Here is a 72,089-nt window from a genome sequence, read left to right as displayed (position 1 = left end):
CGTACCTTAACCAAAGAGTGATCTGGTACCAGAAATGTTCTAAAGCTTGTACAAGAATTATTCGACATCTTCACAACCAAAGTGGCTTTATCCTATACCAACATTGATGTGGTCATGTGGCTGCATGGCTGCTGCTGTACATATCTAACCAATATAATTTAACAACAGGATGCTGAACTCCGTATGGCACTATCAGTTCCACAACCCTAAACCTTTTGATTGGACAACCGGCTTCCTCAAATGTTTAGTTAACAGTCACCGAGCTTTGGAGAATACTGTATCTACATGTTACAGTTACTGTTGTCGCAGCAAGAGATCAAACACGCCTGTTAAAATTTCCTTCAAAATAATGAAAGAGTTTTGTCTTGATTTAATGGAAACAAGTGTGTTTAGTGAGGATACGCGGCCATGGGTCTTTTGTTGAAATGGTCATAAAAATAAATAAGTTATATATTATTTATTCTTTTATTTAGGTTTGTTGTTGTCATGGTCTACTTTGGTCTTTCGCTGAGCACTGCTGATCTTGGCATTGACCCTTATGTAGCATTTATGTTGTCTGGACTAGTCGAGATTCCCGCTCGTATTTTTAGTATATTTGCTATTGATCGCTTTGGAAGGCGTCCAATACTGGCTTTTGTTATCTTGTTTGGTGGAGCATGCTGTTTTCTAACTGTTTTTATTGGTGAGTCAATGTATTATTTTTATACATTAGAAATATGTTGACAACTCTATTGCATAATCAATTCATATGCACTTCAGCTGTAACAGTTATTTTTATATTGTCAATTACCGCACCAAACTGTGGAATTAACAAAAATATCAATCCCTATGATGTCGGTTTTTATAGCGCCGGGTCGCCTACATTATTAGAATGTACTTATTTTTCACATTTTTAACCTTTAAAGACGAAAACATTATTGTATATAATATTTATTCATAAATGTACTCTGTTACCTTAAAATAAACCGAGCATATGCATGTAAATAGTGATTGTCAACAATAGTGTCCAAGAGTAAGCAAGTAACCTTTTATTTCTAGTGTATTTTTATTTCTCTTACTAACCTATAGCCTATATGAAATACACAAAATCAGACTACAACGTTGCGTGCGGTGATCTTATTCATTATGGGAAAATGTGTAGTCGCATGCAAACGCGACTCACAGCTCACTATGTCGGTTGGTCGGTCGGTTGGTCTGTCGGTTGGTCGGTAAACACTAACTCAAATTTAAGCACGCGACTGCAGCTAAGTATATGGTCTTGTGTATCTTAAGATAAGTACTCCATCCAGTTTACGTAAACTTAGTTTAGTTTCCAAAATTAAATTTCCAAATTAGTTTCCAAAATTAATTCATTAGTTATTATTAAAGATGTATTGTCCCTTGAAACACAAAAATGAAGATCAAAATATTCTAAATTTAAATTTGCCATATCAAAGTAACATCAATCAAATCTTCCATTAAATTGTTTTACATAATAAAACAATAAAGCATTTTCACAAGTCGAAAGAAGATTGGATCCAAAAATAAAATTTTCACTTAAAAATTTAAAATCATACGTTAAAGAAAACTCTTTGGCATCCTCAATAATTGAGTTAGTGCTTACAAGTAGAACATTGTGTATTATAATAAGGGCAGTAACATAAGAAATGAAGCGGATGATCAACATTAAACATATTTATCTAAATGTTTACGTGTAAAAAAAGCGTTTGTTTTGTTAGCATTAAATGTTGCTTTTTATTTTTTGCCCAATTATAAATTACATTAAGATCACTATTATTCTAATTTTTGAAATTGAAAATTTCTGAAATATTACGATCTGTACAAATATCATATAACGAAGTATATTCTAATATTAGATTTGATATTATCAACCATATCATTATTTTATGAATAAATACAATAAATAAAAATAGACCCAAAACAGATCCTTGGGATACTTATGCTGCAATGGTCACCCAATGACTGCTAGTTCCTTCAATAATAACACGTTGTTCGCGTGAGTTTAAGTAACTTTGAATCCATTTTAGAAGACTACCATTAAATCCATATTGATTTAATTTGTATATGAGCCCATTATGCCAAACTATATCGAAGACTTTGGAAATATTCAAAAATACCGAAAATACCTTTAAATCTAAAGCTCTAATAAATGTATCAATCACATAGAGAAGTTAATACGTTGTCGGGTCACCTGGTGTAAACCCAGATTGGAATTGAGTAAGACGTATATTTTCCACAAAGTATTTATATACTTTATCAAAAACTGCACGCTCAAAAATGTTTGCAAAGTTAAAAAGTATAGAGATAGGATGGTAGTTCTCAATAAGAGATTTATTGCCTTTTTGAAATGGAGATGAATGACATTTGATTTTTTCCTGTTTATCAACAGCCTATTGAAATATATATTTATACTGAATTTTCAAAAAAATATAAGGAAATTGGTACGCATCAGGCATCAAGACATTAACTGCGAACGAATAGCGTATTTATGATATGCGCCCTCAACGGACGACGAATAAAGGCCTACAACTATTGATGCAAACAACAAATTTTTGACTTGTTTATTATTTTCCATTTCTTTTTCCCTTTTCTTCTTTGTATTTAGTCACGTGCAATGTGACTCTACAGCTCACTATGTCGGTCGGTTGATCGGTCGGTTGGTTGGTCGGTCGGTAAACACTAACTTGAGCTCGACTTCCGCCTTGTATGTGGCCTTGTTTCTCCTACTCTACCTCTTATTCTAATTTTTTCTCTTACCCAACGCGGTACTAAGGCTTGGTCAGCCAAGTGAAATCCCGCCTCTCACCGGCACTTCTGCCATCATTATTTTATTAATTTATGTCAATGATTATTGTGTGAAACTTTGAAATTAATACACCTGGAGTAATTGATAACATTTATGAAAAATGATGTGAAAATGTCGCCCAACTCACTCGCCGTGACTAAACTTCATATGCGGTACCTTGCATATTGCATTTTTTTCAATCTAAAAATAGTGAAACGTTAAATGATTTCTCATTGTAAATTGTTCTTACCCGTATGTTTAGGTAGGTAATGTAACTTTATTCTAAACACAATTTATATTAATTCCACTTATAACTAATCGTTATGCATACTCTTCGTACCTATTTCTATAGCCCCGGGTGTATATCGAGTGACTGTTGCAATGTCAGGAAAATTTGCACTTACTGCTGCCTTTGGCGTTGTTTACGTCTACTCGGCTGAGCTGTTTCCAACTCCTGTTAGGTAAATGTATTTTTTTGATTAATTACACATTACGCTTAATATTTTTTTAATCAAAATTAATATTAATTAATGATTATCTTTAAAGCAGTCAACCAAAATCCGACACAAAAATCAAGACGAAATCATGGTTGATTTCTAAGGAGATATAACTTATTTTTTTAGGAGCGCTGGAATGGGCTTAGCCTCTATGTCAGGTCGACTAGGAAGCGTCATTTCACCTTTAGCACTTGTGATCTCGGACATATGGGAACCGCTACCACTAGTATTATTCAGTTCTCTGTCGGTTACTGCAGGTCTTCTTGGATTATTATTACCAGAAACAATAGGTACTAATTTACCAGAAACAATTGAAGAAGGAGAGGCATTTGGAAAGTAAGTATAATTATGATTAAGCATTGAAAAGATAACCAGAATAATTGATACAGTGTTTGATTGTGTATCGCGTTGTACGCTCGGTCATTATTCTCACAATTCATTATTACCATTTTCAAAAAGAGGATTGATCAAAGCGCTTTAACATCGGGTAAAGAGTTCAGCTGTACATTTACGGAACGAAAACGGTGCCGTTCAATACTGTAGGGCCTATACAATTTTTTATTAACACAACACGGTGTCACCTTCCGTCGTTCCGTGAAACGGAAAAAGTGAATGCATAATTATTCATTAGAAACCAGATGCGTTTTAAGGACTTAACTAATTTTTAAAACAGTGGTTTGATCCCAAAATCATACATACTGGGAATGTGTGTTAAAACAAATCCACTTTCAAGACTGTGGTTTCATTAGGAGGTGATTAGACCCCTACCATTTAAACTTATTGAATTTCTCTAATAGCCGAGTGCCTTATTATTAATTAAACTATAAAAATGGAGTAAGCCTTTAAAATTAAATCTCCAAGTTTAGCAGGTATGAAATGTAATTCATAAAGTAGAGGTTCCGAACTTACGTACATGGGAAATTAACTTGACAACCTTAATTCTCAGTATTTTTTTATTTGGACCTTCCAGCAAACAGTGAGTTACTAACCTAAAAGATTGGTAGGCCTACGAGTATTTTGGTCAAAATAAACTATTAATTGTACGCCGTCTATTTAAGAAATATCTGTTTCATGATTGTGAATCGTCATCTTGCTTTCTTCACATTTTAAACACTATTAATTACGAAAAAACGTTATTGATTGATATTTACCGACTTTAATTTTTTATTAGTTATTTAATATCCTGATTTAAATTTTTTATTTTTATTTTTCAGAAAGCCAAGACAAAATAAATCGAATGGAGACGCACACGAGCTGAAAGTTGCAGCTGATGATGACGAAGTCGATGAGAAGTTAGTAGTTTGAACCCAATTTCTAATAAATTCTAATTAATTAATAATAATATAAAGAATACAATTTACCAATTATGCAATCCGAAGAATTCTGTGAAATTCATTTGCTTTCCATCCTCAAAATGATTGTTAACATACGTATTCTGCGCACTTGTGGACACCTTCTTGCACTATTCGACAAGTTGAAATATTGATAGCTATGAAAGATCTTTATTTTGAAATTTAGCAATAATCACAGCTACACAAATATTAATATTTTGTGAATACAATTAAGATATTAAAATGCTAGCCTGTAAAAATGTCTGTAAACGTGTTTAGATTGTTCTAGCTACTTTAATAGTAATTAATTGTTCATATTTTCATAATTGAAATTAAACGAAAATTCAAACTATTTTAAAATTATTAGGCGTCATTTCAGTTGCCTTCTAATTGATACTTTTTTAACGATCATTTGACTGATTTTGATAAATATATAAAATGTACTTTGAGTGTGTTATATAATAGTAAGTGGTTTTTTTTTTAATAGACTTAAGTTATTAACAGTACATACTGTTAAAATATGTTACCAATATGTTTGAGTATTATTTTATATTGGTTTGTATTGGCTAAAATAGTAACTTAACTTTTTATTTCAATCAGTATTATGCAATGTCTAAATAATTTTTCAATAAAAGAATTATTTAGTAGCATCTCAAGCCTACATGATCTATCGTAATTCTTTCAAAACAGTACTATTGTTCTTATAACCATAGGTTAATTACTTTTTCTTGAGTCAAAGTCAGCCATTTTTAATAGGATATATAATCTGATTGTCGTACATATTTAAAGTATTGTTGTGATTTGGGATCTATTACATTAAATATGAAATCTAAATATATTTGACTATTTCTTTATTTCAAATGTAGGCCTACTACAATGCAATTAGTAGGCCTAGGTATATTATGTTTGCTGTTTTGTTTATTTTCGTGAAGTTAGCAAAAATCAACATTATACCGCATCGAGAGAACTGATGATATATAATGCCTATTATTTGTAATTGGGTGAAACCCCGATAACCGCATAATAAACCGGGTGGCCGAATATTGTTGTTCTGGTCTGCGCGCTATCTTTGTCCCGTTAGCGCGTCCCGTTAAGACCCGGATGATTCGGCCCATGTTGAAAGCCGTTTAAAATGTGTTTCTTAAGCCTACCCAGTGGGCACAGAACATAATTTCAACGTTGAATCAACGTTGAAATATAGTTGATTTGTTGAAATCATGTTGTCAGCGTATTTCAAACGTTGAATCAACGTTGAAATAACATTTTTTCCCTAACTATATTTTTTACGTTTATTAATAAACATTGAATCAACGTTGAAATAACATTTTCTTTTCAATAGAATGTTTATGTTCATTTATCAATGTTAATCAAACGTTGAAATAACATTGTCTTTTTAACTAGTAATTTACGTTAATTTATAAATGTTGATTTAACGTTGAAATAACATCGTCTTTCTAACAAATGTTTTTCGTTAATTTATCAATGTTGATCCAACGTTGAAATAACATTGTTTTTCTAACAAATGTTTTACGTTAATTTATAAATGTTGATTCAACGTTGAAATAACATTGTGTTTTTAACTAGAAATTTACGTTAATTTATCAATGTTGATCCAACGTTAAAATAACATTGTCCTTCTAACTAGTAATTTACGTTAATTTATCAATGTTGATTTAACGTTGAAATAACATTGTCTTTCTAACTAGAAATTTACGTTAATTTATCAATGTTGATCCAACGTTGAAATAACATTGTATTTTTAACTAGAAATTTACGTTAATTTATCAATGTTGATCCAACGTTGAAATAACCTTGTATTTTTAACTAGAAATTTACGTTAATTTATCAATGTTGATCCAACGTTGAAATAACATTGTATTTTTAACTAGAAATTTACGTTTTATTATCAATGTTGATCCAACGTTGAAATAACATTGTCTTTCTAACTAGAAATTTACGTCAATTTATCAATGTTGATCCAACGTTGAAATAACATTGTATTTCTAACTAGAAATTTTCATTTTATTATCAATGTTGATCCAACGTTGAAATAACATTGTCTTTCTAACTAGTAATTTAAGTTAATTTATCAATGTTGATCCAACGTTGAAATAACATTGTCTTTCTAACTAGTAATTTACGTTAATTTATCCATGTTGATCCAACGTTAAAATCACATTGTATTTTTAACTAGAAATTTACGTTAATTTATTAATGTTGATCCAACGTTGAAATAACATTGTATTTTTAACTAGTAATTTACGTTAATTTATCAATGTTGATCCAACGTTGAAATAACATTGTATTTTTAACTAGTAATTTACGTTAATTTATCAATGTTGATCCAACGTTGAAATAACATTGTCTTTCTAACTAGTAATTTACGTTAATTTATCAATGTTGATCCAACGTTAAAATCACATTGTATTTTTAACTAGAAATTTACGTTAATTTATCAATGTTGATCCAACGTTGAAATAACATTGTATTTTTAACTAGTAATTTACGTTAATTTATCAATGTTGATCCAACGTTGAAATAACATTGTATTTTTAACTAGTAATTTACGTTAATTTATCAATGTTGATCCAACGTTGAAATAACATTGTATTTTTAACTAGAAATTTACGTTAATTTATTAATGTTGATCCAACGTTGAAATAACATTGTATTTTTAACTCGAAATTTACGTTAATTTATTAATGTTGATCCAACGTTGAAATAACATTGTCTTTCTAACTAGTAATTTACGTTAATTTATCAATGTTGAAATAACATTGTATTTTTAACTAGTAATTTACGTTAATTTATCAATGTTTATACAACGTTGAAATAACATTGTCTTTATATCTAAAAATTTACGTTAATTTATCAATGTTGATCCAACGTTGAAATAACATTGTATTTTTAACAAGAAATTTACGTTAATTTATCAATGTTGATCCAACGTTGCAATAACATTGTATTTTTAACTAGAAATTTACGTTAATTTATCAATGTTGATCCAACGTTGAAATCACATTGTATTTTTAACTAGAAATTTACGTTAATTTATCAATGTTGATCCAACGTTGAAATAACATTGTATTTTTAACTAGTAATTTACGTTAATTTATCAATGTTGATCCAACGTTGAAATAACATTGTATTTCTAACTAGTAATTTACGTTAATTTATCAATGTTGGTCCAACGTTGAAATAACATTGTATTTTTAACAAGAAATTTACGTTAATTTATCAATGGTGCTCCAACGTTGAAATAACATTGTCTTTCTAACTAGTAATTTACGTTAATTTATCAATGTTGATCCAACGTTGAAATAACATTGTATTTCTAACTAGTAATTTTTTTCAAACAATTATTATTTTTGTTTTTCAATGTTATTCCAACGTTATTTTAACGTTGAAATTCAATTGTCATTTTCAAATGACATGTTTTCAACGTTGAAAAACTCTTGAAATTATGTTGTTTTTTCAAACAATTATTATTTTTGTTTTTCAATGTTAATTAAACGTTAAATTAAAGATAAATTCTATTTAATACTTTGGTTAAAATGACATGTTTTTAACGTTTAATATTAAATAATTATATGTGTTTAAGTGCGTTGCCATTGATGTTTTAACGTTAAATTAACATTAGATTTCAGTTGGCGGTTTATTTTATCATCCTTTATTGTAAAACAAATGATTATTGGTTATTTAGGAATTTTAGATTGGCAAATATTATTGTCTCTGTATAATACAAAAATGTTCTAGAAGTTGTGTTGAAAATTGAATGATCCTTTCATGCAAGATCAAATTTCATAAGAATAGATAGGCCTACGAGCTTGTCATTGGTTAGTTTCGTTTTGATAAAATTTTGAAACTGGTGTCAGTAATTTCAGTTACTTCGACGTAGGCTAGGCCTACAGTAATAGTGGTGTGTAGAAAAAAAAAGGCTCATTATTGAAATTGTCAAATAAGTATGTTTTCAGGTAGGAAAACAATCTTTTTTATTTGTAATCTACTAATTTATAAGCTTGACTATTTTACCCTTATCAATAGGTAGCCTCTAGTCTAGTAGGCCACACTCACATGCATAGCTAGCTAGGCTATAATAGGTAGGCTAGGCAGGCTGCCAAACTGATGAACTGAATTCACTCACTAGGCCTAGTGGAAGCATTTAGTATCATGCCTGTCAATGGCAAACATTTGCCTTGCCAAGGATAACTACAGTACTGTACTTATTATGGTTATAAAATGGTATGTACTATTAGGCCTTTAGTTCAATACTTTCTTTATTTATCCAAAAGTATACATAAATATAACATAATATATAGGCCTAGGCCTAGCCTAGGCCTAATTAGTTGGCCTAGGCCCTAGGCCTAGCTTGCTTTCTGCTAGGCTTTCTACAGTAGCTGCTAATGCTAATATTAGTATTATAGTATACAAACACATGCTAGCCTAGGACGGCTATTTGTTAAACTTACTCGCTTTCTTTATTTCAGATTGTAGGCCTAGCTAAGGCCCTTATTAGGCCTATGCCTAGCTAGAGTACAAAATAATGAAGTACATGTAGGCCTATAATCTTTTCTATGTGAATCAAACGAGAAAAATCTAATGGATGATCAATATTTTTATATACAAAAGGTTGGTATTTATAGTTCTTAACTTTAATATTGAATTGAATAAATTGTGGCCTAGGCCTAGTTAGTCGTCGCGCGGGGGAGAGAGCGATGGATGAAACTTGGCCTAGGCCATACATGAATTAATAATTACGCCACGCGTTAAAATAATTATTATGATATTGATAAGAATCAGCTTGCGTATTTCAAGAAATGTACGAAAATGAATAGCGTAGCGTTGCGACACGGACTTCTCCCGAACAGTTCTGGTGTTTTTTTTCCGCTTGCGTTGCGTTTACGTCCTAGCTTTACGTTCTAGTGGGAACCAAGCTTTACAGCGATGGATCATTTTAATAGCTGCGCCACGGCGAACTAGCCGGCCTACATGCCTACTAATACTAGTAGGCCTACCAGCTAGATGTGACCATTGGGCCTATTTATTTCGTAATTAAAAAAGTCGTTGCTTCATTCATATATAAGCTTTATGAATTATAATTACATGACTAGTTTTAATTTTTATGATTTTTCAAGTACAAAATAAAAGATTTCATATAACGCATTTATACTGTACATAACATCATGCAGCAATCGTATACAAGTTGATTTGTTGACAGCAGCCGTCGTGCGGAATAATTATAGCTTGCACTAGTGCCACAGACCGCGCACCACATTACCCGAGAGTCGGAGTGTTAACTAGGGATGTACTGTGTAGCCAAAGATATCTTTGCTGTGGCCTAGTTAGTCGTCGCGCGGGGGAGAGAGCGATGGATGAAACTTGGCCTAGGCCATTCCATACATGAATTAATAATTACGCCACGCGTTAAAATAATTATTATGATATTGATAAGAATCAGCTTGCGTATTTCAAGAAATGTACGAAAATGAATAGCGTAGCGTTGCGACACGGACTTCTCCCGAACAGTTCTGGTTTTTTTTTTGCTGTCAACAAATCAACTTGTATACGATTGCTGCATGATGTTATGTACAGTATAAATGCGTTATATGAAATCTTTTATTTTGTACTTGAAAAATCATAAAAATTAAAACTAGTCATGTAATTATAATTCATAAAGTTATGAATGAAGCAACGACTTTTTTAATTACGAAATAAATAGGCCCAATGGTCACATCTAGCTGGTAGGCCTACTAGTATTATTAGGCATGTAGGCCGGCTAGTTCGCCGTGCCGCAGCTATTAAAATGATCCATCGCTGTAAAGCTTGGTTCCCACTAGAACGTAACGCAAGGACGTAAACGCAACACAAGCGTTTTAACCAATAACAAGCGAAGTTATAGACAGTTAGCAATCACAAGCGAATAAGCCATCGCTTGTGATTGGTCAATTCACTTGCGTTGCGTTACGTCCTTGTGTTGCGTCGCTAGTGGGAACCACGCTTTAGTCTGTTGTAGACAAAAATAGAGTCGCCGATTACCTCACTCTGGGCATGCGCAATAGCGTGTCGGATTCCCTAACGCTGGGCAGTTGAGTTACGGTGCCGGAATCCTATAACCACGGCGTAAATATTAATACAGTGTTGCAATATTATTTACATGAATTTAATTGATTGCATATTTTACGTGTAAGTGTGAAATGATGTTCTGAATTGAATTTTTGTTTATGTACAGTATGATTTTTGAACAATGTGTTAAAGATATAATTGAACTGAACAATTTTTTTTTTAAATGTTTTGTTGAATATGCCGTCACTGTAGAGTTGTTCACTTTGACCAAAAAATTAGATTTTAAAAAATGCATTTGTACCTGAAAAGGACAATTTAAACAAACAATTGGTTTTTGGTTAAATATACTGTTTATTTTGTATTTTTGTTAAGTGAAATCTTTATTGTTTTTGTTTATTTTCTACGGCAAGTGAATATCTAAATTGTTAAAATTGCAAAATGGCAAGGTATTCAAAGTATGATTGTATTAATCTTCATTGTTCATGTTTTTTGGGGACAATAAATCTTTCAATTAATTTTTTACTGTATTATTTTTGTTTAAAACTACAGTAACTTGATTGAATTTGTTTCAGGTTTGGAAAAATAATATTGCCACACTTTTGGAAACCATAGGACAATGTCAACACAGGAATCGAGGCAACTGTTTATTGACTAATCGGAACAATGCAATTACAGTAATGTGTTATTGCCATCATTTGGACTTCTGCAACATTAGCACAAGGCACCTGTGACGTGTGTTGTATTTATTGTGTTTTACTGTAATCAGCCAATATTTATAGTTATTCAATCATGTTAGTTGGCAAACATATTACAAACTGGTTATTAGTATATTTTTTATACTTAACATTGGTACCTGAGAACTGTCAGTGAGGATGTACATTATTTGATTGTTGCTTGGATTTTGCCTGATGATTTGATAACACCTGATTAAATGTTATTTTATGTTTTTATAGAAATTAAAGATTAGTGAGATATACAGTATTTATAAAATGTCTCTATTGATGGATTCTGCGACATAACAGTAACTTTACTACCAACTACTTTAAAACCGTTGATTCAAATTGGATATAGTAATTCAACAAATCAATTACCATTGAAAATATGCCAGATTTCAGCTTGATTTATTTTGGTTGTGTTACTATAAGCTGTTCTTCTAATAACTAAACCATTGCTGTGTTAAATTAATGTTGATAATTTCTATGTTGAATCAACGGTAAAAATGTGTTTACACTGAATCAACGTTGATCTGTATACGTTGATTAAACGTTATTTTTTCTACAATGGATCAACGTTGATATTTTTTTTAATTTAAACTTTAATTCAACAGTTTTTCAGCGTTATTTCAACGTTTGCGGATAATGTTGAATTAACTTTAATATTTCAACATTGAATCAACGTTGATAATTTCAACGTTAAATCTATGTTGAAATTTACGTTGATGCAAATTTTCATTTCAACTTAATTATTACGTTGTTTCAACGTTAATAATTTCAACATTGAATCAACGTTGATAATCTATGTTGAATCAACGTTGACATTTTTGTTGAGGCAAACTTTCATTTTCAACCATTTTTTCAACGTTATTTCAACGTTACTTATTTTAACGTTGTTTCAACGTTGATAATTTCTATGTTGATTCAACGTTGACATTTACGTTGAGGGAAACTTTCATTTTCAACCATTTTTTCAACGTTATTTTAACGTTACCTATTTTAACGTTGTTTCAACGTTGATAATTTCTATGTTGATTCAACGTTGACATTTACGTTGAGGCAAACTTTCATTTTCAACCATTTTTTCAACGTTATTTCAACGTTACCTATTTTAACGTTGTTTCAACGTTGATAATTTCTATGTTGATTCAACGTTGACATTTAAGTTGAGGCAAACTTTCATTTTCAACCATTTTTTCAACGTTAATTCAACGTTACTTATTTTAACGTTGTTTCAACGTTGATAATTTCTATGTTGATTCAACGTTGACATTTACGTTGAGGCAAACTTTCATTTTCAACCATTTTTTCAACGTTATTTCAACGTTACTTATTTTAACGTTGTTTCAACGTTGATAATTTCTATGTTGATTCAACGTTGACATTTACGTTGAGGCAAACTTTCATTTTCAACCACTTTTTCAACGTTATTTCAACGTTTGCAGATAACGTTGAATTAACGTTAATTCAACCAATTTTTGCCCACTGGGTAAACAGTCCACTTTGTGGCGGATGTCAATCATATGTTACAAGATGTTTAGGCGCCGATGATTATAGTCAATAATGAATACTAATTATTAGGCCCGTATTTATTTGAATAAAGCACCCCGCCAGGTCCTCCTCCCACCATAAAACACCATCTAGGCCTATATACATTTATGTAAGGGCAAAATTCGGTAAATAGCGCGTTACTTCTAGAATGTTTACTCGATGGTATATAAAGGTGGTTCTTACGTTTGGTACTTATGTTAACCCCTTAAACGTAACCCTGTTTACTAATTAAGTTGAGTTAGATAATTAGTTATTATTTGCCTAAAATTGAATTAAAAAAAATCTAGTATAAATATTGTCTCTCTTTTCAAAATATTGGTATTACTTGCCATTCTATTTAAAAAAACAAAACAAACATGTATAGTAGCGCTCGAGGTGAGCAGCTTGGACCAAACAATTTTGTATCCAATTTTGTCGATTTCGTGTGATTTTAATTGTATTGTCTTCAGTGATAGTGTAATTTATTTAGCTGGTGTTTATTGAAGATTATCGGTTTGATGCTTTGCTATGTTATTGCTAGCCCACCTCTAACACTCCAGTCTTATTCGCGCGTGATCCCTGACTGACTTGGACGTTTAATTTGTTCTTTTTTTCTTCTGTTGGCTAACACAGTTCCATTTTAAACAAATTTATGGAACGCCGTTTACGCAATATTTCGATGATATGAATTTTATGACGCGATATGTGAATGAAATGCATCGATGTGAATTGAAAAATGTTTTGAATAAAATGCTTTGAATCGAATGTTTTATTTTGAATGAAATTTTTTGAATGGAATTAAATTGAATGCTTTGAAAGGTCAAACTATTGGCGGCGTATGTCATTCCCACTGCTTGATAGCGTGACCACGTACCGGACCTGTCCATGTTAGCTTTTTTTCCCTTACTACCTGGATCCAAGACCAGGTCTGTAAGGATTCGCTGTAAAGGATCCATATTGATGACAGCGGGGAGAGAGAGGAGAAGAGGGTACCAAAGCTTAAGAGGTTGAGAAATAAATCGTGAGCGGGAATGACATACGCCGCCAATAGTTTTACTTTTCAAAGCATTCAGTTAAATTCATTCAAAACTTATAACAGCTCAGAAGAAATTAGTTTCTATTGGGTTTGACTGGATGTCATATTTAAAAGAATTAGAATACTCGGATCATCACGTTGTTGTGTGTACAATTAAATGTGAATAGCAAAACTTGACCACGAGCATTTGAAATTATCGCTCATTTTCTGGGGAATAATGATGTAAATATTCTCGTAGATTCCTTTGTTTCGTATGAGCCATCTGCATTCGAAAAACTCTGTTTTGTAATTACACGTAAGACGAACACTACCAGGGTACAACAATGAAATTCACGAAGCTAGACGTCTTAAACTAATTACTCGCGCAAAAATAGAATACTTCATTATAACTGAAGCTTAAACATTTCTTCGTCTGTAAATTTGTGTTTATCCTTAACATCTAAACTAGACGTAAACAAGAGAGACACTCATTTACTATTGGTTTTTTCCAAAGCTGTGATAGACTTCACCTTTCCAAAGTGTGTCTTGCCTTAGGCCTATAATATTATTGTCACAATGGGTTTCTTGCAGAATCACAATGCCAAAATTTTGTTCTTCAAGCCATTTTAAAGGCTTTCCTTCTTTTATCATAATTCCTAAGGCCTCTCACATTCAACGATAATAAATGCAGAGAGATATTTTTTTATTTCGTTTTTATTTTTATTTATTAATTTTTGTTTAAATTTATTTTCTAATATTTATATTCTTATACAATAACGGTGTCCTTCTACGTAATGATAGATTCAAATTACTGAATCTGATTTCTTTCTTATCTTTCTACCACTGAACATTTTAGCTCAAAGAGTCAGACTTTTTATTCCTTTTTTCTGCATTTTTCGACTCACAGTAATCTTCTTTCGCTTACAAGTAGCAAAGTTCTGTCTACTAATTACTGCTGTTTCGATAGTGTTGTCTCTTGATCTCCAGTAGTAGCAGTAGTAGTAAAGTCAGTTATCGGTCTCATTCCTTTGCTAACTTTGTTCAATTTTTCTGTCGATTTTTGTTCAGGTTTGTCATTTCTTTTTATTTCTCGTTGCTTTGCTTTGCTTTGTTTTCTTTTTATCTTTTTTTGTCATAGTAGACGCTTCCTCACAATTTACTGATTTTACTCTGTCGAAGGCATCTTCCAACTCAATTGAGCCTAAGGTATCTCTATCATTTCATTAAATCTTGTTGGTCCTTGTGAACAGTTCCCGCATTAAACTTGTTGATTTGAGAAACCATGGTAGGCCTATACTTTTTTTAAAGGTTCTACAAAAAGTATGCGATCTACATTCAGAAATCGGGACTATTTTCCATGTATTCTGAATTTAACGTAGGAAACGTCTCCAACAATTACAAGTACATCCTAACTTTTTCAGGGAATAAGTTATTTCTTCATTCCGTACCGATAGCGTACATCTTTTACTAAAATTATTGTATTGTTCTCTCCGTTAATATATGGGTTTGTATCAAAAACATTAATATGCTTTCATTTTATGTTTAAACCCGACGTGATAGCTTTCACTGTTTCAGCGTGGTCATCTATGTAGGCCTAAATACGCCATAGATTTTTAGATTTCTGTGCACCAATTAGATGTTCACATTTTATGACGTCATTTAGTGGAAAATATATGTCTTCTTCCTTTAGATAGGCATCATCTTTACTTCGGATATCATCGTCTACTCTATAACGAAGATCGGCTTAACGTTATAATTACCGCTAGGTTGTGTGGTCGCCATGGTTACACACGGTCAAGACCGATGTAACGGTATTTACTGAGGCGTGACACTCTCTCTACAATACGCTGCTAAGGTAAACAAAAGGGTGTTTACGTGTGTGACCGTGAACGAATTGACAGATCTGCACACTACGGATTACACGGCAACCCTACCTCAAAAAGTACTTCAAAATATTGTAACAAAAATCCGCTCTCGGGTTCGTTCCCTTTTGGGGGGAAGGGTCTGCGGTACTGCGGCACACTCAAATGAAACAAACAAATCAATTACAATTACTGGAGTGACCTCCTTTATTCTTCTATGATTCCAAATTATTGGTAACAACCGATTATAATAATTAATTAGATTAGTTCTGCTATTACGCCGGACTTGAAACAACAGCGTAACCACCAGTAATGTAACCACCAACAACGGCGTAACCTCCAACATGCACGTAACCACCAACAATGGTGTAACCTCCAACAGCACGTAACCACCAACAATGGTGTAACCTCCACAGCAACGTAACCACCAACAATGGCGTAACCTCCACAGCAACGTAACCACCAACAATGGCGTAACCTCCACAGCAACGTAACCACCAACAATGGTGTAACCTCCCAACAGCACGTAACCACCAACAATGGTGTAACCTCCACAGCAACGTAACCACCAACGATGGTGTAACCTCCACAGCACGTAACCACCAACAATGGTGTAACCTCCACAGCAACGTAACCACCAACGATGGTGTAACCTCCACAGCACGTAACCACCAACAATGGTGTAACCTCCACAGCAACGTAACCACCAACGATGGTGTAACCTCCACAGCAACGTAACCTCCATAGCAACGTAACCACCAGCAACGGTGTAACCTCCAACAGTGGTGTAACCTCCAACAGTGGTGTAACCTCCACAGCAACGTAACCTCCAACAATGGCTTAACCTCCACAGCAACGTAACCACCAACAATGGTGTAACCTCCACAGCACGTAACCACCAACAATGGCTTAACCTCCACAGCAACGTAACCACCAACAATGGTGTAACCTCCACAGCACGTAACCACCAACAATGGTGTAACCTCCACAGCAACGTAACCACCAACGATGGTGTGACCTCCACAGCACGTAACCACCAACAATGGTGTAACCTCCACAGCAATGTAACCACCAACGATGGTGTAACCTCCACAGCAACGTAACCTCCACAGCAACGTAACCACCAGCAACGGTGTAACCTCCAACAGTGGTGTAACCTCCACAGCAACGTAACCTCCAACAATGGCGTAACCTCCACAGCAACGTAACCTCCACAGCAACGTAACCTCCACAGCAACGTAACCTCCACAGCAACGTAACCACCAACGATGGTGTAACCTCCACAGCACGTAACCACGTACCGGCTAACAGGGTAACCACCAGTAGTCTTAACCACTGGCTAATAGGTGTACCCACCAGCAAAGCAGTATCACAACCACAGGGTGTACCACGGGCTAACTGTATCAATTTAATGTATCAAGCAGTAACACAACCAGTAGGTGCAACCTCCGGCTCAGCTATCTCAAATAGTGATACAACCAGTACAGTAGGCGCAACCTCCGGCTCACTATGTCTCAAATAGTAATACAACCAGTACAGTAGGCGCAACCTCTGGCTCACTATGTCTCAAACAGCAGCACAGGCGGTAGGCTGTACCCTCCGGCTAACTTACTTGCTGTGTCTTAACTCTCCTTTTATTATTCAGCTCTAATTTTCTCTTTCTTTTCTCTAATATTCTCTACGCTTTGTTTTCCAATTTCTCTAATGTCCCTACTTATTTAACACGTCTTCTCCCTGCTTCTCCGCTTTTTCAGCTCCAATCTCTCCCTCCTTTTTAACGCAGCTCGAGGTAACCCTCCATTGCCTTCCTTCTCCAATCCCTCTCTGCCCTTTTTCTCACGTCCGTTCTCTGCTACTCTTCCTGCCTAACTCTGCTTCCATCTGCCGCCCTCTATCTTTTCTTCAACCCCAAAATCATTACAATACGAATAATCTGATCCAAACTGACAATAATTCCAATCAATCGTAAATAACAAACTATTACTAATTTTCGATCAGTATTCTAAAAGACAATCGCCTTTTTAAAAGACTGAAAATAAGCGATTTTAAAGGGAAGCGTTTGAAAGTACGTTTCAAACGCCCTCACTACATGCAGGTTCCTTGTATAGAGCAATGTCTCTTTATTTCGATGTAATTTGATTGTAATCAGATAATCAATGACGTCATATAAGACAAAAGTTTATATTTTTTTAAATAATGAAAGTTTCCATACCTAAAACATGTAAATATTATTTAAAAAATATGCTAAGACTATTATTTTAAAAATATATAAAATTATCATATTAATATATGATAGGCATGCATCTTTATGTACATGTTTATAGCTATGAATAACGTACATAAGTTAACAAAACACTGAGTTGTTTTAGATTATTAAACAGTTTTGGGTAGGGTTTAGTATAAAATAGAAAAGTTTAGTTTTTCTTGCTCAAACATTTTTTTATATCAATGTATAGAGTAATGTCTGCTCTACATTTTGGTTTTAATGTTTGATTCAATTTGAATTCAGTTCAATTTTATATCTTTACAAATAATAAATCCTGAAATCAGAAGGAAATACAAACATTTGTGACAACATCAGTATAACAAAAATATATTCCCCAAAGTTTTTTGCCTTTTATTCATTCACACAAGATTCATATAATATATATAATCAAGAACAACGCAATTCAAGTGTTACCATAGAGGTTGTGAAGCTCCAAACAAAAATTGGATTGATTTTTTACCACAAGTAAGAACACCCCTATTGAAAATAAATGGTAGGTTGTGTTCCAAAAATGTGTTGCTTTTCATCATCTTGTATTGAAAATTAAATTTTAACAATCCGTGTAAAAGCAACGTATTATTTGACAGTGCAATACTAGGAAAAACTAAAAGAAAATTCTGTAATTTTAAAAATGGCCGTTACTATGGTAACAAGATACAGATATGCTAAAACTCTTAAGCTAGGAGGCCTAGCCTAATACTAACAGGCCTAGCTAGGCTGAAAAGCAAAACTTTGACAGGAAAATGGAACTCTTCTGGGCTAATTATGTTTTTTCTAACGATGCTACGTCTTGTAAAGATGTTTCCATTAATTAATCAAAATTCTACAAACTATCTAAAGCTAATTTAAATGCCTTTTTGATCTAAATTAGTACACACATATATATATATATATATATATATATATATATATATATATATATATATATATATATATATATATATATATATATATATATATATATATATATATATATATATATATATATATAAATCAAGATCAAATAAGTTAAAACTGCCTCAATATAGATTTATTTTAACGACATGTTTCGGGCATAGCCCATCATCAGGTGAAAAGAATTGTAACAAAGGATAACATATATAAGTCACAAAATTACATAATAAAACAAATCAACCAATCAAAGATGTTAACATATATATATATATATATATATATATATAAATCATACTGTAAATTATAGAAACAGTGCTCATATGATTATGAGATCATGTTCCGAATATGAGCACTGTTTCTATAATTTACAGTATGATTTATATATAATTTACGCAGTGCTACGCAACATCATTGATTATATATATATATATATATATATATATATATATATATATATATATATATATATATATATATATATATATATATATATATATATATATATATATATATATATATATATGTATATATATACTATGCCTATGCCTTTTGTTTGTTAACATCTTTGATTGGTTGATTTGTTTTATTATGTAATTTTGTGACTTATATATGTTATCCTTTGTTACAATTCTTTTCACCTGATGATGGGCTATGCCCGAAACATGTCGTTAAAATAAATCTATATTGAGGCAGTTTTAACTTATTTGATCTAGATTTATATATATATATATATATATATATATATATATATATATATATATATATATATATATATATATATATATATATATATATATCCAGAAATTTACTTCCATCGCGAAAAACATAACATTCAAATCGCGGCGAAAGTACAAAATAGGTGGCACTGTTGTATTTCAAAAGCAATAGTACTGTATAAAACAAAATATTATCCAAACGCCAAAAGATCGTTTAATAGTGCATACGATTGCACGCCATGTGAGCCACAATCGTCCGATTAAATGAAAGGAATTTATGTAGGTGTTATATAATATTCTATTCTACAATAAGAATCACATTTGATTTTAACAATCAATGGTTTTCAAATATATGAATAAATATAAATAAATACAGTATATCTTTATTTGATAATAAATATATTAGACGATTTGCCTATATTAGGAAATACCATTTAAAATACCATTTCAATGAGTTAATACTAAGTTTATTCATAACTTTACCTTAACCCGTTAATGTGGAAATTATACAGCAGGTGAATAATATTGGATGATAATAAGAATAATTACGTTACAGTTTAATAGGAATCAGTACGTTTACAACAACTAATAATTGTTTAAACGGATGGTTTTAGTTCAACCAATTCTTCGTCTACACTTTTTTCTCGTTCATTATAAGAAACGACACAAGCCGACTTTCTGTAAGAGAAACAAAAGGAGATACGTTAACTAATATATTGTTTCTAAATAACTTAAACGTGTAAATAAGTAATAGAACAACAACACTGTTTTAAAAGTAGTACTTTGGCTGATTTCTTGGTTAATTCTCTATAATCCAGGACCGGAATAGTATAACGTTGTTAACAGAAATCTTCAATCTCACGTCTTTTTACATTTATAAACGTGGTATCGGTCTTGAATTAAAATCATCTGATAGACGAGAAGAAAAATGGTAACAGTTTGGTGTCAATTAGTTCTTTAAAAATCTCACAATTTGGAGACCAGATTGTAGTTTTCTATATGTGGACTATAATATCACGTACTTTGAATTTCCAAAGTTTTCTCCTTCTTCTAAAGTCTCTGGAAGCTGTTTTCCATTGGTTTCTGGTAAAATTAATGTGAATATTCCGGCAGTAATAGACAGACTCCCAAAACATAAAAGATGAAGTGGTTCCCATAGCACACTTAATTCAAGTAGTAACGGAGCAATAATTCCTCCGACAATTGCTGAGATGGATGAAGCACCAACACCAATGACCCTAAAAAATGTATTAAATATTTAATAGTTGTCTTGGTTGAGACAATTATTTTATAATAAGAGTCTCTAGGCCTATAAATATCATTATCATTAGCATTATTAGCATTATCATTATTATTATCATTAGCATTATTATTATACTAATTAAAATCATGATAATCAAAATGAAATTGCAATAATATTGGTAAGTTAATTCTAAACAACATGTTCAGTATCGATCAATAATGAATGGCACATTTTGTATTCTTTATTACCTGACTGGAGTTGGGAATATTTCAGCTGCAAACAGATAAATTAAAGCAAATGCAAACGTCACACTAAATTTACCAATCATAGCTGTTGTGATCTTCCATAATCCAGTTGCTTGTAAACAAAGACAAAACAAACAAATAAATATTAATGGTTATATTTTGTTTTGAATATGAGTTATTAGCGCATGTCAATTTTCAATTATTATGAGCTAGCTTCACAGTATCTACATTTAAAAAATGTTATATCTTTCCAGTATCATATCTACAGAGAAAGAGAGAAAGATATTGTCTCATTGAACACGTGAATTCTGGCATCATGAATAATATTGTAGACAAGATCTAGGTCGTGCCCACAGATAGTTACACAGTAATTTCAGCGTAAAAAAGTTCAAATGTACGTCGTACCGTAAAATACATTGTCGTTTACAGAAACGAATAAATAGACAGACGCTGATTTAAACTAGCACCCTGTGAATTACTTCCGAAAGAGAAACTTGTCAGAAAATGAGTCCAAATTATTGATTTGGACTCATTTAAACAAACCCAATTTGTGTTTGGTATGTAACATTAGTGTTGAGGGATGGGGACTGTTTAAATATATTCTTTATCCAACTCAGTACAGTAACGAAATATTTATTTCATGTTTTATAGGCCTATAAATAATATACCACTAAATACAGTAAAACATTTGCGATTTAATCATTAATTTGTTAAAACTGTGTTTTTATAATCAGTAGGACCTCCCACGCTCACAGTAATAAAGTTTATTTGTATATATTTTTATATTATATCTAACAGTACCAACACTCAAAGTAAGAAATTTGCGATTCAAATGGCGACCTGAAGTGGTTAATGCGTATTTACAGTATTTTCAAGGGTATTGCAATACTATACCTTAAGGTTTTAAGATTTTTCAATGGCCCATAAATTTACCTACTTGTGTTAAACCAAATAATTTGGAATGTTCCATTCATCGCAAATCAATACATTTGTAGGCCTATAAACGTATATAAAATCTATCAAAATGGCATTTTTTGAAGAAAATCGGCTTCAACATTATGATGCTGTACTGGAGCTGTTCAACCGGTTTTCAGATAGTAAAAATAATTATTTTAGGAGGAAGAAATGGGTAATGCGAAGCATCCTCGTATTATTGTGTGCGGGTATTTTTCAAGATGGTAATTCATTAGACAGTGTATACCACGATCGGAAAACATCTCTATTCTATTTGGGGCAAATCGTTGAACCTAAAATTCGTTTTAATTGTCAATAACTAATTATCTAACACAATTTACATCAGGTGGTTAAAATCAGTACTGAAAGGACGAACCAACTTTATATACCACGAATTTTGCCCTTACGTATATATATTATACGTAAGGTAATTATACGTATATATATTATACGTAAGGGCAAAATTCGTGGTATATAAAGTTGGCTCGTACTTTCAGTACTGATTTTAACCACCTGATGTAAATTGTGTTAGAGAGTGTGAAAGAGTCCCTATCCAATCGAGTTTGAACAATACCATGAAAGCCCCAGTGGTCTAATGGTTAGGACAGCTGCATATCAAGCAGACAGTCCGAGTTCGAATCTCGGTTGGGGGGACTTTTTCTCATTCTCACAGATTTCCTCATCTTTATCGTTTCAAATTAATTAATTACATTTCAGTATATCACCGAGCGGTTTAGAATTAATGTTCTTTGCCTGATGTGTTTATATATATAAAAGTATCTCTTCGGAGATCCCGCCTCGTGAATTAAAATACTGAAAGATGAGGGCGTATCAATTTTATCTCTTGTGCGCGTGCGTACAATTGAGGACTAGTCCTGTTCCGCCGTACCACGCCGAGAGTGTGAAAGAGTCGCTATCCAATTAATTAATTAAATTTCAGTATATCACCGGGCGGTTTAGAATTAATGTTCTTTGCCTGATGTGTTTATATATATATATATATATATATATATATAATTTGAAACGATAAAGATGAGGAAATCTGTGAGAATGAGAAAAAGTCGCCTCAACCGAGACTCGAACTCGGACCGCCTGCTTGATATGCAGATGTCCTAACCATTAGACCACTGGGGCTTTCATGGTATTGTTCAAACTCGATTGGATAGCGACTCGGCGTGGTACGGTGGAACAGCACTAGTCCTCAGTTGTACGCACGCGCACCAGAGATCAAATTGATACGCCCTCATCTTTCAGTATCATATCATGCAGATGTCCTAACCATTAGACCACTGGGGCTTTCATGGTATTGCATATCAAGCAGGCGGTCCGAGTTCGAGTCTCGGTTGGGGCGACTTTTTCTCATTCTCACAGATTTCCTCATCATTATCGTTTCAAATTAATTAATTAAATTTCAGTATATCACCGGGCGGTTTAGAATTAATGTTCATTGGCTGATGTGTTTATATATATTATAAAAGTATCTCTTCGGAGATCCCGCCTCGTGAATAAAAATACTGAAAGATGAGGGCGTATCAATTTGATCTCTGGTGCGCGTGCGTACAACTGAGGACTAGTGCTGTTCCACCGTACCACGCCGAGAATGTTAAAGAGTCGCTATCCAATCGAGTTTGAACAATACCATGAAAGCCCCAGTGGTTAGGACATCTGCATATCAAGCAGGCGGTCCAAGTTCGAGTCTCGGTTGGGGCGACTTTTTATCATTCTCACAGATTTCCTCATCTTTATCGTTTCAAATTAATTAATTAAATTTCAGTATATTACCGGGCGGTTTAGAATCAATGTTCATTGCCTGATGTATATATATATATATATATATATATATATATATATATATATATATATATATATATATATTCAAATTAATTAATTAAATTTAGTATATCATCGGGCGGTTTAGAATTAATGTTCTTTGCCTGTTGTGTTTATATATATATATATATATATATATATATATATATATATATATATACAGATCACATGGCATTTACCTGCTTGGACCCATCGATATATATCGTCGCTAGATCTATTGGCATTTGCCTGCTTGCGTTTACAGTGAAACGAGATAGGGATTTCCTATGTTAATGCACTGTTCGTATATAGCAGGAAAATGCCATAATTTCTCACAAAACCATATATAGAGTTTTGCTATATCTTTTCTTTTAGGTAACTAATTTTGATCGGATTTTCACATAAACATAGATAAAATGTTTCTTTTGATCATATCACTCACCCAGCCTTCGTTAACCACCACTTTTTAAGAAATCGGTTTCTGAACTTGGCCTTCTTATCGGGTAATGTTTTTCATCGACCGTATTTGACGACAAATGATGTTTTTCGTTTTATTATCGCCATTTTTTGTTAAACAATGGAAATTAAATTTTCTTTTTTGTATACGATAAAATAACATATACAGAAGAAGTCTGAGAAGTTTCATGTACGTACGATTATTATAAATGGTCAAATTTAATTTTTTTTCTTTGGTATTTTTTTGGCCAAAACATATGGCATTTACCTGCTTGGAAATAGCACATTTGGCGATGGTCGCAGAAATACTTAACTTTAAATTTCATTTTTTTGGCAGTAGGTCTATATATGTGTGTAGTTTATAATGGTGAAGTTTTGATACGTTTTGATTTTTTTTCTTTGAGATATAAGCAAATTAACCTTTGGTAGATGGCAGAAACCTGCTTAAGTCCAAATATAGCATACCTCGTAACTTTGACTATAATTTGTTAAATCAGCTGAAACTCACGGAATGTTGTCATTTTATTACTTTGATTATATGGTATTAATATGAAAATTGTTAGTTTATTTTTTAATTATTTATGATAAATTTAAATTTTCCATATTTAAGGCGCTAGCTCTACTTTTCTTGATATTTTGTTGTTGAGGGCGGTTTTTTTTTGTTACCTCGACAAAAAGAGTTTTTTACGGTTAAAAAACATCACTTAATTACACTTTTCAACAATAAAACAAATAATTTATTTGTTAACAAATAATTATAATAATATTTTACTGATCTTCATATATTAATTACACAGTAAACATGTTTAAATATTAAGTTAAGGCTAGCCTTAGCCTGACCCAAAATCGAGACAAATTAAAAAACTCAACGAAAGTTATCTCCGAGTTTTTAAAAGAATACTCTGTTTACTAATGGTTTATTTCCTAGTAAACCTTACAAAAATTAATCTAAAGTAAGTGTTAAGACATTAGTTGTTGTTTTCTTTATGGATATTAGTTCTTAAGGTTTAATATTAGGCTGATAGGCCTTATAAACTAGGCCTAGCCTAGTAGGCAAGGCCCTAAATAAAGTCTACCTAGGCCTAGGCCTACATAGGCCAGACCTTAGTTATGCCTAAAATGTTAGTACACAAGGAGAGTAGTTTTATTCCCAAGCCGGTCTAGGTTAGGCCTACCTGTACTTTTTCACTTGTTTGTAAATAAGGCCTAGAGGCCTACTCTACCTATAAACATTAAGCAATTAGGCTTCTGCTTCTTCTGCTTTTGAGGCCTAGCCCTAGCTAGGCCTACCCCCTACTACTAGGCTAGGCCTACTAGCCTAGGCTAGGCCTAGGCCTAGTTTCTTCTTGGACATTGTTGTGCTTATCAAACTAGGTCTATGCACACAATCCTAATTCTTACATAGTGTTATTTATAAAGCAAATAATTTATTATTATATTACTGTAGTGTTTTTGGTTAGGCTAATATTATTATTTTAGACATTCAGGCTGGTTTAGTGTATTCAGACCATGTTTTTTATTTATCCAATATACTACTAGGCCTAGGCCTAGTATTAGTAATATCTCTCTAAACTTCATTTCTTTCTTTGTTTTTCAGATAAATTGATGCCTCTTCAGAAACAATACGGTACCAGAATTTAGTATGGTAATTTTAAATTTATTGTATTGAGAATATTTACTTTTAAATACGATTACTGATTTTTTTTTTACTATTAAAAAACAAACAGAATCATCATACAAAATATAAACCAAATGAACTTTAATCTATAGCAATTTCATAATTTAACAAGTTTTTTTTCTAGTTTTATTCTTATGTAGTTTATCCAGCAATTTCTTTAGTAACACTGTTTTTCATCAATGGAAACAAGTTATGTGTGCATGCAGTGAACAAGGAGTGAATACTGGTAACTAAATATGTTTTTATTGGTGCATTTGTCACTACTAACTATACTAATAATATACAAAATTGATATCCATTATATCAAAATATGTTCCATTCTTTCCCAACATTAGAAAAATACATTACATCACCGCTAACACAATGTTCTATTTATTATTTCAAATGCTACTGCTTCTAAAACATGTCACCTTATTCGACTTAATTGTTTCTCTATAACATAAATTAATTTTATTTCATCATCCATGTTTAATGAAAACAATGTTAAAACACACTATTGAATATCATCTAAGTTTAGTTGTGTTTATAATGCATAACAATTTCTTTCTTAGAATAGAACAGTGCCAGGTGTAATTATAATTGAAGGGAAATGTAAATCCATGAGGAATACCAATCAGGAAGCAACAGTAACAGTGCTCTGTTCTTTTAATTAAAAAGGTAAATCATTTACTTATTATAATTGACTTTATGCCCATTGCAATTGTTAAAATCATGGATTAATATATTTCTATATGTAAGCCTATCCTTGATCATGAACTCAAAAACAGCAGACACGCTAACTGAAAAGTATAGATATTAGTAAACAATGATTAATGTAATCAGTTGAGAACACAACATTCAAGTAGTTATACTTTTATCTGTGTTACATTTTATCTCTTATTACTCAGTTTATATCTCTGTTAGCTCTAACTGCATATTTTGTCTTCTTAGAACGTGAAGAAGATAATTGATAATATGATTTTAGAAGAGGAAGATACCAAATAACAAGATGAAGGAAGATAAAATGAAGGGGAAACAAGAGAAGATGGTTAAATATAAGACTAGTATTATATTATAGCAATTACTGTAATAGTTTAATTATTATAAAATGAATATTAACCCATTTTTTTTCTATCTATAAGATTAATATTAAATAACAGAGCACCCAAGTCAATGCCACAATATATAATATAACCTACCAATTTTTTTTTATCAAAAGAGTAACGGATGTCTTACAATTGAAATAAAATGAGAAAGATTTTTTATGAAGAAATCTGGGACAATTTTTGTGGAATTATTGTAAACCCTAAACTGGATTTGATTATTGAATATTAATTGATTTTGTTGTTGTTTTTTTTTTTTATATACTTTCAGTTTCTGCTTTGGTTTCAATCATCTGCCACTTCACAAAATTCTTCAGGTAATTGATTAAATATATGATATTTTGAGTTTTATGTTTTTTGCTTTACTAACATGTTACTTATTTAAACTACTAATAAACCACCACAATAAATGGAGTTAATTTTTATGAGAGTAGGTGTAGTTGATAATTAGTCATTCTTTAGTTGAATTAAACACAATGAATGTAGTTGATCAATCAGTAATTATTTACTTGATTTCATGAGAGTAGATGTAGTTGATAATTACTAATTTTTTAGATGATTAAAAAACACAATAAATGTAGTTGGTTTATCAGGAATTGCTTAGTTAATTTAATAATAGTATATGTAGTTTATAATCAGTAATTGTTTAGCAGATTTTAAACACAATTAATGTAGTTGATTATTTAGTTACCAACAAATGTAGTTTAATCAATAATTGTTTAGTTGATTTAATCACAACAAATATAGTTGATCAATTAGTAAGTATATTCTATGAAAGTAGATGTAGTTGATAATTAGTAAATGTTTAGTTGATTTAAATACAATAAATGTAGTTTTAATTAGTAATTGTTTAGGTGATTTAAACCAAAAAAAATGAGTTGCTTATTTAGTTATTATTTAATTGATTTGATGATAGTAATTGTAGTTGAGAATTAGTCATTGTTTAGTTGATTTAAACTTATTAACTGTAGTTTATTAGTTAATAACTGTTTACTTGTTTAGATAATAGTAGGTGTAGCTGATCAACTTATCAACACAATACATGTGGATGACTTAAACATAAATGTTGTTGATTTATCAGGAATTGCTTAGTTGATTTAAAAATAGTAGGTGTAGTTGAGAATTGTTAACTGTTTAGTTTATTTAAACACAATAGATGTAGTTGATTATTTAGTTATTGTTTAGTTGATTTGATGATAGAAAATGTAGTTAGTTTATCAGTCATTCTTTAGTTGATTTAATCACAATAAATGTAGTTTATTATTCAGTAAATATTTAGTTATTTAAACACAATAGATGTAGTTGATTGATTAATTAGTAATTGTTTTGTTGATTTGACGATAGAAAGTGTAGTTGAGAATTATTAGGTATTTAGTATATTTCAACACAATTAATGTAGTTGATTATTTAGTTATTGTTTAGTTGATTTGATGATAGTAAGTGTAGTTAATGTATCAGTCATAGATTAGTTGATTTAATCACAATAAATGTAGTTTATTATTCAGTAAATATTTAGTTATTTAAACATATAGATAATTTAGTAATTGTTTACTTGGTTTGGTAATACAGTAGTAGGTGTAGTTAATAGTTAAGATTGTTTAGTTGATTTAAACACAACAAATTTAGTTTAATCAGTAATTGTTTAGTTGATTTTATCATTGTAAGTGTAGTTGATGAATATTCAATGTTTAGTTAATTTAAACACAACGAATGTAGTTTAATCAGTAATTGTTTAGTTGATATAAACACAATACATTTAGTTGATTAGTCAGGGACTGTTTAGTTTATTTAATGATATTAGGTGTAATTTATTATTAGTATTTGTTTAGATAATTTAATCATAATAAATGTAGTTTAATAATTAGTAAGTGTTTACTTGTCTACATGATAGTAGGTGTAACTTAGCAGGTGTTGATTTAATCACAATACATGTAGTTGATTATTTAGTTATTGTTTAGTTGATTTAAACATAATAAATGTAGTTTCCTCAATAATTGTTTAGCTGATTTAAACATAATAGATGTAGTTGTTAATCTAATTATTTGAGAACACTACTTGTATCTGTGTTACATTTTATCTCTTATTACTCAGTTTATATCTGTGTTAGCTCTAACTACATGTTTTGTCTTCTTAGAACGTGAAGAAGATAATTGATAATATGATTTTAGAAGAGGAAGATACCAAATAACAAGATGAAGGAAGATAAAATGAAGGGGAAACAAGAGAAGATGGTTAAATATAAGACTAGTATTATATTATAGCAATTACTGTAGTTTAATTATTTAATTATTTTAAAATGAACATTAACCCATTTATTAACCCATCTATAAGATTAATATTAAATAACAGAGCACTCAAGGCAATGCCACAATATATAATATAACCTACCCATTTTTTTTTCAAAAGAGTAACGGATGTTTTACAGTTAAAATAAAATGAGAATGATTTGTTATGAAGAAATCTGGGGCAATTTTTGTGGAATTATTGTAAACCCAAAACTGGATTTGATTATTGAATATCAATTGATTTTGTTGTTGTTTTTTTTTTATATACTTTCAGTTTCTGCTGTGGTTTCAATCAACCGCCACTTCACAACATTCTTCAGGTAATTAATTAACTTTAAATTTATTGTTTTTTGCTTTACTAATATGTTACTTTTATTTAAACTACTAATAAACCACCATATAACTGATGCCCACAATAGATGTAGTTAGTTTAATGATAGTAGGTGTAGTTGATAATAGTCATTCTTTAGTTGATTTAAACAGAATGAATGTAGCTGATCAATCATAACAAAATAGTTGATTATTTAGTTATTGTTTAGTAGGTGTAGTTGAGAATTACTAACTGTTTAGTTGATTTCAACTTATTAAATGTAGTTTAATCAGTAATTCTTTAGTTGATTTGATGATAGTAGGTGTAGTTTCAAAATAAATGTAGTTTATTATTCAGTAAAATAGTTACTTAAACACAAAATATTTTTGATAATTCAGTAATTGTTTAGTTGACTTGATTTATAGTATTTGTAGTTAATAGTTAGGATTGTTTAGTTGATTTAAACACAACAAATGTAGTTAAATATAGTTTAATCAGTAATTGTTTTGTTGATTTAAAGATAACAAATGTAGTTCAATCAGTAATTGTTTAGCTAATTTAAACATAATAAATGTAGTTGATTATTTAGTTATTGTTTAGTTGATTTGATGATAGTAAGTGTAGTTGATTTAAACACAATAAATTTAGTTGATTTATCAGTAAATATTTACTTAATTTTATGAGAGTAGGTGTAGTTGATAATCAGTAATTGGTTAGTTGAATAAAATGCAATAAATTTAGTTGATTTATCAGTAATTGTTTAGTTGATTTAAAGATGGTAGATATAGTTGATAATTAGTAATTGCTTAGTTGATTTAAACACAATAAATTTAGTTGATTTATCAGAAATTGTTTAGTTGATTTAAAGATGGTAGATTTAGTTGATAATTAGTAATTGTTTAGTTGATTTAATCACAATAAATATAGTTTAATTAGTAATTGTTTAGCTGATTTAAACATAATAAATTTATTTGATTATTTAGTAATTGATGATAGTAAGTGTAGTTAATAGTTAGGATAGTTTAGTTGATTTATCAGTAAATATTTACTTAATTTTATGAGAGTAGGCGTAGTTCAGAATAAATGTAGTTATTTAGAAAAATAGTTATTTAAACAACATATTTTTGATAATTCAGTAATTGTTTAGTTGACTTGATTTATAGTATGTTTAGTTAATAGTTAGGATTGTTTAGTTGATTTAAACACAACAAATGTAGTTTAATCAGTAATTGTTTAGCTAATTTAAACATAATACATGTAGTTTATTATTTAGTTATTGTTTAGTTGATTTAAACACAACAAATGTAGTTTAATCAGTAATTGTTTAGCTAATTTAAACATAATACATGTAGTTTATTATTTAGTTATTGTTTAGTTGATTTAAACACAATAAATTTAGTTGATTTATCAGGAATTGTTTAGTTGATTTAAAGATGGTAGATGTAGTTGATAATTAGTAATTGTTTAGTTGATTTAAACACAATGAATTTAGTTACTTTATCATGAATTGTTTAGTTCATTTGATAATAGTAGACGTAGTTGATAATCAGTAATTGTTTAGTTGATTTAAACACAATAAATTTAGTTGATTTATCAGTAAATATTTACTTAATTTTATGAGAGTAGATGTAGTTGACAATTAGTAATTGTTTAGTTGATTTAAACACAATACATTTAGTTGATTATTTAGTAATTGTTTAGTTGATTTTATGATAGTAGGTGTAGTTAATAGTTAGGATAGTTTAGTTGATTTAAACACAATAAATTTAGTTGATTTATCAGGAATTGTTTAGTTCATTTGATGATAGTAGACGTAGTTGATAATCAGTAATTGTTTAGTTGATTTAAACACAATAAATTTAGTTTACTTATCAGTAATTGTTTAGTTGATTTAAAGATGGTTGATATAGTTGATAGTCAGTAATTGTTTAGTTGATTAAACACAATAAATTTAGTTGATTTATCAGTAAATATTTACTTAATTTTATGAGAGTAGGTGTAGTTGATAATCAGTAATTGGTTAGTTGAAAAAAATGCAATAAATTTAGTTGATTTATCAGTAATTGTTTAGTTGATTTAAAGATGCTAGATATAGTTGATAATTAGTAATTGCTTAGTTGATTTAAACACAATAAATTTAGTTGATTTATCAGGAATTGTTTAGTTTATTTAAAGATGGTAGATTTAGTTGATAATTAGTAATTGTTTAGTTGATTTAATCACATTAAATATAGTTTAATTAGTAATTGTTTAGCTGATTTAAGCATAATAAATGTATTTGATTATTTATTAATTGATGATAGTAAGTGTAGTTAATAGTTAGGATAGTTTAGTTGATTTATCAGTAAATAGTTACTTAATTTTATGAGAGTAGGCGTAGTTCAGAATAAATGTAGTTATTTAGAAAAATAGTTATTTAAACACAACATATTTTTGATAATTCAGTAATTGTTTAGTTGACTTGATTTATAGTATGTTTAGTTAATAGTTAGGATTGTTTAGTTGATTTAAACACAACAAATGTAGTTTAATCAGTAATTGTTTAGCTAATTTAAACATAATACATGTAGTTTATTATTTAGTTATTGTTTAGTTGATTTAAACACAATAAATTTAGTTGATTTATCAGGAATTGTTTAGTTGATTTAAAGATGGTAGATGTAGTTGATAATTAGTAATTGTTTAGTTGATTTAAACACAATGAATTTAGTTACTTTATCATGAATTGTTTAGTTCATTTGATAATAGTAGACGTAGTTGATAATCAGTAATTGTTTAGTTGATTTAAACACAATAAATGTAGTTTAATCAGTAATTGTTTAGTTGATTTGATGATAGTAGTTTTTCAGTAAATATTTAGTTATTTAAACAAAACATAGTTGATAATTCAGTAATTGTTTAGTTGATTTAAACACAATAAATGTAGTTTAATCAGTAATTGTTTAGCTGATTTAAACATAATAGATGTAGTTGATTATTTAGTTATTGTTTAGTTGATTTGATAATAGCAAGTGTAGTCAATTTATCAGTCATTGTTTAGTTGATTTAATCACAATAAATGTAGTTTATTGTTCAGTAAATATTTAGTTATTTAAACACAACATATAGTTGATAATTTAGTAATTGTTTAGTTTATTTGATGATAGTAGGTGTAGTTAATAATTAGAATTGTTTAGTTGATTTAAACACAACAAATGTAGTTTAATCAGTATTTGTTTAGTTGATTTAAACACAATAAATGTAATTTATTCAGTAATTATTTAGTTGATTTAAACACAATAAATGTAGTTGATCAATTACTACATATTTACTTGATTCTATGAAAGTAAATGTAGTTGATAATTAGTAAATGTTTAGTTGATTCAGGACAAAATTAAACACACCAATGTAGTTTGATCTATTAGTTGTAGGACAAATATAAACAGATGAATGCAGTTCAGTTTAGGTATCTGTTGTAGGACAAAATTAAAAAATACAATGTAGTTTGATTTATTGGTTTTTGGACAAATATAAACAGGGGAATGCAGTTCAGTTTAGTTAATTGTTGTAGGACAAAATTAAACACAACAATGTAGTTCGATCTATTAGTTGTAGGACAAATATAAACAGATGAATGCAGTTCAGTTTAGGTAGTTGATTTATGCCAATTAAACAGAGAAATTAAAGTTTAGTTTAGTTGAGTGTGGGACAAATGTAGACAGCAATACAGTTTAGTTTAGTTGGTTGATTTATACCAAAATTAAACAGAGGAATGCAGTTCAGTTTAGTTTGTTGATTTATGCCAATTAAACAGAGAAATTAAAGTTAATTTAGTTGAGTGTGGGACAAATGTAGACAGCAATACAGTTCAGTTTAGTTGGTTGATTTATACCAAAATGAAACAGAGGAATGCAGTGCAGTTTAGTTAGTTGATTTATGCCAAAATTATACAAAGGAATTAAAGTTTAGTTTAGTTGATTGTGGGACAAATGTAGACAGCAATACATTTCAGTTTAGTTGGTTGATTTATACCAAAATTAAACAGAGGAATGCAGTGCAGTTTGGTTAGTTGATTTATGCCAAAATTTAACAGAGGAATTAAACTTTAGTTTAGTTGATTGTGAGACAAATGTAGACAGCAATACAGTTCCGTTTAGTTGGTTGATTTAGGACAAAATTAAACACAACAATGTAGTTTGATCTATTGGTTGTAGGACAAATATAAACAGATGAATGCAGTTCAGTTTAGTTGGTTGTTTTAGGACAAAATTAAACACAACAAAGTAGTTTGATCTACTGGTTGTAAGACAAATATAAACAGATGAATGCAGTTCAGTTTAGGTAATTGTTGTAGGACAAAATTAAACACATCAAAGTAGTTTGATCTATTGTTTGTAGGACAAATATAAACAGATGAATGCAGTTCAGTTTAGCTCGTTGCTTTAGGACAAAATTAAACACAACAATGTAGTTTGATTTATTGGTTGTAAGACAAATATAAACAGATGAATGCAGTTCAGTTTAGGTAATTGTTGTAGGACAAAATTAAACACAACAATGTAGTTTGATCTATTATTTGTAGGACACATATAAACAGATGAATGCAGTTCAGTTTAGGTAGTTGATTTATGCCAATTAAACAGAGAAATTAAAGTTTAGTTTAGTTGAGTGTGGGACAAATGTAGACAGCAATACAGTTCAGTTTAGTTGATTGATTTATACCAAAATTAAACACAACAAAGTAGTTTGATCTATTGGTTGTAAGACAAATATAAACAGATGAATGCAGTTCAGTTTAGTTGGTTGTTTTAGGATAAAATTAAGCACAACAATGTAGTTTGATTTATTGTTTGTAGGACAAATATAAACAGATGAATGCAGTTCAGTTTAGTTGGTTGCTTTAGGATAAAATTAAACACAACAATGTAGTTTGATCTGTTGTTGTAGGACAAATATAAACAGATGAATACAGTTCAGTTTAGTTGGTTGCTTTAGGATAAATTTAAACACAACAATGTAGTTTGATCTGTTGTTGTAGGACAAATATAAACAGATGAATGCAGTTCAGTTTAGTTGGTTGCTTTAGGATAAAATTAAACACAACAATGTAGTTTGATCTGTTGTTGTAGGACAAATATAAACAGATGAATGCAGTTCAGTTTAGGTAATTGTTGTAGGAAAAAATTAAACACAACAATATAGTTTGATCTACTGGTTGTAAGACAAATATAAACAGGGGAATGCAGTTCAGTTTAGTTAATTGTTGTAGGACAAAATTAAACACAACAATGTAGTTTGATCTATTAGTTGTAGGACAAATATAAACAGATGAATACAGTTCAGTTTAGGTAATTGTTGTAGGACAAAATTAAACACAACAATGTAGTTTGATATGGTGTTGTAGGACAAATATAAACAGATGAATGCAGTTCAGTTTAGTTGGTTGCTTTAGGATAAAATTAAACACAACAATGTAGTTTGATCTGTTGTTGTAGGACAAATATAAAGAGATGAATGCAGTTCAGTTTAGGTAATTGTTGTAGGAAAAAATTAAACACAACAATGTAGTTTGATCTACTGGTTGTAAGACAAATATAAACAGGGGAAGGCAGTTCAGTTTAGTTAATTGATGTAGGATAAAATTAAACACAACAATGTAGTTTGATCTATTGTTGTAGGACAAATATGAACAGATGAATGCAGTTCAGTTTAGGTAGTTGATTTATGCCAATTAAACAGAGAAATTAAAGTTTAGTTTAGTTGAGTGTGGGACAAATGTAGACAGCAATACAGTTTAGTTTAGTTGGTTGATTTATACCAAAATTAAACAGAGGAATGCAGTTCAGTTTAGTTTGTTGATTTATGCCAATTAAACAGAGAAATTAAAGTTAATTTAGTTGAGTGTGGGACAAATGTAGACAGCAATACAGTTCAGTTTAGTTGGTTGATTTATACCAAAATGAAACAGAGGAATGCAGTGCAGTTTAGTTAGTTGATTTATGCCAAAATTATACAAAGGAATTAAAGTTTAGTTTAGTTGATTGTGGGACAAATGTAGACAGCAATACATTTCAGTTTAGTTGGTTGATTTATACCAAAATTAAACAGAGGAATGCAGTGCAGTTTGGTTAGTTGATTTATGCCAAAATTTAACAGAGGAATTAAACTTTAGTTTAGTTGATTGTGAGACAAATGTAGACAGCAATACAGTTCCGTTTAGTTGGTTGATTTAGGACAAAATTAAACACAACAATGTAGTTTGATCTATTGGTTGTAGGACAAATATAAACAGATGAATGCAGTTCAGTTTAGTTGGTTGTTTTAGGACAAAATTAAACACAACAAAGTAGTTTGATCTACTGGTTGTAAGACAAATATAAACAGATGAATGCAGTTCAGTTTAGGTAATTGTTGTAGGACAAAATTAAACACATCAAAGTAGTTTGATCTATTGTTTGTAGGACAAATATAAACAGATGAATGCAGTTCAGTTTAGCTCGTTGCTTTAGGCCAAAATTTAACAGAGGAATTAAACTTTAGTTTAGTTGATTGTGAGACAAATGTAGACAGCAATACAGTTCCGTTTAGTTGGTTGATTTAGGACAAAATTAAACACAACAATGTAGTTTGATCTATTGGTTGTAGGACAAATATAAACAGATGAATGCAGTTCAGTTTAGTTGGTTGCTTTAGGATAAAATTAAACACAACAATGTAGTTTGATCTGTTGTTGTAGGACAAATATAAACAGATGAATGCAGTTCAGTTTAGGTAATTGTTGTAGGAAAAAATTAAACACAACAATATAGTTTGATCTACTGGTTGTAAGACAAATATAAACAGGGGAATGCAGTTCAGTTTAGTTAATTGTTGTAGGACAAAATTAAACACAACAATGTAGTTTGATCTATTAGTTGTAGGACAAATATAAACAGATGAATACAGTTCAGTTTAGGTAATTGTTGTAGGACAAAATTAAACACAACAATGTAGTTTGATATGTTGTTGTAGGACAAATATAAACAGATGAATGCAGTTCAGTTTAGTTGGTTGCTTTAGGATAAAATTAAACACAACAATGTAGTTTGATCTGTTGTTGTAGGACAAATATAAAGAGATGAATGCAGTTCAGTTTAGGTAATTGTTGTAGGAAAAAATTAAACACAACAATGTAGTTTGATCTACTGGTTGTAAGACAAATATAAACAGGGGAAGGCAGTTCAGTTTAGTTAATTGATGTAGGATAAAATTAAACACAACAATGTAGTTTGATCTATTGTTGTAGGACAAATATGAACAGATGAATGCAGTTCAGTTTAGGTAGTTGATTTATGCCAATTAAACAGAGAAATTAAAGTTTAGTTTAGTTGAGTGTGGGACAAATGTAGACAGCAATACAGTTTAGTTTAGTTGGTTGATTTATACCAAAATTAAACAGAGGAATGCAGTTCAGTTTAGTTTGTTGATTTATGCCAATTAAACAGAGAAATTAAAGTTAATTTAGTTGAGTGTGGGACAAATGTAGACAGCAATACAGTTCAGTTTAGTTGGTTGATTTATACCAAAATGAAACAGAGGAATGCAGTGCAGTTTAGTTAGTTGATTTATGCCAAAATTATACAAAGGAATTAAAGTTTAGTTTAGTTGATTGTGGGACAAATGTAGACAGCAATACATTTCAGTTTAGTTGGTTGATTTATACCAAAATTAAACAGAGGAATGCAGTGCAGTTTGGTTAGTTGATTTATGCCAAAATTTAACAGAGGAATTAAACTTTAGTTTAGTTGATTGTGAGACAAATGTAGACAGCAATACAGTTCCGTTTAGTTGGTTGATTTAGGACAAAATTAAACACAACAATGTAGTTTGATCTATTGGTTGTAGGACAAATATAAACAGATGAATGCAGTTCAGTTTAGTTGGTTGTTTTAGGACAAAATTAAACACAACAAAGTAGTTTGATCTACTGGTTGTAAGACAAATATAAACAGATGAATGCAGTTCAGTTTAGGTAATTGTTGTAGGACAAAATTAAACACATCAAAGTAGTTTGATCTATTGTTTGTAGGACAAATATAAACAGATGAATGCAGTTCAGTTTAGCTCGTTGCTTTAGGACAAAATTAAACACAACAATGTAGTTTGATTTATTGGTTGTAAGACAAATATAAACAGATGAATGCAGTTCAGTTTAGGTAATTGTTGTAGGACAAAATTAAACACAACAATGTAGTTTGATCTATTATTTGTAGGACACATATAAACAGATGAATGCAGTTCAGTTTAGGTAGTTGATTTATGCCAATTAAACAGAGAAATTAAAGTTTAGTTTAGTTGAGTGTGGGACAAATGTAGACAGCAATACAGTTCAGTTTAGTTGATTGATTTATACCAAAATTAAACACAACAAAGTAGTTTGATCTATTGGTTGTAAGACAAATATAAACAGATGAATGCAGTTCAGTTTAGTTGGTTGTTTTAGGATAAAATTAAGCACAACAATGTAGTTTGATTTATTGTTTGTAGGACAAATATAAACAGATGAATGCAGTTCAGTTTAGTTGGTTGCTTTAGGATAAAATTAAACACAACAATGTAGTTTGATCTGTTGTTGTAGGACAAATATAAACAGATGAATACAGTTCAGTTTAGTTGGTTGCTTTAGGATAAATTTAAACACAACAATGTAGTTTGATCTGTTGTTGTAGGACAAATATAAACAGATGAATGCAGTTCAGTTTAGTTGGTTGCTTTAGGATAAAATTAAACACAACAATGTAGTTTGATCTGTTGTTGTAGGACAAATATAAACAGATGAATGCAGTTCAGTTTAGGTAATTGTTGTAGGAAAAAATTAAACACAACAATATAGTTTGATCTACTGGTTGTAAGACAAATATAAACAGGGGAATGCAGTTCAGTTTAGTTAATTGTTGTAGGACAAAATTAAACACAACAATGTAGTTTGATCTATTAGTTGTAGGACAAATATAAACAGATGAATACAGTTCAGTTTAGGTAATTGTTGTAGGACAAAATTAAACACAACAATGTAGTTTGATATGTTGTTGTAGGACAAATATAAACAGATGAATGCAGTTCAGTTTAGTTGGTTGCTTTAGGATAAAATTAAACACAACAATGTAGTTTGATCTGTTGTTGTAGGACAAATATAAAGAGATGAATGCAGTTCAGTTTAGGTAATTGTTGTAGGAAAAAATTAAACACAACAATGTAGTTTGATCTACTGGTTGTAAGACAAATATAAACAGGGGAAGGCAGTTCAGTTTAGTTAATTGATGTAGGATAAAATTAAACACAACAATGTAGTTTGATCTATTGTTGTAGGACAAATATGAACAGAGGAATGCAGTTCAGTTTAGTTGGTTGTTTTAGGACAAAATTAAACACAACAATGTAGTTTGATTTATTGGTTGTAGGACTAATATAAACAGATGAATGCAGTTTAGTTTAGTTGGTTTAAATATAAACATAATACATGTAGTTGATTATTCAATAATTGTTTACTTTATAGTAAATATAGTTGATAATTGGTCATTGTTTATTTAAACGTAATACATTTAGTTTATTAATCAGTAGTTGTTTAGTTGATTTGGTGATAGTAGATATCGTTGATAAGTATTATTGTTTAATTGATTTGATGATAGGTGTAGTTGATAATTATTAATTGTTTAGTAGATTTAAACACAATAGACTTAGTTGATTAAACAGCAATAGGTTAGTTTATTTGATATTTAATAATGTAGTTGATAATTAGTCATTGTTTAGTTGATTTAAACACAATAAATGTAGTTTAATATTCAGGAAGTATTCACTTGATTTTATGACAGTAGATATTGTTGATAATTAGTCAGTGTTTAGTTTATTTGATGATAGCAGATGTAGTTAAGAATTAGTAACTGTTTAGTTGATTTAAACGTTTTAAATGTAGTTTATTAGTTAAAGATGTATTGTCCCTTTGACTAATTCCAAAAAAATAAAAAATAAAAGATTTCGAAAAAAAGGTGGGTCATTTTGAAGTATCATAATAGTTATTAACTATCACCAAAAATGTTTCGAAAAAAAAAAAAATTTAACTGAAATACAGACGTTTTTTTGTTAAAAAAATAACTTTGACTTCCAGTCAAAGTTTTCAATCAAAACATATCCCATAATGAAACGCGCTTGTTTGGCTACTCTGTATGCATAATCATAAAACTTCCTAATGATCTGTGTGAAAATACCTTCTTAACCGCGATGAGTTGTAAACAATCCTAATTTAGCATATGCATAATGCGTACTCATGGTTTGAAATCTTTGTTTACTTTCGCTCGTGATGATTTTCCAGATGAAATGTAATCAAACTAATTTACCTGTTAATTACGTAAACTTGTTGTTTTGGCTTAAATTTTCGACTTAAAGTGAATAACTTTAAAATTACTTTGATATGGCCACTTTAAATTTAGAACATTTTGACCTTCATTTTTTTGTGTTTCAAGGGACAATACATCTTTAATAATTGTTTACTTGTTTAGATTGTAGATGTAGCTGATCATCTTATCAACACAATAAATGTAGTTAGTAATTTTCAAGTTTTCATTTGATTTAAACACAATAAATGTAGTCGATTAATAAGTAATTGTTAAATTGATTTGATGATAGAAAGTGTAGTTGATAATTATTAATTGTGATAATTGGTTGATAATTAGTCAGTGTTGTTTTAGGACAAAATTAAACAGAGGAATGCAGTTCAGTTTAGTTGGTTGATTTATGCCAAAATTAAACAGAGGAATAATAGTTTAATTTAGTTGATTGTGGGACAAATATAGACAGCAATAGAGTTCAGTTTAGTTGGTTGATTTATACCAAAATTAAACAGAGGAATTAAAGTTTAGTTTAGTTGATTGTGGGACAAATATAGACAGCAATACAGTTCAGTTTAGTTGGTTGATTTATACCAAAATTAAACAGAGGAATTAAAGTTTAGTTTAGTTGATTGTGGGACAAATGTAGACAGCAATACAGTTCAGTTTAGTTGGTTGATTTATACCAAAATTAAACAGAGGAATTAAAGTTTATTTTAGTTGATTGTGGGACAAATGTAGACAGCAATACAGTTCAGTTTAGTTGGTTGCTTTAGGACAAAATTAAACAAAACAATGTAGTTTGATCTATTGGTTGTAGGACAAATATAAACAGAGGAATGCAGTTCAGCTTAGTTGGTTGTTTTAGGACAAAATTAAACACAACAATGTAGTTGTTTCTATTGGTTGTAGGACAAATATAAACAGATGAATACAGTTCAGTTTAATTGGTTGCTTTAGGATAAAATTAAACACAACAATGTAGTTTGATTTATTGGTTGTAGGACAAATATAAACAGAAGAATGCAGTTCAGTTTAGTTGGTTGTTTTAGGAGAAAATTAAACACAACAATGTAGTTTGATCTACTGGTTATAGGACAAATATAAACAGATGAATGCAGTTCAGTTTAGGTAATTGTTGTAGGACAAAATAAAAAACAAAAATGTAGTTTGATCTATTGGTTGTAGGACAAATATAAACAGATGAATGCAGTTCAGTTTAGTTGGTTGCTTGATGATAAAATTAAACAAAACAATGTAGTTTGATTTATTGGTTGTATGACAAATATAAACAGAGGAATGCAGTTTAGTTTAGTTGGTTGCTTGATGATAAAATTAAACAAAACAATGTAGTTTGATTTATTGGTTGTAGGACAAATATAAACAGATGAATGCAGTTCAGTTTAGTTGGTTGCTTGATGATAAAATTAAACAAAACAATGTAGTTTGATCTATTGGTTGTAGGACAAATATAAACAGATGAATGCAGTTCAGTTTAGTTGGTTGCTTGATGATAAAATTAAACAAAACAATGTAGTTTGATTTATTGGTTGTAGGACAAATATAAACAGATGAATGCAGTTCAGTTTAGTTGGTTGCTTGATGATAAAATTAAACAAAACAATGTAGTTTGATTTATTGGTTGTAGGACAAATATAAACAGATGAATGCAGTTCAGTTTAATTGGTTGCTTTAGGATAAAATTAAACACAACAATGTAGTTTGATTTATTGGTTGTAGGACTAATATAAACAGAGGAATGCAGTTTAGTTTAGTTGGTTTAAATATAAACATAATACATGTAGTTGATTATTCATTAATTGTTTACTTTATAGTAAATATAGTTGATAATTAGTCATGTTTATTTAAACCTAATACATTTAGTTTATTAATCAGTAGTTGATTTGGTGATGGTAGATATAGTTGATAAGTTTTATTGTTTAATTGATTTGATGATAGGTGTAGTTGATAATTAATAATTGTTTAGTAGATTTAAACACAATAGACATAGTTGATTACAAAGCAATAGGTTAGTTTATTTGATAATAATAATGTAGTTGATAATTAGTAATTTCAGTTGATTTAATCATAACAAATGTAGTTTAATAACCAGTAGTTGTTTAGTTAATTTGATGATAATTAGTAGGTGTAGCTGATAAATAGATAATTGGTAATTGTTTAGTAGATTTGAACATAATAAACATAGTTTTTAAACATCAATAGTTTAGTTTATTTGAGTGTAGTGGATAATTAGTAATTGTTTAGTTGGTTTAAACACACCATAGGTAGTTGATGAGTCAGGGATTACTTATTTGATTTGAGATGTTTAGTTGATTTAAACACAATAAATGTAGTTGATCTATCTGTAATGTTTACTTGATTTGATAATAGTAGATGCAGATGATTAATTAGTTATTTTTTAGTTTAATAGTAAGTTTAGTTGATAATTAATAATTTTTTTTCAATGTACATAATATGAGATAACATTCGATTTGCTGAGAACACATTCATATTATTACTGTTTAATTTTAGTTGTATGGAAGCAGTGACCAAGATAATTAGAAACTGAATGGGAAAGAAGATGAAGAAAAATAAATACCAAACACCAAGAAGAACGGAAATAGGCCTACATAATTATATATATGTTGGTATGATACTTTTAATTATCTCAATTAAAACCAACCACCCATATTCATGAAATAAAGTGCAAAACAAGTTCTAAGCAATTGATTAAACCAAATATAAAATCCTTACAATTAGAATATAGTGAAAACTATGTAGGCCAATCAGAAACTAACTTGACTGGAAACAGAAATGTAGAAATTGACATTGTTAAAACAATTGAAGTTAGTTATTTTAGTCTTTTAAAATGAACTCTCAACATGTTTATTTTCTTTTTCTACCCACAGTTAGTTGATGTTTGGTCTTTGCAGCATTTGCATAGAATGATTCAAATGCAGCAAAACAGCATTACACCAGCACCATAATCCATATTTCTACAGTTTCGAGGCTCACTTGTTCTGGTAGTAGATTGAGTCTTCCAAAACATGGCCCACATACATATAGAGGACAGATATGAAAGAGCACCTGGATTGGTGGAACTTACATAATGTAACCCTTAGTGGAAAAGCATGTAGTTGAACAGAGTCTTCTTACAAAGTACTATGATGAGAACATTACTCAATAAAATGGAAGTTTACTATTGTATTATTTTGTATAATGAACATTTATGTTTTATTAATATTTTGCAACAAACTAAAATTCTTTTGAGTAGTTTATAGATATTTGTTTGTTTGTTTTGTTGTTTGTGATATTTTAGTAAAATTTTTTTTAATTGAATTATATTGCTATTTGTGATTAAATAAACAAAGTGAATAAATAAAGTTTAAAAAAATAAATATTGAATTAACATCTTTAATTATTTGTAGGCCTAAACCTGATCAAATCCATTTTCTAAATATAAAATTGTTGATTTATCAAAGGATGTATAAGTGTATATAGCTACAGATAAGAAGATTGAAATTTAGTGGTTGCACGTTAAAGCATATGGTTGAGCGTGGAGTTTGACTTTATCACATGGATGGAGTTGTTTCTTTTTGTCTATCAGCTGCATGCTAACTTCACCATGATTACGTTTTACCTACAATTCTTCAAAAAATAATAATAAATAAGGCAAAAGTGGCAACGACCCCTAAACTAATAATACCATACAACACACTCTTTTAAACACAAGAATAAATCTAAATTTGATTCAAAATGCTTATTTTTATTTATATTCAAATTGATATAACAATTACTGCTTGGATTAGTGAAAATACAGCAAAAAATGACTACTTTGATTGCTTTTTAATTATCAATTCAGAGTTATATGTACCAACAAAAATTAATGTTCATACAATAATATATTACATTAATTTACTATTTTCATTTTTCATTTATTATTCATTTTCATTTATTATTCATTTTCATTTATTCCAGTGTAAAAGATTGCCATAAAAATACTCTATACAATTTGATTTACATTAAAAGTTTACATTAAACAAAGGCCATAGGCCTATATATTATTAAAAACGACATTAAATGCTGAAATATTACAAATAAAAAATTGATGTTAGAAAACATTTGAACTAGATCATTGTAAGACCTACACATCAGAATACTTAATTTGAAACAAATGATTATACAACATTTGCACACAGTAACACAGACATAATTCATAAACAAAATTAGTCAAATTTTAAAATTAGACATTTAAAAATATATATAATTTTATTTAGTGTGTAGAGTAGCGTAGTTCTTGGCAGAAATTGAATGTTATACTTATGAATTCGTTTATTTGGGATATATTAAAATAATATAAATAAGTAAAAGTAGTAGCCTACACAATTTTGAATATACAGTACCGGTATACATTTAAGACTAGGCCTAGCCTATATAATTTAACATTACATTATTTATTTGTAATTAATGTCGCTAACAATAATTATATTATATTAGGCCTAGTAAGGCCTATAATGTGTGTATGCAAAGGTACTGTGTACAGTTTGATGGTTCATAAATTCTCAGAAACTTGGTCAGGCAGTATATAAATAGGCCTATATTGAATTTCTGCAAATAAAAACAAAGAAAAATCAGTAAGCATGCAATACTACATAGGCAGAGCAAGCTAGCCAGCGTAGGCCTTTAGGGCAGGCACCCCTAAACTAAGGCCTGTGTTAGGTAGGCGCCTTACCTAGCATCCCAGCCCTATGCCTATTAGTCCTACTACTAGGCCTAGGCCTAGTTAGTAGGCTAGCATAGTCTAGCCTAGGCTAGGCCTATTCTATATACCATCTTCTCTATGATAGGCCTTGCCTAAAATGTACTTTATTAGCCTAGCAGTCAGTATGATGTAATCAGAAAATAGATGTATTTTATTTTTCTTACCTCTTACTAACAAAACCCAACTCAATTTTAATCTTCGCATCGAATGGAGGAAGATCGGACTCTTTGTTTATTTACTTTTCCAAAAATATAGTTAATGCAGAGCCTGAAAGTCAGCAGGTAAATGCCAAAGAGAAATCATAACGTTGCCGACGTATAGCAAACGCGTTCGAAATTGTCCACACCTCTCAACTGGAGCAGGTCCGATGCCATGGTCCAAGCAGGTAAATGCCAGCAGGTAAATGCCAAAGGGCCTCACACACGCAGGACAACTGCCAATGTGCTCTCATGGCGGCAGAACGCATGCCATTGTGATCTTACACAAGCAGGTCAAATGCCATTATGCGCTCACACAGGCAGTAAAAAGTCCATTGTGAGACGGATATATATATATATATATATATATATATATATATAAATCATTGATTTACATATACACAATATTATTTAAAAAACCGTTGCGAATTAAAGTTGGAATTTATTCTGACTTGTTAAGCCTCCACTGATTGTGAGGGCGTTTGTTGTATGAGAGAATGTATCTGGTGGGTGAAAATCTGTGATAATACCATACAAGGCTCTGTGGTCTAGTGGTATGATACTCGCCCTGTAAGCGAGAGGTTGCAGGTTCGAATCCAGCCAGAGACATTTTTTCATACAACTAAAAAATATGGAACTTTCGCCAATGAGCTATGCTCGACGCGATTATGAGATCATGTTCCGAATATGAGCACTGTTTCTATAATTTACAGTATGATTTATATATATATATATATATATATATATGACAATATAATATATATATTATATAATATATAAATGACAATGCTGTGGGTATCAGTGGCTGGATCTCAATAGAGATACAAAAAAAAGCGAAAAGCTAAATCAAAACGATAAAGTAAACAGCCAGAAAAGTTAGTAGAGCTTTCGGGCAACACTAGCCCTTCATCAGTGCAAGTGAAGGAATTTGGATAAAGTCATAGCATATGAGTTGGCAAGTACTGCCTGGGTGGACAGGAATAAAAGAAATATAACAATAGAAACAGCGCGTGTTGAATAGTGGGTGGAGACTGAATAAGAGTAGAAAAACAAAGAAGGTAGCTTGGTAGAGATATAAACAATTTTGGAATGGAAGTAAAAAAAGCTAAAATGGTGGTTAATATTGAAATTTAAATGTTGGTAGTCAATGGAATAATTTTACCGATCTGGGAGTATGTTCCTAATGTTAAGTCCAAAAGGTTTTGTGGTTTTAAGTAGTAATTCCCAGTGGTTTTCTTTGTCTTTGCGAGTTTTGTCGCTCCATTTGACATCGTGGTCTATTGCAATAACACTGAAATTTGCAATCGAGTGACCAGCTGAATTAAAATGTTCGGCTACAGGTTGATCAAGCTTTAATGTTTTGATAGCTGATCTATGTTGTGTCATTCTCATACGGAGAGTGTTTTTTGCTTTAATTGATTGTCTTATCCTAATGATGTTACCATATTGTATTTTTGCATAAACGACTTTACACTATAATCCATTAATTATTATGAATAGGGCCTATACAAAAAAAATTTAAAAACTCACGTGTCCAAATAGTCAAAATACAGGCCACGCCACCAATTAGCATAGTATAACATAGGCTCCACCTCCTCCCAAATTTGTCAACAACAAACATACAAAGTAAACAGGCTGGTATTTCTACAATGCCAGATATCCAAAACGCAATGTAATCATTAACTCCAAGCGTCGATGTACTAAGTGACAGCCCATAATAAACGCAAGCAACAACAAACCTGTAATTTAGACAACAATTAATGAATTTTGCCTTACCTGGTTGTACAGTAGTTTTAACACTTCAAAATTGGAGCTTGTGTGTAAACCTTATACACATAATATCGCATTAATGTTATAGGTTTAATGATAAGAACAGGCTACAGTACTGCAAAGTATAGTTTACTTACTCAGCCACAAGTGTGATTATTTAACAATAACAAATAAAATCACTGTTACTTACAAAACAGTTGGAAAAGTTTAAAAATCATTATTACCAGTTATACATCATTATAAGTGTCTTTTTTCTCATGTTTGGCGTCTTGAACAGGTCTAATATGGTACCACTCTCATCTTCAGCCTATAGAAAGTCATTTATATCTTTTAGTATAGGCCTATTACTACCACTTTTCGCAGATTAATGTTTGTTTTTCTATTTCGTTGTGCGACAGCCCAATTTATTTCAATACGGTCAAGATAAATAGAAATAATGAATATTATTATGAGAGATGCTAATAAAACCGTAAATAAGTTAAGAACGTTGTAATTATCATTAAATTGTAATATTCACATTCTACGGATTATATAAAGCACATAAAAATAAACTCATTAAGGGGTAGAAATGTTTTTTCAATGTTTCTCTCCTATGTGCCATAACTTTCATTAAAAATGATTTATTATCGTTGTACAAAATGTGGATAATTGTTTTATCTTGGTAAAAATCATATAAGCATATGTTATCTAGCAGTAGGTATGTTGAACCAATAATATAAATATCCAAATAGTCTTCATTAAGTCCATTTTCAATTTATTAAAACAAAAATTTCTTATGGAGGATAAATTTTCACAATCAAATAAGAATGTTTCACCTATGCTACACTGTATATGAATATACAGTATAATACCGTACATAATATACATGACACATAATAAGCGCATATGCATCATGTCATAGGATGGTGTACATCAACTTTTTACAATCGTATGTTAACGTACATGCATGTTTAAAAGATGTTAATTTCATTAAAATTTTAAAAATGATCATCTATAATTCGTCAAAGTGACGAATTAAATTCTAGTTATTATTATTATTAATAATGTATCGTATTATTAGTAATGTTCATATCAATCAAACTAAATGATTGATATCTATCTCACTAAATGATTGATATCTATCTCATTATAGTGTTAGGTCTACATTGTTGTTGCCCAATTCATTTTATATTGTACAGTTCCTACCTATTCTATATGTTTATTTCTTGTAATTTTGTATTTTTAGGTGTCAGTTCAATGGTATTGTAGTTACTGTAGTTGAATTGTTTTGACATGTTGACCTACGTCGACTTTTTATTGTAATTGTTATTTTCTATATCATGTTTTTTTTTTTTTTTTTTTTGTATATTTCTCTTGGATGCACCTTCCATTTGGTCGAGTGCCACTGTTGTAAAAGTGTAATCTCCAAATAAATTATTATTATTATTACATCAATATCTCTTATAATATAGTTTCGATTCTATATACTGTAGAGACGATAATTAGTGAATAAAATTCCATAAGCTAAAAAATTAGATTTAATATTAGCAGTTTACGTTTAATCTTTTGGTTTTTTTTAATGAATAGCTCTTTATTGACTGTGTAATAAATTTGTAGAATTAACTACTGAGCAACATAAAAAGATTTAATACATACAACGGTAAAATTGTGTTTATCGTATATCAAATCAGGCAATTTCTTCCCATTTACTTTTGCTGCTTTCTCTATCGCCCTCAACGCTTCGTCGATACGACCTTGGGTCATCAACCATCTTGCCGATTCAGGTATAAATCTAGAATTAAAGAATAACGAGAAAAATAAGAGAGTGCCAACCTGCGCCATTGGTGAAACGAGAAAACCGATCTACAATCGTGATGATTATTCGGTCGAAAAATGTGAATTTACGGAATTTACGAAATGCTTAAAATAGTCTAAAACGTACGTGCTTGAGATAAAACAGACAAATTTCTTGTTTCTGCTTTAAAATAAAATATTTATTGTACGAGTACTTTCGACCATAGGATATCATCAGGTACTGATAGAATACAGTATTGGTAAAAGACGAATACATATAGAAAAGGGGTACACTAGAAAACAAAGGAGTCTATTGGGTGTAACAATTAACAAGCAAATAACAAATTGACAAAAGCATTGACAAACAAAAGGTATTACATAATAATAACTCATGTCAATCAGATAGACAAGATATAACTCAATTCCTATATGATTTAAATGATACATTAAGTCCATTGAGTTTGAGAGTTGAGTGAAAGTTGAAAAATTATACGTTCTTCTAGTCGTCTACTGCTTGAGATAAATATATGCCGCAGTGTATTGAGCCGTAATGGTGTATGATTTCCAGTTGGGAATAAAAAGAGTAACTTCAGAAATTCACGTATCTATATTGCGCAGTGTTGACGTAATCTTTCTAACAAACAGATAAACAACCTCCGTCTTGACAAATGTTATAGTTATAAAATATGAATATACTTGGCATTGATTGGATTGGTTTAGTATTCGATGCGGGTATAAGATTGTTTTACCAAACAGTCGTGCCAGCTTCATGTTTATCGAATGTTAAAAATCCTTTTATGTATTTAGAGATCTCAATGATAAAGATAGCCAACTCTCAAGATTAGGCCTTAGGCGGATATTCCTGCCAAACCAATCCATGAAGCATTCATCAACCGCCGAGACTTTTCATTTCAAATATACTGTCTTTGAAAAGGATTTGAATTTAATCATGATGGTTATGGGATAGCTACCATTAGGTCGAGGGTAGACTTTCTTGAAACAAAATGTTTGCTATTTCATAATGTTTGGAAAATATCTATTCAAAACAAATTAATTAATTAATCAAAATTCTGGCGTTTGGATTGCACGTTTACAGTATTTAATATCATAAGCGATCGGAAAGCCTTATTAATGCGATAGGGTTGGTGAAATTCAGTCGAAAATACGCAAAATTTTTTCCAAAATACTTCAAGTTGAGGGCGCTATACTAATCCAAAATACGCGAGTCTTTCCAAAATACGTCGACTTGAGGGCGCTATTCATTTTCCAAAATACGCAAATTGTCCAAAATACGTCAATTTGGAACCGCTTGTAATTTTCCAAAAATACGTCAACTTAAGGGCGCTATAAATTATCCAAAATAGGTGAATTGTCCAAAATACGTCAAATTGAGGGCGCTATTCATTTTCCAAAACACGCGCTTTGTCCAAAATACGTCAACTTGAGGGCGCTAATTATTTGCTTAAATACACAATTTCTCCAATATAATTTTTGTGGCACTTGTTCCAAAATACTTCAACTTGAGGCTACTATTAATTTTCTAAATTAGGAAAATTATCCAACTTAAAACAAGTTTTGTAGTGCTATTAATTTTCTACAATAAGAAAGTTATCCGAAGGCACAGTTTTCCAAAATACGCGAATTTTCCAAAAAAATCTTCGAACCTTCAAAACGCGAGGCTGTTTTCAAAAATACTATAAAATTACATTTAGATCTCTCTCGCTTAACCTAACCATTTTGAACTTTAACTAACTGTTTTAACTATGGGTATTTGGCCGACGTTTTCGTGTAAAAAAATAATTACTTTACTTCTTCTAACCAATTATTGATATTATTTTAATTACAATACCATATACCTTTTTATTATTTTTATTACTATATAAACTAACTATTGTGTTAGAATTCAGATTAGGTAACTTGTATTAGACCATAAGTACATTAAATTGAAAGCGATGTTGGTCTGTCGAGCTATGGAAAAATATCAATTTTGTAGATCACCAAAATATATAACACACACCTATGACTATACTTGTACATGCTGTTTTTGTAGTCGGTTTATTCCTCATTTAAACTAGCTACGTCAGGCAATGCAATTGTACATCGTTCAGACATTATTAATGATTATAGGCACTGTGTCTATTGACTGATGTTGGCACATATTTGTTTTTATTCAGTAATAAATGATTACATTGAAAAATAATAATTGGCTACTCTATTACATTTTATTTACCAAAAAATCTGCCTTCCAATAATTTCATTTATAACTAAAATGTACTTGTTTGTTTTAAAGGCTCTCGTATTTTAGGAAAAAAATTTGCCGCCCTCAAGTTGACGTATTTTGGAAAATTACTAGCAGTCCCAAATTGACGTATTTTGGACAAATCTCGTATTTTGGAAAATGAATAGCGTCCTCAATTTGACGTATTTTGGACAATTCACGTATTTTAGATAATTTATAGCGCCCTCAAGTTGACGTATTTTGGAAAATTACAAGCAGTTCTAAATTGACGTATTTTGTATATCTTAGAGCATATAGAGTATATTTCATATGCAAATGACAATGAATAGAAGTAATTTTCCACTGATGAATAAATTAATGAAATCACAATTTTATTTCAAAATGTCATTATATAGATTTCACAGATAAAAAAAATCATAAAACATTAGTTTTACATCATTTTAAAGTATAAATTTAATATTAAGGATTACTTGTTTATTTTCATAGCTTTAGGCCTATTTCTCAATAAAATGATAAAATAAATTGTTTGAAGTAATAACTCCCTGGGAAATACTGTACAAAAAATGCTTTTCTACCAAGTAACAATCTGGAATAAGAAATGACTCTCTTGGGAATTCGGTAATAACATCGATTTTATACGTAATTATGTTATTTTCTATGGACGAGAGATTCCTAAATTATTAATTGAATCACATCGGTTTTTTAGTTAAAATAGGATTAGGCAAAGTAAAAAACGGATTTTATAAAAGTCTTTATTATGATAAAATAATAAATAATACACAAATTATTAATCATTCTATTGCTATCCTTCTTATATTAATATTAATTTGTATTCGTTTAAACTGTGTTTTCAATATATTTTAGAAGGCTACTACTTACGGATAAAGTATCAATAATAGTCCACCTGACAGGGAAGTCACCATTGCCAATGTTCTCCAGTTTGTAAAGAAGTAAGCAAACACAGCAAGCAGCATGTAGCCTGTTGCCCACATTATTGATGTGTAAATAGCAACGGCTTTTCTGTAACTTGGTCCTACCCATTCAGTACCTATGAAACAAAATTGTGCAAGCAAGAAAATATTTATTTTGAATGATTTAAAACTCGTGTACAATCCATTTCACAACATCTATACCCTTTAAGTGCAAGTAATAGACAAGTTCTATTTCCTCTGAAATATGGTGCAAGAAGCATTTTTGGGTAGAAGCTGGGATCCACTTGATTTAGGATATTTCGACCTCGCTGATTACGAATATGGCGGATCCCAAGCGGAATTCGGCCATCTAAGCCCTTAATTTGCATAATTAAAAATGGCGGCCATTTTTTATAATTACCCTATATCTCGAGAACCACTAGTCACAGATAATTAATTTTGGTCTCAAAATGTTTTAAATATATGTTTTTATATTCACTTTAATGACACACTTTCTCAAAAAATGGATGCAAGTCTTATTTCTGACATTTTGACCTTTGACCTTTATTTATCGTATCTCAGTAACCAATAATCGGAGAGACACGAAATAGGGCTCAAATTGTTCAGAAACTATACATTCATATTTATTATAATGAAATGTTTTTACAAAAAATGGCCGATTCTACAACTATTGACCTTTGAACTATTAGTCAAATATAATAATATAATAATAATATAACTTTGAAAATTGTGGTCTTATGAATTTTTTTTTCTTTTTAAATTGTTTAAAAAATGTGTGTTTCTATCCAGTCTAATGGCACATTTTGTACAAGAATGGCCGATAGTATGGTTATTGACCTTTACAGCATAGGCCTACTGTATACTAAATATAATATAATTGCATAACTATGAAATTATTTATACACAATAATAATTAGTAAAATTATAAAATTCACTGCCATCAAATATGATGTGTTATGATTTATATAGATTTAAAAAAAAATTTGAACACGCAAGTTACATTTGTTGAAATTTGAAATTTGAAATTACCTGCCATCAATATGATGGAGTATGATTATAGATTTTTAAAAATGTGAACATGTCAACTACATTTGGAAATTACCTGCTAACAATTTGATGGATTATGATTATAGATTTAAAAAAGAATTTGAACATGTAAGCTACATTTGAAAATTACCTGCCATCAATATGATGGATTATGATTATAGATTTAAAAAAGAATTTGAACACGTCAGCTACATTTGGAAATTTGGAAATTACCTGCCATCAATATGATGGATTATGATTGTATAGGTTTGAAAGAAAATGTGAACACGTAAGCTACATTTGGAATGAACATGTTAAGGGCATCAGTTTAAGATCATTCATCATGCAAAGGTTTCCGTCATCTTTGTTAGCGTTGTTACAGCAGCATAAAGCTGTACATGGTAGTTTTGACTTCTTGCACCTACATCTATATGGTTATGCATCGTGTCTTGCAGCCACAATAAATCATCTCTAACGAAGCAGTAGGAATAGCTTCATTTTTCAGAAGCACTGGTTGAAGTTTACCATTAGATAGCTCCCAACCAAAATCTGTTGGTGATGGCAAATGCTGGATTGGCGATACAGCTTTTTTCAATACGAGTGCTTGGAAGTGTGCTCTTTTTATATGCTGGTGCACTGCATCGCTTGTTGGAGGTAATGCCTCTGGTTTTTTTTGTTTTTTTAACATGGCATGCCTAACTTAAAACTGTCGATAAAGGACACCACTAGACAAAGATGAATCAAAACACAGAGACCAATTCGTCGAATTATAGAAAGTGGTGAAATACCGCTGCCAAATTGCTGGTCAAACTTTTTGGCATTACAAGATAATAAAGCAGATCTGGCACGATTTCTATCAGAGGAGTTGATTTGTCAAGCTCCTATAGACAAAGAAATTGTCACAGCTGGTGGATTTATGAAAGAATCAGTTGTTAAATCATCAAAAGTCTACACGAATACGTTGTCTCTGGTCGCAGATCATGAAAAATCGGACACGAGACTTGTCATGCTGCCAATGTCCGATACGACACAGTTGTAGTTGCTTCTAGGGATACAGGCGTACTAGTGATTCTAGTGTCTCACTACCAAAGCATGGTATCCAAATGGATGATGACAGAGACATCCAAAAAAAGAAAGTATCTATAATATAAAAGACATTTTTCAAGCCTTGCCCGGGGGTTATGCAAAAGCACTGATTCCATTCCACACTATTAGTGGAAGCAATACTACCTCATATCCAGGGAAGAGTTAAATTACATTAATACATACATACAGTAATTTAACTCTTCCCTGTTCATATCTAAGTGGTCACTCAAAGGCATCGGCATGGGAAGTATTAAAACAAAATTATGAACTAATTAAAGACCTGGGAGAAAACCTATCAGTGACCAAGTTATTATGAAATTGGAAGGATTCATTTGCTACGTTTACGGTGTTGGTCAAGTTAAAATTACCAATGAAGTTAGGCTTTAAAAAAAAACAAAAAAACCAGAGGCATTACCTCCAACAAGCGATGCAGTGCACCAACATATAAAAAGAGCACACTTCCAAGCACTCGTATGGAAAAAAGCTGTATCGCCAATCCAGCATTTGCCATCACCAACAGATTTTGGTTGGGAGCTATCTAATGGTAAACTTCAACCAGTGCTTCTGAAAAATGAAGCTATTCCTACTGCTTCGTTAGAGATGATTTATTGTGGATGCAAGACACGATGCATAACCAATAGATGTAGGTGCAAGAAGTCAAAACTACCATGTACAGCTTTATGCCGCTGTAAACAACGCTAAAGATGACGGAAACCTTTGCATGAATGATCTTAAACTGATGCCCTTAACATGTTCATTCCAAATGTAGCTTACGTGTTTACATTTTCTTTTAAATCTATACAATCATAATCCATCATTTTGATGGCAGGTAATTTTCAAATGTAGCTTACGTGTTCAAATTCTTTTTTAAATCTATAATCATAATCCATCATATTGATGGCAGGTACTATACAATCATAATCCATCATATTGATGGCAGGTAATTTCCAAATTTCCAAATGTAGCTTATGTGTTCAAATTCTTTTTTAAATCTATAATCATAATCCATCATATTGATGGCAGGTAATTTTCAAATGTAGCTTACGTGATCAAATTCTTTTTTAAATCTATAATCATAATCCATCATATTGATGGCAGGTAATTTCCAAATGTAGCTGACATGTTCACATTTAAAAAAATCTATAATCATACACCATCATATTGATGGCAGGTAATTTCAAATTTCAAATTTCAACAAATGTAACTTGCGTGTTCAATTTTTTTTTAAATCTATATAAATCATAACACATCATATTTGATGGCAGTGAATTTTATAATTTACTAATTATTATTGTGTATAAATAATTTCATAGTTATGCAATTATATTATATTTAGTATACAGTAGGCCTATGCTGTAGTTTAAAGGTCAATAACCATACTATCGGCCATTCTTGTACAAAATGTGCCATTAGACTGGATAGAAACACACATGTTTTAAACAATTTAAAAAGAAAAAAAATTCATAAGACCACAATTTTCAAAGTTATATTATTATTATATTATTATATTTGACTAATAGTTCAAAGGTCAATAGTTGTAGAATCGGCCATTTTTTGTAAAAACATTTCATTATAATAAATATGAATGTATAGTTTCTGAACAATTTGAGCCCTATTTCATGTCTCTCCGATTATTGGTTACTGAGATACGATAAATAAAGGTCAAAGGTCAAAATGTCAGAAATAAGACTTGCATCCATTTTTGGAGAAAATGTGTCATTAAAGTGAATATAAAAACATATATTTAAAACATTTTCAGACCAAAATTAATTATCTGTGACTAGTGGTTCTTGAGATATAGGGTAGATATAAAAAATGGCCGCCATTTTTAATTATGCAAATTAAGGGCTTAGATGGCCGAATTTCGCTTGGGATCCGCCATATTTGTAATCAGCGAGGTCGAAATATCCTAAATCAAGTGGATCCCAGCTTCTACCCAAAAATGCCTCTTGATTCGTTTTCTAGGCCGTTTTTTGAGAAATGGAACCTGTCTATAAACATTAGATCAACAACTTTGGTCGTCTATAAGCACGTTTTTCTCGTTAACCCTAATACCGTGTATTACTTATTAGTAGAGTAGAACTATATATTACTTATTTCTTTCTTTATTTAGTACCACACCATTATGACAGACATTATGCACATGTCTTTTTATTTATGCTCCCATGAGCTTTTTGTTCAGTTTATTGCAAGCAGTATACCCAGAGAATAGTGAGTTGACCACTCTTCCCTGGTATACCTATGCACACCGTTCAGTTTATTGCAGGAAGTATACCCAGAGAAGAGTGAATTGACCACTCTTCCATGGTATACCTATGCACACCGTTCAGTTTATTGCAGGCAGTATACCCAGAGAAGAGTGAATGGACCACTCTTACCTGGTATACCTATGCACACCGTTCAGTTTATTGCAGGCAGTATACCCAGAGAAGAGTGAATTGACCACTCTTCCCTGGTATACCTATGCACACCGTTCAGTTTATTGCAGGCAGTATACCCAGAGAAGAGTTAATTGACCACTCTTCCCTGGTATACCTATGCACACCGTTCAGTTTATTACAGGCAGTATACCCAGAGAAGAGTTGATTGACCACTCTTCCCTGGTATACCTATGCACACCGTTCAGTTTATTGCAGGCAGTATACCCAGAGAAGAGTGAATTGACCACTCTTCCCTGGTATACCTATGCACACCGTTCAGTTTATTGCAGGCAGTATACCCAGAGAAGAGTGAATTGACCACTCTTCCCTTGTATACCTATGCACACCGTTCAGTTTATTGCAGGCAGTATACCCAGAGAAGAGTGAATTGACCACTCTTCCCTGGTATACCTATGCACACCGTTCAGTTTATTGCAGGCAGTATACCCAGAGAAGAGTGAATTGACCACTCTTCCCTGGTATACCTATGCACACCGTTCAGTTTATTGCAGGCAGTATACCCAGAGAAGAGTTAATTGACCACTCTTCCCTGGTATACCTATGCACACCGTTCAGTTTATTGCAGGCAGTATACCCAGAGAAGAGTTGATTGACCACTCTTCCCTGGTATACCTATGCACACCGTTCAGTTTATTGCAGGCAGTATACCCAGAGAAGAGTGAATTGACCACTCTTCCCTTGTATACCTATGCACACCGTTCAGTTTATTGCAGGCAGTATACCCAGAGAAGAGTGAATTGACCACTCTTCCCTGGTATACCTATGCACACCGTTCAGTTTATTGCAGGCAGTATACCCAGAGAAGAGTGAATTGACCACTCTTCCCTGGTATACCTATGCACACCGTTCAGTTTATTGCAGGCAGTATACCCAGAGAAGAGTGAATTGACCACTCTTCCATGGTATACCTATGCACACTGGACAGGTTGTTTTGAATTTGTTCTTCTTGGTTTATAGGCTTGTACCAGGCATAGTACTCCATTTATCTAAGTCAACCTTACAATTACTGTATTTAGGGCTTAGTTTCTTCATTATGCCTATTTGTTATAATTTTCATTTTTGATTGTATACACCACAACAAGACGCTACGAGTGTTACACCATGGATAGTACACGGACTAATAATAAACCTTCACATGAATTTAACAACATTTCTAAACCGCCGATGATACACTGAAAATCAAGTAATTATTAATTTAATTCAAACGAGAAAACGAAAAAAAACTGTGATAATACGAAAAAGCCACTGTCATCGTAATGTGTGTCAATTATGTTCATATTGAAATAATGCCCAGAATGTGTATACACCATGCATAGATATAAATTAGATCATTCCTTAAAGATGTATTCTCGCTTTGATTAATTCCCAAAAAAAATAAAATAAAACAATTTCGAAAAAAGTGGGTCATTTTCAAGTATCATAATAGCCATTAACTTTCACCAAAAATTTGTCGAAAAAAACAATCATTTAACTGAAATACAGACGTTTTTTGTTCAAAGTGTTCGATCAAAACACATCTCATAATGCAACGCGCTTGTTTGGCTACTCTGTATACATAATCATAAAACTTCCTCGCGATCTGTGTGAGAACACCTTCTCAATCGTGACGAGTTGTAAACAATCCTAATTAGCACCACAAGTACTCTTAAGTGTTAACAAAGTGACTGAGTACTGTATAATATGGAAATCTTGTGTCTGCTAAACATTATTAGCCTCAATTGCTCGTTCAATTACTTGAAAGTTGTGACTACTGTAATTCTTTCCTTCTTTCTAAAGGTAGAAATACTGTAGCTGTATTGTAATTTGCTTCTTTCATGGTGTTCCATTTGGCTGTAGCATCTTGATTCGGAAGGTTTAGAAGAGCAGACCTTGCATAAAATTGAAATATGCTAGGCCTGATACAGGCTAACGATTATTTGCATTGGAGTGGTGAATCTTACCAAGTTGAAGACGCACTTTACGATAGCTTATAGTTATTTAATGAAGACCGCCTAGTGATAATCAGATCAAGTTGATGCCATTGATGAGATCTGGGATTTTCCATGATACAGTACTATGGTTTTTAAGTGTTTATAATACAGATGTCATGATAGATGTGTAGCTCCAGTAGCCTATGACCATTTATGTTCATCTTTCCAATATTCTGATGTCCCAAGCAAGTTTATGCATAATGTACAAATTTATTTTAAAATAAACCTATAACAAATTTTTCGTATTGATTATCTCAAGTAATCGGCTACGTAAGTATAACACATATAGTTTACGGACTCACCGATAATATAGCACAAAGTGAACATTCCAAAATTACAAGCCGCTACAACACATCGCAGACACAGATACGTAATCAAATTGGGAGAAAATGCAACAGCAAATCCAGCAATACACTGTACTATAATTGATATGAACCACATTGGTTTTCTTCCATATCTAGTAAAACAAACGAAAATAATGCATAAATAAATACCTAGAAAAGTTACTTATGCTTTTCTCAGTATTATTTTATTATATCTATTGTAGTGCTACGTATCATAGGCATACCTGTCAGACAAAGAACCAACAACCATCGATCCAACTAAAACGGCTGTAAAGAAAATAGACTGAGCAATGGCAGGTATAGTTTTATCCTCACAGACCAAATCCCACTAATTAAGAAGAAAGAAACAATAAATAATTGGTTTTGATCAGGAAAGGAAACGAATGACATAATAATGTCACGTGACCTTAAAGGCCAGGCAAACATTTTAATAGAACATCATACATTCCAATAATATTATTGATCCTTGATATTTCTCGAGATTCTGTGTGGGTGTGTGTTTATTGCTTTTCAAAATAAATTTCTCATCAGTAGGGAATAGATATTTCATTATATTGTTTTTATACATACATAAAAAAAAACGGTGAGGCAAAACATTTTACCAGATAATGATATAGACGTAAGTTGACTGGAATAACTTGAATTTAACATACACACTGAGTTGCTTCATTGTGTTTCTATTTTACAAACTTCTGATAGTTGCCTATAATGCAAGGCAAACATTTTTCAACTAACTGAAAGTAAACATCCAAATCCCAATCAATAAATCATTAATATTAAAAGTTACTTGGTTACGGAAAGTGTGTAAATTGAAGGATAAGAAATTAGCACAAATCTATTATAAGAAGTTACATAGAATACTGCCTACCAACAAACGGCTTTATCAGTGGAAAGTTAGAGAAACACAAACGTGTGAAGTGACAAATGTTGAGAAATTGAAAATGAAAACAATTTGTTTTTTAGTTGTAGATTTATTCAAAAATTTTGGAGGAAAATGTTTAGTATCTTTTTAAGTTTAAACCACAATAATATATCATATAAGCAATAATACTAGGAACGGGAGATAAGCTAGTAGATTATATTTACAAATTTGCAGCCTTCCGCTATTTATAGAATAAAAATGTTATCAACATTAAATAAGCCAGTGGGTAAATCTTTATGGAGATCATTTAAAAGCAATATGCTATATAACATTGAATGTGAACCATATAACAATAAAGAAATAAGTATAGAAAAATGGATAGCTTTAAGACATACTACATGCTAATATATTTTCTAATTTTATACGATTTATCAGAAAAGGAATTACTGTGATACGAGTTACAGGTACTGATATATTATGATTTTTATTCGTTTTATCTTATATATATAATGTATATAAATAAATTGTATAATCCGGGTTCTGAAATATATATAAGAAAATTAATGAAAAGGGGTTATACGGAATTAAAATATGTAAAAATGTTCCTGATGAATTGTAACATTTGAATTAACAAAAATGTGTTAGATAATATGATGTTATGTAATGACATGAGATAATGTGAATAAAAATGGTGTTGCTCCACAAAAGATTTTTTTAATAGATATTTTTGGCACTATATTAAAGTATCCACCGTAAACCCATCAACTTTTCTTTGTACTGTTTTTCATTTTCTGGAGACAATACTAGATAGTAACAGCAGCTTGAACTACTGAGAAAGTCTATATTTCACTATTTTAAAACAATTTATGTTTTTGTTGTCGTCTATCTGTTAAACATTTAAATTATGTATGGGTGTGTGTAGGTGTGTAAGTATGTAGGGGTGCGTGTGTATATTGAACCCAATCAGATCTGTAGCTTAAATTGTTCACGTTTAGGCCTATAGAAGAATATGTAGCAAACATTATAATTTTAAATCATAAATCAATAAATATTACATTGACAGTTATTGTTTAACATATAACTTAACTCAAAATTTTCTATTCTATACGTTGTACCATCATTCTTATAAAATACATCGTAATTATTTATTAGTACAGTAATTTGTAACTCTTATGGATTTGCTTATACATTAATTTCCACAAATCTATTAATAAAAGTACATAAACATATATATGGAAATTGTGTGTAACTTATTTGATGTTGTATTGTTGTTTGTTTCTAGGTAGTATTCTATTGCAGTGGCGGATCTAGGGAGGCGCACCCTCCGCACGCCCCCTATAAATCTGGGGAAAAAAATTATCCTACCATAAGGGGAAAAAAATCGGGAAAAGAAGCGTAAAAAAGAGTAAAACTTTCACTTTTGATTTAAATACATTGTTTCAGCGCCGTGCTAAATTACTTTTTATTAAAGGTCACCATTGCCGTTGCTGTAAATTTCTAAGAGTTGCGAAATGAATTGCCTATTTTCACCTGAAAAATAAACGCATTTTGGTCCCTGGATGTAACATGATATTGACGCGTGTATCGTACCCATACTCGGGCTCGAACGATTCTTACAAAGGACACCATACAACCGCGTAGGTCTACCTATTGTTTAGATCGCTGGCAGTCAGCAAGCATAAATAAAAGTGTATATAGTACGTCAAAAATGGAACGCCGTGGTTACCTACAGATCATCATCATAGAGGATTATTATTAGAGTTAATAATAATATCGTAGGCCTACTGTGGTAACTGATTTTTTTCTAGGCCACCCACCCAACTGTATCAATACCTATTTATATATTTAATTTCTTCAAAAAATTGATGTAAATAAATTTTGAGCCATAGTAAGCATTAAATTTGAGGGGCTTCCCCTAGATGGACGTTCGCATTGAACTTGAACGCAATCAAAACTAAATACTGAGTGAATGAAATCGGCAACAAAATGTTATATCGTCCTGTAATTAGTCACGTGTGTTTATTGGAGGGAAAAAGTATGATCGTTTTGCTCATTGGTAGCATGCTGCATTATTATGAGAGTGTCTTTTCCTGCAAATTAGAGCTAGTACCTCAGTTTTCATATTTAAATTAATATCAATTTTTAATACATCTATTTAACGTGAGAGTGCCATTTCCGACCACCTAGAGGTTTTACATTTTCAAAATCGTCTCTCTACAGTTGCGCCCCCCCTAGTCTGGGTTCCAGACGGAGTTTTGTCTTAATATTAGTAAAAAGATAAATATTTTGGCACATATGGCGTTTCATACGTATACTACTTGATTTTGGATACTCCGTCTGGGGAAACACGCACAATTCACGTGGTTTGACACCAAGAATTCTTGGTGCATACGATTATCCGGTTGACTAGTTTCAGCTGCATGCGATTGGCTACTCACTCGTACACCGTTTTAATATTCATATTTCAGAATTTCAAAGACTCAACAACTAAGATGATGCGCATGCGCTATGTTACGTTTAGACAATGTGTACTTGGGTAGGCCTACATTTATGAAAGTTTCTGAAGGCTAGAAATTATTTTATATGCCTAGTAGTCTGGTAAACATTTGATGGGATTTTTCCCAAGAACATGAAAACTCGTCTTGATAATGATAGGCTAGCTTCTCCGAAAATCAAACATTGAATGGATCATTTATTACGCGGAGATAATTTTGATTTAATTCCCACCCAGACCCTGTCCTGTCGCGTCCTGTTCTGTGTGGTGGTGTAGCCCTGTTGTGTGCCGGTGGTATGTAGGCCTATTTTATTGGCGTTTTATTTGGCAGGTCATACGTGCGAGTTGAGTAGGACCTACGAAAGAGGCCTAGGCCAAGGACTAAACAATTAATAAACAAAACAACTTGGCATTACGATTTTATATTTCAACAGTCTCGATCGTACATTCAGCACTGTCCGTCACCGTCACTTACTCGATATTTTTCATTTTGAAACAAAATGATCATTGGTTGATTCGAAATCCATATTTACATACCGCCCGCCCCATATAGCCAAATACGGTATGATAACCTACGTCATTCTTATCGGATGTTTGCGGTCTGCAAATCGATTTCTATACGTGTTTCACAAGTCTGTATTTTCCGACAAAAATCGCGGTCGAAATAAAAACAAATAAATTTTAAAAAAAGTTAATACAGACTTGGGGCAAGTCTAGCGCCCCCCTTTAACAAAATCCTGGATCCGCCCCTATATTGGTTAATTGTGCTAATACATAATATAACAACTAAATCTATTTCTGTCATTTGATTGGATTGTGGGTCACATAGCGTGCAATAGTACGTTAAATAGTATACAAATAATGAATGTTTATGAGTGTAATGGTACAAATAATGGCATGAGGTGAATGATGAAAGGTTATATCAGCTAGGCGTTGCCTCGTTGATATAACCTTTCACCATTACACGAATATAAAACATTCATTGTTTGTTTTATATAACATCTAAATTGATTCCTGTCATTTGAATCAAATAAAAGGTAGCCCTAGCCAAGAGGCCTAGTACATTTCATTCACATTGATTAAAACAGTAACATTTGGTTTTTAATATCATATTAAATGTTATATTTATATGGATTTTATAGACACACCTACTTGTGTTAATTATGTCAACAGACGACCAAACAATCATATGCCTAGCAAGGCTAAAACGCCTAGGCTAAGCCTAGCCTAATACTAACAGGCCTAGCTAGCCTAGGCTAGACCTGGCAGTTGTACTAGCTTGGCTGAAAGGCAAAACTTGACAGACAAATTGGAACTTATCTAGGCTAATTATGGTTTTTTCAACGATTCCACGTCTTGTATGGATGTCCCCATTAATTAATCAAACTTCTAAAAACGATCTAAAGCTAATTTAAATGCCTTTTTGAATGAAATTAATACATTTATATCTCCAAATCGTACACAAAAATCTGCTGCTGTTGCATATCTCGTGGTGGTGTTTACAAACAGACTGAGGCAGGACACAACAAGTGGCGCTGTTGTATTTCACAGTCATTTTTGGAGGTGTCACGAAACCTCAGACCACGAAAGCTAAGACCCCCTAAGACCTAAGATCACAAAAGCTAAGACCCAAGAACTAAGATTACATATTCTAAGATATACTACAGCTTAAAAACAATACTTGCTTATCCATACATAATTTTAAACATAGTAGGTTTCATTTATTACCATAAATATAATTAAATACTACCGCAAAACATAGATAAACTCACGTTATTTTCGCCCGTTGAGTAAATGTATATTTTTTCTTTACAACAAACAAACTTGACGGGTTGTTTGTTGGTATATATTTACTCCATTGTGTTGGTTCAGAGGATGTTTTTTTTGTATTTTGACTCCAAATGTGTTAACTAACTTTATCCTGAATACCACACTTTAAAATTAGAACTTATAAGTACTTTCAGAAGGAGAAACACATAAAAACAAATAAATAAATCCTTTAAATTGATGATTTTACAGACGTGTTTCTTTGTATACTGTAACTCATCATGCTCAATGTTTTTGTTTCTATGGAGCACCAAAAGAGCAACAATAATAGTACAAGAATAAAAACAGAAAAAAAAACGAAACAAAACACTTATTTAATATCATGATTTTTAAATTAAATTTTATTTGCGAGTATTTATTTCTTCGTACTAGCATGATTATACTACAGTATTATCATTACAATTTTAATTTTACATTGTTCCATCACTGTAGATGGACTCCATAGAGTTTTCAGCCCTCTATATAATTTTTGCTCTTTTGACGTTCCATAGAAACAAAAACATTGAACATGGGGTAGGCCTACTGTACTGTTAGGCTAGTCATGCGAAATTCGCAAACAGTATGTGTGCGAGAAAAACGTCTGTAAAATCATCAATTTAAAAATGTATTTGTTACTTTTTATGTGATTCTTTTTCATAAAAGTGCTAATTCTAAGGTGTGGTATTCAGAATAAATGTTGGGAGTTAATATACAAGGCAGGTGCGAAAGATAAATATTTGTAATCTTAGTTCTTGGGTCTTAGCTTTCGTGATCTTAGGTCTTAGGGGGTCTTAGCTTTCGTGGTCTTAGGTTTCGTGATACCCTCATTTTTGTATACTAGATTTTTTTTTCATCGGCGAAACGTTTGGTTTTTTTTCGTACACAAAAATGTTTTAAAAAGTACTATTAAACGATCATTTAATAGTGCGTACTATTGCACGCCATGTGACCCACAATCGTCTAATCAAATAACAGGAATTTATTTAGGTGTTATATAATATGGTATATCTGCCTTTGGTTGGTCGTTCGTTGACATAATTCCCAATACAGTAGGTTTATACAAATTCAAATAAATATAATATTTTATAATTTATATATTATACTTAAAAATCAAATATATATAATTGTTTTGCAATGTAAATATGTTACAAAAAAATTTACTGTTTCAATGTATCCATGTGTAAGCCTACCTTTTATTCAATCTGATTCAAATGATAGGAATTTATTTAGATTCTAAATACAACAAATAAGGGTAATAAGTATGTACCAAAGCAGGGTCAACATTTTGGGCTACCACCTGGGCGTGCAAAACTTAGTTATAATCAGTTTGGTCAGCAACCAGCCGTGGGTCGAGCCTTGTTATTTTTGCAGAAGAATAGACATAGAGCTGATTTTAGCCATGCGTGTGTGGTTGTGAACGACCTCATTCCCATTTTGAACCTGCTATGAAAGATGGATTCTTAACTGCGGTCATAAATTGCCTATTCTAACAGCGGCATGTGGAAGTAATCCGGGTATGCCTGTGTGGAAAGGTTTAGTAGAAAATGATATTACCGAAGTTTTGCGTGACTCTGGTTGTAGTAGTGTCGTGATGAAACGATCCTTTGCGAAACCTGAACAACTAACGGGAATTTAGTACTTGTGTATTGATAGATAAAACTGTAAGGCGTTTGGCTACAGCTAATTTTAATACCTCAATTGTGTCCTGACCAGTAAAGGCGATTTGTATGGAAAATAATGTATTTCGATTAATTTTTGGAAATGTTACAGGGGTAAGGAATCCGAATAATCCTGAAAAAATTAGTAACAGTAAAATAAAAGAAAATAAAATGTCGTTAATGGTATTAGAAATGCGGAACCATGACCAGAAGCCAACAAAATGCCGCGAGAAAACCACTTAGACAATTAAAATTAGCTACTCCCCTATAGGCCTACCAATTGATGTGACTCAGAAAAGGTTAATCGAGGACCAGTATTATGACTCTACATTGGGGAAAGTTAGAGATTTGGCAAAGCGGGGGATAAACACTTCTCTCTCTCTCTCTCTCTCTCTCTCTCTCATTGAGAACAGACGTGTTACGGCGCTGCTCCTGCGGACGACGTTTAGCTTGCTTGTTTTGTAGTTTCAGTGGCGTATCCAGTGGGGGGGCCCTGATTTTGTGTCCGTCGGCACATCATCGCGTCCGTCGGCAAACAAAAGTACCGGGGAAAAATAAAGTTAGGCAAATAAGAATAAACTATTATTCTGACAATAGTTGAACTGTAAACATAATTCTTTTGAGTGTTTGTTTATTTACATATCATATCATTCCCTTCAGATCAACTATTTTAAATTTTCATTACATCTAACCAACCACGAAAAAAATGTGGTTAAAATATCTTATCATCTAGCACGTACGGCCGTACGCGCTAGATTGTTTTTGTAGTTGAGCCTCTCATGACCTGGGATTTGTATGTCTTCCTACGCTAAGATTATATAGTTCCACATGCCATGTGCTTTTTTCCCTAAAATATATTTGCCAAAAGCCCCGTTTTTTTCTCGATATGAGGCCTTTATTATTCACATTTTTTAAAGAAAAGGCACACATACCATAACAAAAATCCATGTATTTCATTTTTGGAACAGAATATTCCGCGAGGCTCAACTACAAAACCACCATATTGTGATATGATGCCATCGTAAGCCAATCAACGCTGGGCTTTCCCGTGATTGGCATTGCTCACTGTTGAATGATTTTGGATTCTGGCTGATTTAATTGGTGAATGCGAATCACCGGCAGCGGAATGTTTTCTCTTGCGCGTTTACCATAAAATCACATGGCTCTCTCTGATCGGTACTATACAAAGTTAGAGCAATGAATTTGTCCGAATTCCGTTAATTAAACAACTTTATATATTTCATAAGCATTTAATAACATGTTTTATTGATATTTCCAATGGTGATATATAAAATAAATTACTAAAAAACGTAATTATATGTAATTATTTTAACCAAAAATGGCGTAGTTAATAGAATAGTCGACTGAGGCCGCAAGTTGTTTTACTTCTTTCGTGGCTAAAAACGATCATTTTCGGCGATGTTTTAGACCCTATATTTCAAAAACTACAAATCAGATTTTCGTAATTCTTCCTTTATTGTAATATTAATACAACATACTAACAGATAATGTTTAATTTGGTCTTAATTTTGCATCGTTATCCCATATAAGACAACATGACTATGCAATCCTAGAACATATATTGAGGCATTTACAGTACAGGTAATGACACTGATTTTGTCGGCAACTTCAACATCCTGGATACGCCACTGTGTGGTTTGTCTGTGCTTTTGATGTTGGTGTTGTGATGTGCTGTGCTGTAGTCTGTGCTTTCTTCTTTATGTTTAAACGTAGTATTTGTGGATTTTTACTGTATTTGCTTTTCCTCTTGTGTATTGTTTATTCACTGGAAGATTTACACGCCCTGAACAAACCATGTTCTGTTGTGAACTTTGACGAGTTTTTACCCAAGAGACGAAATGAACCGACAAATAAGGATCAGAAAACGCGGGAAAGCAGGTGGAATACGAAAGAAATTACGTGCTCGTAAGTACAAACCATATTCCTAGCATAATTTTTGGGAATGTTCCATCCTCGGTTTTATCAAACATGACAACTATATTCATTATAAATATGAAATTGACTATTTTGTATGTTCTGTAATATAAACTATCTTCAACTTAATGTTGCAGAGACCTAGGAAATGGTTATAGATTTTCGCACTAAATTAAAGGCATCTGCTGATGTTATTATCATTGAAAGTAGAGAAAGAATGTAGGTATAAGTACCTAGGAGTGATTTTTGATGATAAATTAAATTAAATTTTCTAAACATTTAGAATATATTAGCAAGAAATTAAATACTCGTATGTACTGTCTTAAAAAAAGGAACGCTTAAAATTAGCAGAATCACTGGTGTCTGTTTGCCTTCTGCTGACTCTCTTTTTAGAGTCATGGTTACAAATGTGTTTTGTCATAATTATAATAACTGATGAGACTCATCCTCTCCATGATGTGATTGTCAGGCATTTTATTCCCAGAAGTGGACGTATGAGAGTTCCTACTTTTGCCACCAAGAGATACCGTGATTCTTTTGTAGCTAAGGGTATTGTTTTCTTAAATGAAGATCATAAAAGGTAACTTGTGAGGTGGTCTGATCTTTTATTTGTATGTATATGTTTTACCCTGTTGTTTTGCAAGCTACTGTAATTTCTTCTTATGGAGATAATAAAGTAAGAGAGAATGTGTCTCCTAATGTGGAAATTGGTAAATTAGTAAGACAAATAGTTGTTCCTAAAACTCGTAGAGGGGTAGTTTTGCAGTTGGCCAATGAATCTGTATTAGGCGGTCACCTAGGGGTAAGAAAACCAATTACAACATTTAAAAAAAATGTGTTTGGCCTGGGTTGCAATCCGATGTACGTCGTCGTGCGACATATGCCAGCGAACAGTATCTAAAAGAGCCAGTGGATGAAATGCCTACAATGGAGGAACCTTTTCAAAGCCAATCAAACCAACGACTACAAGGGGACATTATATATTCTGTTGTTGGTAGACTATGCGACACGATATCCGGAAGCAATACCTATTAAGAATATTAATATGGGAACGGTAGCAAAATGCTCGTATTTATGTATTCTAGGTTAGGATTCCGAAATACTTGGCGATACGGGTTCGCAAGTCACGTCTGGGTTAATTAACCGTTTGTTATCTATACGTAGTGTAAATACCACGTCATATCATACAATGTGCAACGGGTTAGGAGAAATGTTTACTGGAACGTTAAAGCCCATGTTGAAAAATAATGAGCGAAGAACGCCCTACTGATTGGGATAGATATATTGATCCATTACTAACCAGAACGGTTAGAGAGAACGTGTGAATTGGTTCGTGAAAACCTCGCACGTGCAGCGAATCGTTTCAAACCTTATCAATAAGCGCGCAAATGTCTAGAAGTAAATGATTGCTTCCAACCGACAATAATAAACTTTTAATACATTATAAGGAACCATTCCCTGTGATTGGTAAGGTAAATTCGTTAAACTATATCATAAATATGAGTCATAAATCCTCCATATGTTAAAACAATATAAGGGTAGACCAATTCCTATGGCATGTTGTCAAAGCGTATATGATATTGCATGCACTTTAGTAATTGAAGAAGAGCAAAGTTCATTCGTTGTAGATGCATCTGAGTTGAAAAGTTATGCCAATGATGATTTGCTGTAGTTTGGTCCACCAAGGTGAAAGTGTGAGTGATGTTAACATTAATCCAAAATTAAATAAAAAACAAGATTTGATTATGTTGTTCTGACAGATAAATCAGAGCATACTCACCTTGGAGAACATAAGATAGTGGTTAATGCAAACCAGTTCGTAATAAAACATACCCTATCCCATATAACTTGAAAGTGGATATGAAAATAGGTGCAGGAGATGTTTAGAATGGGAGTGGTATCAACTAGTAGTAGTGCATATGCTAGTCCTGTGTTCGTTGTGAAGAAGCCAGATGGGTCTAATAGAATTTGCTGCGATATTGGCCTAGTGCACGCTGCTGCTGCTACTTTTTATTTAGTCAGGTAATGCGTAAATTATTAAAAGGTATAACGAAGGTTCATAATTACATAGATGTTATCCTCATCCAATCAATCATCAATCAAAATTAACATTTATTTCCAAAAGTGGGGCGTCACCAATAAAGAAAAATCTTGTGTCAGGAACGCCAAAACAAAACATTCAAAAGCAAACAAAACAAATTTGTTTGATAATAAATAATAGTTTGCAATATTTTTTTAACTGTTTAACATTTTGTATGTTTTGGAACAAAAGAGGCAAAACATTCCAATGTCTTCACCAGAGTATCTAATACTTTGGTGAAATATTATATAATCCTGTGTTTTGGGAGATGAATATAGGAGGATGACCTAGTGTTGTAGTTATAGACATTAACATTACATTTATCATATCGTAAAATCTATGAGGATAATTATGATTAATACAGTTAAAAAAAAACATATTTTTGCTGATAAAACATATATTTCTGAGACTTAGGAGGAACATATAAGAAAAGTCTCAGAGGTATTTGAAAGGTTAAAGAAATTCAAATATTATTTCTTGCCCAAGAAAAGTGTTATTGGTCCTTCCATTCATTATAAACAAGTTATGTAGTTCACCAATTTTACAATTACCTGAAATTAACAAAACGTTTGTTTTAAGAACAGACGCATCCGATGTAGGTGTGGGAGCGACATTGCTTACAAGAGACTGGAGGAATATGTGTGTATGCTTAGCTATCGTTTGGAGTGTTCAAACAAACGAAATTTATAATTGAAACCGATCATAAACCATTAACAAAATAATTCTCGAGTGGAAAATGGCAGAATTTTAATAGCTTTGCAACCTTTTCGGGGTCGGATTCAAGTTATAATGGGGAAGGATAATGTCGGTGCGGACTACTGAGTAGACATGATTAAAAGGATGTCGCTTTATTTACGATTACATTGGATGGGTTTATAATTGGTAGGCCTAATATTATTTACGATTACATTGGATGGGTTTATAATTGGTAGGCCTAATATCTATTTTTTATATATATATATTCAAACCAAGGAGTACATTTTAACTCATACAGTCCTTCATGTATTATAAACGCAGTCAAATGTTTACAATCAGGAGCCATTGGTATTTGCTAATATCATTTATTTAGATCAATTTTTGTAAAATACTGATCTTTAGCTAATTGCGCGAACATTTCATCCGGGACGCAACACACGAACAATCGATATCATTAATAGAAACCGAATGAATTCCGTTTTATCGTAGACCTAACCCTCTAACATACCGCAACCTTACCTCTTGAATAATAGTTGATTTGTAATCTGTCCTATCATAATTCCAATGCTCACATCGGCTAATGGGCCAGTTACCTGTTGGTTTATCTCCGGCTAAAAATGATTCTGTCGTTGTATTCGTAAATCGCAGACAGCCTTCTCCTTCCGTTGGCATTAGAAATGACAATTTTTCCTTTTCACATTGCTGTTTGGTAAAATTCCACGAAGACGGACAGTCTATACTTTCAAATTCTGATGTTGTACACCAAAAATCAACATTTGCGGCAAAAAATATTTGACCCATTTGATGAAAAGCGGCAGGAATATTAGATAAACACATAGTAGCGATTATCGCTTTCTGATAGAAACCAAACTCTCCAACATACTTAACTAAATCGTCAAACTTCATGTTTACTTAAAACTTGTACATCCGAACGAGATAGGAGAGACTAACACAGTGCCTGATTTGCTGATAACAATCGTTGGTATTTTCTATGGAATGGTTCATTATTTCAAAAAGGGTAGAAAATGTAGGTACTACTTTAAATATTGAATAAATGTTATTTTACTTAGTATATATAACATTTAAATTTAATGTTATAATAATAATGTACACCTCACTATTACTGTTAATGTACAGTCCCTCATTGTTTTGTAAAAGAGTTTGTTGAAATATCTTGCTTTTGGTCTCCCCTTATAATAATGTACAATAACTCTGGTTTGTAAATTGTAATATTTCGAAACTACAGTACTGTGTAATTAAAAAAAGGTGTTTTTAAATCATTCATTCGTCATATCTCCAATTTAAATTAGATTTTAAAGAAAAGCCCTTACTTAAAAATAAATAAGACAAGTATATGAGTTGCACTTTCTCTCTATAGTGACCGAACTACGTTTCTTTCTGCTTTGTATTGTTGTGCGTATTTCGAAAATGTGTCCAGATTTAAACAATAAATAGATTAGTTAGCAGTACACTTACTTATATTATTGGCAGTGACATCATCACCAGCATTTTAATAACCAACATTCTGATCTATTCAAATAATTATTTCTTATTGCTGAACAATATTTAAATTTCAACCCACGGAATTAATTGTAACTAAAAATACGGAACACATCATGCACAGAACATGAATTCTAAACCGTCCGGTGATATACTGAAATTTAATTAATTTGAAACGATAAGATGAGGAATATATCCAGATCTGTGAGAATGAGAAAAAGTCCCCCCAACCGAGACTCGAACCCGGACCTTCTCCTTGATATGCAGATGATGTCCTAACTATTAGACCACTGGGGCTTTCATGGTATTGTTCAAACCCGATTGGATAGCGACTCTTTAACATTCTCGGCGTGGTACGGCGGAACAGCACTAGTCCTCAGTTGTACGCACGCGCACCAGAGATCAAATTGATACGCCCTCGTCTTTCAGTATTTTTATTCA

At 31.4% G+C, this 72,089-nt stretch overlaps 2 protein-coding genes and 2 long non-coding RNA genes across 8 annotated transcripts in view; 3 read left to right on the top strand and 1 right to left on the bottom strand.

Annotated features, from left to right (window-relative positions):
• The window catches only part of LOC140055145 (organic cation transporter protein-like), a 20,280-nt gene extending 14,831 nt beyond the window's left edge, over positions 1-5,449 (top strand). For both annotated transcript variants that reach the window (XM_072100373.1, XM_072100372.1), the window contains exons 8-11: positions 474-682; positions 3,138-3,246; positions 3,409-3,618; positions 4,497-5,449. In XM_072100373.1, the coding sequence (XP_071956474.1) occupies positions 474-682; positions 3,138-3,246; positions 3,409-3,618; positions 4,497-4,587 (619 nt within the window). In that variant the 3' untranslated portion in view covers positions 4,588-5,449. The remainder of the gene's footprint in view (positions 1-473; positions 683-3,137; positions 3,247-3,408; positions 3,619-4,496) is intronic.
• Positions 5,450-8,265: 2,816 nt separating this feature from the next.
• LOC140054686 (uncharacterized) lies at positions 8,266-11,657 on the top strand. Of its 2 annotated transcripts, none has more exons than XR_011846554.1 (3): positions 8,266-8,587; positions 9,101-9,242; positions 11,249-11,657. It is a non-coding gene; the product is annotated as an uncharacterized lncRNA (long non-coding RNA). The 2 variants fall into 2 exon arrangements; XR_011846555.1 differs by lacking the exon at positions 8,266-8,587 and adding an exon at positions 8,618-8,855.
• An 8,103-nt stretch (positions 11,658-19,760) lies between these two features.
• LOC140055144 (organic cation transporter protein-like) lies at positions 19,761-71,189 on the bottom strand. The gene is made up of 10 exons (XM_072100370.1): positions 70,668-71,189; positions 58,842-58,945; positions 58,576-58,730; positions 51,698-51,866; positions 48,442-48,577; positions 47,031-47,113; positions 46,567-46,775; positions 21,164-21,272; positions 20,695-20,910; positions 19,761-20,350 (listed from the first exon to the last, which is right to left on the bottom strand). The coding sequence occupies exons 1-10, from the start codon at positions 71,052-71,054 to the stop codon at positions 20,269-20,271; spliced, it is 1,650 nt and encodes a 549-aa protein (XP_071956471.1). The 5' UTR covers positions 71,055-71,189; the 3' UTR covers positions 19,761-20,268.
• Positions 25,193-43,383, top strand: LOC140055146 (uncharacterized). 3 transcript variants are annotated; one of them, XR_011846631.1, is made up of 10 exons: positions 25,201-25,332; positions 25,977-26,024; positions 26,182-26,283; positions 26,609-26,714; positions 26,988-27,084; positions 27,411-27,456; positions 29,274-29,370; positions 29,699-29,744; positions 42,610-42,725; positions 42,987-43,383. It is a non-coding gene; the product is annotated as an uncharacterized lncRNA (long non-coding RNA). The 3 variants fall into 3 exon arrangements; XR_011846632.1 differs by having other exon boundaries at positions 25,193-25,332; positions 26,614-26,714; positions 26,988-27,456; XR_011846630.1 differs by having other exon boundaries at positions 25,197-25,332; positions 26,988-27,456.
• Positions 71,190-72,089: the final 900 nt, after the last annotated feature.

Source organism: Antedon mediterranea, chromosome 7, assembly GCF_964355755.1.
Source record: "Antedon mediterranea chromosome 7, ecAntMedi1.1, whole genome shotgun sequence".
Taxonomy (NCBI): Eukaryota; Metazoa; Echinodermata; class Crinoidea; order Comatulida; family Antedonidae; genus Antedon; species Antedon mediterranea.
The sequence above is the reverse complement of the archived record's forward strand: the minus strand, read 5'-3'. Positions and strand labels throughout refer to the sequence as shown.

Coding starts and splice junctions, on each gene's coding strand:
- LOC140055144 (XM_072100370.1), bottom strand. CDS start 71,054: ATGAAGTTTGACGATTTAGTTAAGTATGTTGGAGAGTTTGGTTTCTAT. Junction 58,731..58,841: donor GTTGGTTCTTTGTCTGACAG/GTATGCCTATGA, acceptor TTGTTTTACTAG/ATATGGAAGAAAACCAATGT. Junction 51,867..58,575: donor CACTTTGTGCTATATTATCG/GTGAGTCCGTAA, acceptor TTTGTTTCATAG/GTACTGAATGGGTAGGACCA.